A 72,089-nucleotide genomic window follows, 5' to 3' on the forward strand; every position below is an offset into this window, starting at 1 on the left:
TATGCTTATTTAGGTTGGATATATACCCGGGAGTAGAATTGCTCCATCTTAGGATTTATATATTTAGTAGATAACCATCAAACTGTTTTCCAAAGTGGTTGTACCAATTTACATTCCCACTTAAAATACATGAGAATTCTAATTCTTCCCATTCTTACAAACACTTGGTATTATCAGTCCTTTTAATTCTGTTTTGGTGGAAGTATAGTGGGGGAGGTCTCATTGTGGCTTCTTGCAGGGGAGTGGAAGGGGTTGTTTCTTATAGGTGTTTATGATTGTGTTGTTGGTTATATAATTTGGTTTTAAAACTTCGGTTTTCAGGCTTCCTGGCTTTCATTCCCTTTTCCCAATACCACATTATTATTATTTTTTCCCCTTGTAATACCCCCAAGAGCAGCATAAAAGCCAAGCAGGCTGATATGACATCATCATTGTCTTTCAGGAATGTGAAATTTCATTTTTTATAGAGTGACCCTATTCCAAGATAGAAGGGAAAATAGAAAACAGGGCTTAGAACTTGAAAGAGAAAATTTGGGTCAGGCTCCGGCTTAATGCAGTTTCCATTCTTGGAGCCAAAAGACCTTCTAGTCAATGCGCAAAGGGAGTCGCTGGGGTGGGGATTTTTGGTTTCATTTCATGCTCATTGTATCACTGCATCGGGGTATCTAGGATTTTGCCCTCATGATGAAATTAAGGGCGTTATGCTTCATTTCCTGTTTTGGAAAACAGAGTCTCTGGCTTAAAAAGGCTAATTGCATATTGTTTTTAAAAATTGGGTTGATGGTTCATCATATCATAATTAAACTAATTCAAATACTATTATTTTCCAACAGCTTTAATGAGGTCTTCCACTTGGCAGAGAACTGTGAGACCCCAAAATATTGCCATTTGTTAAAAGATGGAGAAACTCTGATGACAAATGACTCTATTCAGCTGCATTTCGGTTAATAAGATTTATGCATTAATCTAGTTATACTTTGTTCCCTCGAGTTTGGCAAACTTCTGAAGTTTTCAGATTTTCTACTGTGTCTCCTGCTCCCCAACCCCATCTCCTCCATAGAGAATTCCTGGCGTCTGAGTTAAAATAGGTGGAAATATTCTCTGTTTCCAGCCGAGGCTCCCCAGCTTGGTTGGAATGCTCGTCTGGTTGTAATAGAGCCTGCTTTTCGGCCAGCAACTCTTAAAATAGCTCCTCGGCTTATGAAGCAGAAAATAGAAGTTTGGGCAGCCCAGTGTCAGCTTACAGGATGTTTGTGGCTGCTTGCTTTGGGGGGCACTGTTGCTCCAGCTTGAGAACTCAGAGAAAGCCTCTGGTGAGTGATGGCTCTCCTTTGCGCAATTTTGTATCTGCACTTCTTGTCAAGTAATCATTACAAATGTTTTGTGGAGAAAGGAGTTGGCTCCGAGCAGAGGTCTGCCTCTTGGAAGAAGTGAGGCCCTGAAGGGTGGGCACTGGTCTGTCTGTGGTAAAATTTTCCCCTTTGACAGTGTAATTAAGTGGTAATTAACCAAATGAGTGTAAGTGTTGAAGGCTGAGATAAATACCTGCGTTTCCTTAATCTATTTTTCCCCTCTAAAATTTGATAAAGGAAATTTGGATTTAATGGAGGATATATGTCAATTTTTTTTTTTAAGATTACAAATCTGTTTAGAAGGAACTCAGGTCCACGGGTTTGGAGTTCTACAGGAAAAGTTAGCAGCGTATAAAGATAGAAGAGGTACCATAAAATGTGGATGCGCTCTTGCAATAATTATGTTAAGAAGGCTTAGTGGAGCTACCTTTTGGAAACATCTGGTTTGTTTCTGCTCTTTCCATATCCTGCAGATGTTGCTGAACCCATGAAATGTACTGACAGGAGAATACATTAGCTCACGAAGTCATTCCAATGAATAAAGCAAAGAATGGCCTCTTAACTTTCTAAAAAATCTAGTTAGGAAAGAATTCTGCTTTCAGAGCAGGCAGAGATTAGGCCAATAATTGAGAGGGGCCCAGGACCTTCTAAAAGTGTCAATAGTGATCTGTTCTTGCCAAAGGGGAAAAGAGATGCTTTGTGGAGGGGCGGCCAGAGTAATAAATGGGAATCTTTGTAATTCAAGTACTTTCTCATTACCTTCCTTGGTTAGTGATTAAAAATAGGGCTGAGGATGGGGCAAGGGAAGCCCACTCCTTCTGCGATTGGTCTTAGAGCTAAAGGTTCCTGAGTCCATCTGGAGTTCAGCTCTTCTGCCTCACCTCCTGGCCTCTGGAGCCCCAAGTGAGACTCAGAGACAGGTAGACGGCTCGTGTGGCCAAGGCAGACGCTGTGGGAAGGATGCATAATTGAGGTACCATCTGTGGCATGGGGCTGATGACAGCTGCACGATGCCCTGACACTGCTGTGTCAACACCCTCGGCAGGCAGGAAAAGACAGGGGCAGGCGCATGTATGCTAAGGCTTTGGGAGAGCAGACACAGGCATCCCTGATGGGGAGGGCCTGAGGAGTTTGAGTTTATTAAATAGGAGTTGGTTGCCTATGAGATTAACACCCTGAAATAAATGCAAAGTTAAGAAATATTTTGGCCTCCAGCCCACTTGGCAGGAGGATTAGGAACTTGGAGTGGTCAGAAGGACAAAGCCTTAAAGGGCCAATGTCACATTTAGTTTCTGGCCAGCTGTGATCTCTAAATTTCCCTATCATTTACATCATTCCTTTGGGTTATAGCATCATGTGATGTGTTCCACAGACCCCTATTAAAATGTGTAACAGATGTTTTTCTGGCCACCGGCCTGGCAGACAAGAAGGATGCACTCATATAAACCTATCTATGAGAAACTAGTATTTCTCTGGTTCAGCTCTGAATTGTTGAACTGCCGTTACTGACATCCAGCCCTATTTGCCTCCTTCCCTCTGGGGCAAAATGGATAAATGTCTGGGATGTCTCAGAAAAGACTTTCTTGCACGTTCTTCTAGGGTTTCTGGCTTCCTTCAGGTCACTGAGGAGGGGGTCTCTACTGCTTGAGCCAAAGCCTTCCACTTCTTCAACAATTTCATGTATGTTTCCACCAGGCACCTAGCTCCTGGCTGACTATTTACCCCTTTCCCTAGGTCAGGAGAAATCTCTTATGAAAATCATGTAAGCTCTGTCTCCTCCTCGGAGAATGATTTTAAATTCCCCCTAACCTTTCTCCCCACCAGGGTTACACCTTCCTTCTCCTTCTCTTTTGCAACTGGCAAATTTCCGCTTTTGATCCTTCAGCTGTTATCTCCCTATACTCAATTGACAGATTAAACCCAATATGACCAGTTTTTCAACCTCTTTGGGAACTTTTGACACTAATGTGTAAGTAACTTGTGTAACTTCAGGAAAGAGGTTTAGCATCGTTGTCATTACCATCATAATAATTTTTAACATTTATACCACCTTTTAGAGTGAATGACATGTTTTCCCGTCTATTATTTCTGCTGATCCTTAAAGCAATACTGATATAAGCAAGACAGAAATTACGATGTTGAGGTTACAGGTGAAGAAATCAATGCTCACAGAAAGTAAAGCTATTCATTCAAAGTCATGTAGCCAGTTCAGCTGGGATTCAACCCATTTCAGATTTCAAGCTCAATGATTTCCTGCACATAGAGAGCCCTTATTAATACTTTAACATGGTAGGAACTTAAAAGGATAGTCCACAGAATGGGAATGTTTTTGTAGGGCAGTGTAAGGATGCCAAGAATTCGAGAAAGTAGGGGATCCAGACAGAAACAGAGATATGGAATCTAGAGCTACTTTTCCCTAAAATGTGTACTGCAAGATTTCAATAGGTATATTGTCAGCTAAAGAGTTCCATAACCAGAGAGGCTTAATACATATTAAATTAAACAATGTCATGAAAATTTTCTGATTATAGCACTCCCAGAGGTTTTGACACACATTACGAATTGCCAAGGCAGGGATCAGACATGCCATGAGCATTTGCAAACATGTTTGATACAGGGCCCTTCTTGACTAAACCATCTCATGACAACACCCTTGGGAGAATGCTGGTCAAAAACACCATCATTTACTACCTAAGATGAAGGTAAGTCGGTCAAAGAGGGGAAGGGTGAGAAATGTTCAGATGTCAGGGAAAGATCTAGAAGTCAGGTTTATTCTGTTATCTAATTACTGAATCAAAAATTTGATCATTCAGTTTAGTTGATTTTATGTTAAGGTCCTAGAAAGGGTAAAACTAGTATGTCAGTATTCCAGATGTGAGATTTTATTGGAAGAGGAACTGGCAAGACTAAGGGAGGGGGGGCAATTGGGTGAGAAGACCACGCAGGAAGAGGATGGAGAGCAGGTTCTCGTCTCGAATGTCTCTAAATAGTCTTGGCCGTGTGACTTTGGTCAAGTCACTACACCATCTGGACTCTGGATCCCTCAACTATGAAACAAGCAGAATGGATTAAATGGTTTCTTTTCAAGGTTTAATAATTCTATGAATAAACGTTATATGTTAAAGAGGGAGATAGTGGCTGTCTAAGGTGAAGATGAATTGGAGAGTTAATTTCCTGAGGAATCTTAATTTCTATAGATGCTAGTTTAGCATTGCCAGAGGGGAAAGGTGAGAGGCCACGTGGGATCAGAAGCAATTTGCCTTGCGGACACCAGCAGACAAAGGGCCCGCCATGTTACCCCTACTATTAAAGACAAATGACCCCAGGATTCCAATCTGAAAGCCAGAGAAGAATCATTAGATAGCTAGCCTTGAATGGAAAACAGAGATTACCTTACCAGCCAGACAGCAGGCTTTGGAGAAAAGAGGAGGAATGAAGGTTAATCAGAAAACCTACTGAGAAGGGAGACAAAATCATCAGAGAGTTGAGGAGGTTGGTGGAGGAGTCAAGGAAATGGAGAATAATAATTAAACCAAGTGTGGGGGGAGCTCTTACAAATGGGGAGGGAGAGAAACTGGGGTTGGGAGGATGGAAGAAACATAAAAATACCTGAATGGTTGTGGCTTCCTGTGAACAGATCTTGACACCCATGACACAGGAGGAAGCTGATATCATATGCTTCTCTACTCAAGACCCAAAAAGTATAAAAATTGAATTCCACACTGTTTCTTTCAAAGAGGCTCTGGTCAGGAGCATGAGAAATACTGGAATAAGCGTTAATAGTCTGAATGGATAAAGAAGAGGTGGTATAGATACATACAATGGAATACTACTCAGCCATAGAAAAAGAATGAATTAATGCTTTTTGGTTCTGGCCCAATAGCTCTTGAGTCTTGGAGTATAATGATGGATATGAATTTGTTGTCTATCCACCATTGACCCACTGAGTGATCTGAAAGTCATTTCTTCTCTCCAAGAGAGGCTTGAACTCACTGGGAAGCAGAGAATAGAGGAAAAGAAATATTGGATGTGAAGACGTGAAAGCCAGTATTTTCAGGAGGACAAGATTAAAGCCTACATCCCTTAAGATCGGAAGTACTGAGCCTCCTGGAAATTGCAACTGCTTAACTTCTCTGTTCCACAGATGGTCGTCATCCCCATGCTGATAGGACACAGAGAGCAAGGCAACACAAAGTTGCCTTAATGATAGGTCTTTGTGGTGACTGGATACAGGAAGAGAAGGAAATGAGATGTAGTTTACAGCAACATCACAGTGTTGGGCCAGACCCTGCCTGGGCATCTGTGCCTGTGTCGGGAAGCGTGGGGCCTCAGCCATGACCCAGCAGGTCAGTCCAGTGCAGAGCTGTTCTTTGTTCTGCTCTTCTCTAATCTCACTAAACTGCAACAAGTATGAAATGAAAAGTTTGAAATGAAACAAGTAGTATGTGGACACATGTTAGAAGCCTCCAGAGATACATTCCTTGGTTTTAGAAGCTCTAGGATTCTCTGACCCTTGGGAATTTTCAGCAGCAGCAGTGTCTACATTGGGCAGCACAAAATATGACCACACAGTGTAGGAAAAGCGTCCTAATAGAGGGAAAATAAATGAAGAAAAAGCCCATGTGTCCTCTGCTATAGTCACTCATCACAAACAGAAAGGTCCTTCTGTGAGCCTGGCACCAAGCTGAACCAAAATGGCACAGACATGGCCGTGTCTTTCTTTGAAGGGTTAACAAGGGGGGATACTCTTATTTAGATAGGGAACAGCACTTTCTTAGGAAGTCCCTTGGCCAATACTACACTTGATTTGACCTGTGTAGAAGTCATCTCATCGCAGCCTGTTTCTAAGGCATGCCAAAAGTAAGCTGAAAAGTGAAAATGTCAGCTAGTCAAGCAGACTTATTCTAACTCTCTGGATCCTTAGCAACATGCACAGCAAACTTCTGTTTAGCCAGTTAGCACATCTGTCTTGGAGGAAATAATGGTGTCTTGCCACCATAGATGTTTGAGTCCCTGTGAGTAAATGGGTAGGAACAACCCATCCAAACTCATCTCACATGAGCTGTCTGGAAGGTCAGGCCCGTCTTGCCCTTGAATTGCAAAGCTATCTTTGGTCAAAGACTGGCTTTTCGTTCCTAACTCTCGTGTGTTCAGTGGCTCAAGAAATATATACCGATGCAAAAGTGAGCAGTGCCAGGCAATTCAGATCTCCTTTTCCTGGTCAAGGAGCAGCAACGACATTGACTTTCTTCTCTATAGAGCCTTACTCCTCACCAGCTATGAATAATTTTTTCCACTCCACCCACGACAGTCTCTTCTCCTTGTTCCCTCTCAGACTAGCTCCTCAAGGACAGAATCCATATCCTGTTGCCTTGTTCTCCCATGACTGCCTGGGTACTGTGCACATAGGAGGTGATTTATAGATATTGACTGAGTGAATGATGTTCTTTTAAGAAACCACATAGACTTTTCCATGCTAAGCCAGACCAGCCTGCTCCAGGTCCTTTGCTCTTCTTCTTTAGATCACTTTAGTTTCCTCTTTTTATCTGTCACCGCCTTTTCTGCCCCTTGAGGTTCTTCTTCATGCAAGTTAGTCTGGGGAGACACAGTGTTCCAGCTCCTCTCTTTCTTTTTGCTCTTGCTATAGACTGAAGGTTTGTGTCCCCTCAGAATTCATATGCTGAAAACTAATCCCTAATGTCATGTTATTTGGAGGTTGGGACTTTGGGAGGTGATTAGGTCATGAGAGCAGAGCCCTCATGAATGAGATTAATGCCCTTATAAAAAGAGACCCCAGATTTATATATGTGTATATATATATTTATTTATATACACAATGAGCTATTACTCAGCCATAAAAAAGAATGAAATAATGCCATTTGCAGCAACATGGATGGGCCTAGAGATTATCTTACTAAGTGAAGGAAGTCAGAGAAAGACAAATATCATAAGATATCACTTGTATGTGGAATTATTTTAAAAAGATACAAATGAACTTATTTATAAAACAGAAACAGACTTGCAGACAAAGAAAACAAATTTATGGTTACCAAAGGGGAAAGGGGTCGAGGAGGGATAACTAGATATCTATATTCTATTTATGTATCTATCATCTATCTATCTATCTATCTATCATCTATCTATCATTTATCTATCTATACCTGAATCACTTTTCTGTACACCTGAAACATTGTAAATCAACTATATTTTATTTAAAAAAATAAATGAAGATGCACACATTAAAAAAAAAAAAAGAAACCCCAGAGAGCTCCCTTGTCCTCTCCACCGTGTGAGGACACAGAAAAAAGGTGATCGTCTATGAACCAAGAAGCTGCCCTCACCAGACACCCATTCTGCTGGTGCCTTGATCTTGAACTCCCCAGACTCCAGAAGAAATATATTTCTGTTGTTTATAAGCCACGTGGTCTATGGTATTCTGTTATAGCAGGTGTAATGAATAAGACAGCTCCTGAAAATAAGCCCTCTCTCCTCATGAGGTTTTCCCTCCTGATTATTGTAGGAAATCACATACAAAAAAAACAAAATCATGCAATGTTCTGATAGTCCTGTTCTGTAGCTCTAATGCCTCTGAAGTTGCCAATGAAAGAACTTGCTGTGTTTATTGCTGTAACCTGAATATAACTAACATACCACATGGCCCTGTCTATGCACAATATAGAGTCAAAGAAAGAGCAGTATGTCAGGGGAAAATAATAGAAAGATGTTTAAATGTTACTACTCTCAAAGAGAAGGGGTTGGCAAACTGTGGCTCCCAGGCCAAATCTGGGGTTTTTTAAAATAGTTTTTTGCTTGTTTGTTTAAATAAAGTTTTATTGAGACATAGCCATATTTGTTTATGTTTTATCTATGTCCACTTTTTGTGGCAAAGTTGAGTTGCTGTGACTGACACTGTGTGGTTCTAAAAGCTGAAAATATTTACTATCTGTCCCTTTCCAGGAAGTTTGTTGACCCCCATCTTAGAAGATGCCAGAGTGGGGAGATCATTCTCAATGTACTGGAAAACATTTTTTTTTCCTATTTCTGCCACACTTTGTGATCACCATGGAGACAGCAGGTCTCTCAAAGAAGAAAATGATCCTTTTTGTTCTCTCAACTTCCATCAAAAACTCCTTGAAATACAGCCCAGGTAGCTCCTAACTCCTCCATTCTCATTTTTCCTCTTTTAAATCAAATCCTTCTCTCCAGCTAGTAATTCTAATTTTTCCCCCTAAATACAAAAACTCTACCCTGACTCTGCTCATTCCATTTTTCAGTGCTTTCTACTGTTTATCCCAAACAGTCAAAGAGAAGGTTCAGGGTTCATGCCACAGGGGTCTTCCTTAGGAGGGTGTGTGAAGCGAAGGCTGATAGGCTGGTCAAAATCATACAATTTGCTCCTGCTACAGAATGAATCATTTTGATGATAGTCACAGTCCTGAGGTGAAGCTCACCAACAGCTCAACTTTATGCAGTCCTGGCCTTTTCATCGGAATCTAGAACTCTCCATGGCATCCTCTCTTCCTGCATGTAGCCTTACAGTGATGACTGTCCACTTCCCTCACGTGGGTCTCAGGTGGAAAATCAGACCCTCTCGGGCTTCTTACGAGCATCCATCCATCTCCCAGGGCTTCTGCCCCTTCCAGTCAAAATTCCTCTAGGACATTTCCTTATTCTTCTCACAGCGTTCACATTTGTCATATGTGATATATGTGTGTGTGTGTGTGTGTGTGTTTTAGTAATTTATTTTCCTGGTTTTAAAAGTGAATTCTATTCACTGCAGGAAAGTTAAAGTACAAAATTGTATACATAAGAAAAAAATTCACCTATAAACCCATATGCAGAAATAACCAGTTTGGGTTACATTTGGGTATGTAATTTTATAATTATTAGTGTGTATGTGACTCTTACACACACACACATACGCATATATATACATGTACACACACACATATATATATAAAATCGTTGAGTCAAATTTTCATTTCGAGTGTATTCTTAGTTTTATGTTTCTTTTCATTTAGTGCTATATCCTGTGTCCTGGCTTTTGGGTTTGTACTACTATAACTTAACTTGTGGTTCAATACTTGCTTTCATGGACTTTTCTAATTAGTTCATAAATCCCTTGAGTGCAGGGATAGTTTCTCCTTTATACTCTTCTCCTTTCCTTACCTCCATTCCCATTCCCGCCACCACCAGTGTCATTTAGGAGTACAGAAGGAGTGTTTGATAAATATTTTCTGAGTAGGATGGACTAAAATGATGTGCACACACCCATAGGAGGAAACCCGAGGGCCTGATCTTCCTCTCTTGTTCTTGCCACACAGGGGAGGTCACAGCTTGAGACGAGCCGTGAATGGTTCTTTGGCTGGCGTGCAGCAATGCACCTGCTGAGTTACGAGCCTGATGAATCATTCGCCTGGCTATCTTGTTAGTCATGCTGAACTGAATGCTACTTTTCCAACCAAAGAGGTCCAAACCAGGGCTCTTCCTTTGCTTCGGTCTTGGGTGAGTGTTTTAGTCTCCCTCCTTCTTTTAAAAAATAGTCTCCCTCCTTCTTTTAAAAAATCTATAATAATGGACTTACAAAAACAGTATTCAAAGAATATTCTCCACCACTCTTGCTTTTCTAATAAGAGTTTTATTCTATATGGTCAAGTGAATTTCATTTATTTTATTTATACATAGAACCAAGTAAAGATATCAACCTTGGGATAAATGAATAACGAGGCATGACCCTGCCGGGTACTTCCCTTGGGGGACAAAACAAACAACAAAACCACCCCCCCAAACTCATTCTTATCTATTTCATTACATGCTTTGGCAAGTTTAAATGACCCACTTGCTTAACTGACCTATTGGTTTTGTTTATGTTTTTTAAATTTACTCTTTTACGAAAGTTAATGTCCCCTTGCTTTAGCATCCAAACTTCTCTCTTCTTTCCCGGGCTTCCTTACAGACACCCCCCGCCCCCCCATTCCTTAGATGAGGAACTGCAAGGGTCACTGAAGTTAATGAAAAACACAATCATGACAACATGAAACTAGAGGCTCAATTTGGCTTGAAGGCGCTCCGTTTGGGTGTATCACATTGCATTAGATGATGTAAGGGCTTCATATGGGTTAATCAAAATGTAACCTCAGCCTTACTCAAATCACCTGTTGGACTGCTGTTTGCCAGAGGTTGAGCCTTCCTGATGCTGCTGGGTCTGTAATGCATTTAGCTAATCATAATCCCTTCCATTTGGGAGAGTGCCTTCTACTTTTCAAAACTCTTTCCCCTCTATTATCTCATTTGATCCTCACTCAGCCCTGGAAACATTTCCCATTTTACAGATGGGGAAACCCAGAAGAAATTGACTTGCTTATGGTCACACAGCAAGTTTCTCCAGTGTCTCTCTCTATCCTTCCCTCTATGTTTCTTTCTATGAACTATTATAAATAACTCACTAAAGTTTATGCATCTTTTTCGTGTTTCTACTTAACACCATTCAGTGTATTTTCTTATAGTTCTTATGGTTGGGATTAACATAAACACACTGCTATATATAAAACAGATAACTAATAAGGACCTACTGTATAGCATAGGGAAGTCTACTCAATATTTTGTAATAACCTATATAAGGGAAAAGAATCTGAAAAAGAATATATATAAAATATAAAACTGAATCACTGTGCTGTACACCTGAAACGAACACAATATTGTAAATCAACTCTACTTTAGTAAAAAATTTTAAAAAATTAAAATACAATCATATTAATTGCCCATGATTTTATATTAAAAGTTGAGTTCTCATTTCAAGTGCCATATTCCACAATCCATGATTTAAAGACACCCAATGCTGAAAAGAAATCTAAATGTCCCCCAGTCTATACCTTGGCCTCTTTGTCCCTACTTTCAAACCGTCATAAACTGGGACACTCTGAGGGTGACTGACCTCAATCCCATTGGAACACCTTTCCCATATCCAGACTTTTTATAGCCTTTCTCTGCTCCAACTTTCCTTTTAGTAAGAAGTCTCTGTTATAACTACCCAAGTCCTTTCCTCTGCAATTTCAGCCACTTGCACCTTCTGCTCTCAACACAGTCAGCAAACAGCCCTTCTCTTTTTGTATCCAGTATCAGATTCTGATTTCCTGCACTTCACCTCTCCCCAGATTTGAGGCTTTGCATCACATCAAGATGATTTATGACCTAAAGGAGGTTAACACCCTGGAACTTATTTTTCTGATAAAGTGTAGCTTCTCTAACAAAAGACCTGAAAGTCTTGACAGCAAGTTATAGCCAGAGTCAAAGCAAACTTTTGTCTCTTTGGGACCCTGTTTCCTGAATCTCAATTTCAGAGAATCCAGGGACACTTACACGCACTCCCAGGAGTGGGGACGTGAGGTGGCGTCAGCCACATGCAGGCTTCCCTGTGGCTGAACTCAGCTGCAGACTGTAAACTATATGTTACTCATACAATCCCATTTTCTAGTCCCTCTTTATGTGTATTTCCCTTTTGTCATCCTCTAGCCTCTAGTAAACTCTTGTTTAAATGCTTCTGCCTCATTTCAGCTGTACTACGGGGAATTCAGGAAAAGGTTGTGCCCATACTTGGGACAGAATGTGAAAGAGGCAGAGTTCCCTCTCTGCCCCAGGGTTGATGCGTTGAGCTGATAGCCAGGGAGAGCTGGATTTCCAATGTGAGGGACAAAATCAAGTGGCCTAATCACTTGTCCCTGTTGGAGAGCATCCCTCCATTGTCCATCTTAAAGGATCTACCCTTTATTTTCCTGAGGATGACAGTAGCTTTTTATTTGGATAAAGAATCTTATTGTTAACTCATTTAGCAAACACTGAGCACTCAACCTATGTAATATATACGAAGGTTCAAAGATTCATGTGGTACTTTATCTGTCCTCAAGGAGCTAATAACAGGTGGATAAGACCTAAACATCAATGACTATAATCTTGAGGGCAGCTGGGAGGTACAAGGTAATCACATGTTAAAAGGGTCCCTTTCAGGTTCTGGTCCAGGCAAGGCTCTTGGTACTGGTGATATCTGAACTGGGCCTGGGAGGCCAGGAATTTCTGGATAGGAAATGGCCTTGGCAAAAACACAGAGGCAGGACATCTTCAGGATTCAAAGAGTTCATGTAAGGACGAGTGGGAGAGGAGTTGGACAGCAAGATTGAAGCCTCATCATGTGTATCAAGGAAGCAGGTATGGAAGGCCTTGAATGCCACTGTCGGTGACTCCCACACCGTTCATTCACTTGCCGGTTATAAATGGTGAATTCCAAAGGTAGTGGCAGATTCAGGGACATTGTGCTATGGGTAGTAGAACAGAAAACATACGGACCCTGCAGTTAGGCAGACTGAGTGAGAATCTCATGCCTGCTGCTTGCTGCTGTGTGACTTTGGCCAGGTTATACGACCCTTTATGGCCTCAGTTTACATGTCTGTAAAATGGGGATGAAAGGAATAAAAATGCCCTCATATGGCCATTTTAAGGCTTAAATGAGGCAATATATGAAAAGTGAAAAACATAGCAAGCATGTAAAAATATTTGAATGTATTCTCATCCCTTTCCTGGGAATTGGCAGAGTATCACCCAGAGAGTCCCTGTAAGCTTCCCCAAGGGTACCCATACTCCTGGGAAGGAGCAGTCTAATCCTTATCCTTTACTTTACCTGCAGCATAGCTTGGTTTCTACCTAATATCCCAGAGGTGCCTTATTATATTTTCTAGAGTAGGGATGGGTAAAGTATAGCCTGACAGCCCAAATCCAGCCCGTTGCCTGTTTTTGAATGTCCTGGGAGTTAAGAATGATTTTTAATGATTAAGAAAAAAAACCAAAAGAAGAATATCTTGTGACATGGAAAAATTACATGAAATTCAAATTTCAGTGCCCATAAATAAAGTTTCATCAAAGCACGGCCATATTCATTTGTTTACATATTGTCTGTAGCTGCTTTCTGCCTACAATGGTAGAGCTGAGTAGCTGAAACAGGGATCATATGGCCTGAAAAGCCTAAAATGTTGACTATCTGATTCTTTACAGAAATGTGTGCCAAACTCTGGTCTACATCACACTCTTCTAATTCCTGTTCCAAGAGTCGTGATGACTCTATATAGCATGAACACTTAATTTTCCATTTTAGATCCTATAAGTCTGCCTGAGGAAGTTTTGTATTGAGTAATGTTTGCTTACTTTCCAAAATGAGTCTCCAGTATCCCCAAGTGCATGTGGCTTATTACCCTCTCTCCGTGGGGGCATCACAGACACAAGTAATGTTATTTTAATCTGCAAAGGTGGAATTGAAGTTTCACTATCAGAGAAAAAAGTGCTGTGAACTTTAAATGAGCAGTTTATTTAAAACTTTTAAAACATCAAAAGTTTACAAACAGTGAAGGAAGAAGGAAAAGAAAGCCCTGTTGCTTTTTAAGTTGAATTCAAGTTCTGAGGCTTAGGGATAGTACCGATGATTGTTTGTGTAAGAATGAACCTTCTCCTTCGAACAATGTTAAGGATAAATGTCTTCAGGTTGCCTGTCAGTGTTGCTATTGTAGAATCTGCCTCCATGCAAGTCTGTCTACCTTTTCTTATCCTTAGACGAACTTCAATATAGTAACCAGTAAAGAATGAGATTGTGCTACCCAAATCTGATGAGTCAAACCTTCCCTCTGTCAGCACTAGAGCTACTTTTGCTCCAAGGAAGCCCATGCTGACTGTCCTTTACCTGCAGTCAAATTGGAGCTTTCATGGTACTAAGTTACTTAAAGGATGTCTGAGCAGACAAGGCTTGGAATATAATCTGTGAACATTGTAAATACTCCTTTGGGCCACTCAAAGCCACTAACAGAATCTCACTAACTCACCCATCTTTTAAATATTTATCAATTTAATAATTATCAACACTCAAGAAAGGTTGAGATCTATGGAAGATGTAGGTTAAATAATTTATTTACACAAAAATTTTCTTTACTGCTTAATAATAACCTATGAAATAGGCATATTCCCTTCCTTCCTTCCTCCCTTCTTCCCTTCCTGCATCTCTCCCTCATCTCTCCCTCTCTCTTTCTCTCTTTGGATAAGGTGATCACAAAACCTAAGTGGTATATGGATCATAACCGCTACAGGCTTTCAATAACTTACTATCCATAATTAAGGTAAACACAAGGTGCTCTTGAACCAAGAAGAAAAATGCCAGACCCCGATTGGGAGACTCAGAATGACTTCCTGAAAAGATACTTTGGGCTGAGATCTGAGGCTTCAATCGAATTTGTTCTACGAAGAAAACAAGGAAGGACAGTCATCCTCAGTAAAGAGATCCTTGTGGATGAAGACCCAGAGGTGAGCCAGCCCTGAGTGTCTGGACATCCACAAGGAAGTCAGTGTGGCTGGAGGACAAGGTATGAGGTGGGGCTGCTACTGAGAGAAATGGCTGGAGGACAGTAGGAACTTCTTATACATGACTGTATGTCACACCAAGGAGCATGCACTTTTGCTTAAAGGCAAGGGAATAGCATAGTCAGGTTAGTATTTTAGAAAAATCATCACGAACAAGTATGAAAGGTGAATTTGAGTGAAGCAGAACTGAATTGGTTGTTAGAAGGCCAGTTGCAGTAATCCAGGCAAGACAAGCAAATCAGGATAGAACTCCTGGTGGAAACTGGGCTTTCTCCTTCTGATCACAGAACCTTCTCTTTGCACACTATGTGCTCTCTGCATTCCCACCGGCTTGTGAGAGGAGAGATTATGCTCAGCTTACTCTTAACAGTCTTGTAGAGAGCTGGACACAGAGAAGAATACACTCCATAGAGTTGCCTAACAAATAAATTATTGAATTAATCATTCTATCTCAGAGCCTATCCATTAATTGTGAAAACAATGAATAGGTATCATCCTAGTGAGAGCAGTGCTCATTTTAATGAGTTTGGAGCAATAAGTCATGTACTGTCACGTGCTTTTCAAATCTCCAGCTCTGTAGAAATCCAACATCTTGGTCAGTATAATAAAAATATTAGATTTCTGTTGTTTTGTCTCTTTCAAACTTTTTGGAAATATCTTTCCTTTCAGAGATTTTCTTATCCTGCATAAATTAAGCCAGTAATATATTCTTATAATAAAATAGGAAACTAATATCTAGGGCTAGACTCACTTTTATTGAAGTGACAGTTTTCATAATGCCTTCCCCCTTTAAGCATTAAATCAATCAGTAAATAAATTTTAGTGTTTTATAAGAAGAAACTTCCAAAGTTCACTATTATTCATGAATGGAATGACCTATCTAGAAAAGAGAAAGTCCTCTGGCTCCAGTGCTGTTGAGATAGATCAGTTGGTCATTTTCTGGGATGGTACACAGGACAATTCTGCTCTGGGGAACACTGGATGAATTGAGCTTTATGATTGCTTCCAACTTGAAGATTCTAGAGTCTATTTATTGAAAATCTATTATTTGATGTATAAATTATTATATTTATTTTTTGCTGAATAAAAATTTCCATTGGTTTTAAATGTTGGCCATATAACAGAAACATTTTCAAGAATCAATATTGTGAAAATGACTATACTACCAAAAGCAACCTACAGACTCAATGCAAACTCTATCAAATTACCAATGGCATTTTTCACAGAATTAGAACAAAAATTTTACAATTTATATGGAAACACAAAAGACCCCGAATAGCCAAAGCAATCTTGAGAAAGAAAAACGGAGCTGGAGGAATCATGCTCCCCAACGCTATAGTAATCAAGACAATATGGTACTGGCACAAAAACAGAAATATAGATCACTGATACAGGATAGAAAGCTCAGAGATAAACACACACACGTATGGTCACTTAATTTATGAAAAAGGAGGCAAGAACATACCATGGAGAAAAGACAGTCTCTTCAATAAGTGGTGCTGGGAAAACTGGACAGCTACATGTAAAAGAATGAAATTAGAACACTCCCTAACACCATACACAAAAAATAAACTCAAAATGGATTAAGACCTAAATGTAAGACCGGGCACTATAAAACTCTTAGAGGAAAACACAGGAAGAACACTCTTTGACATAAATCACAGCAAGATCTTTTTTGACCCATCTCCTAGACTAATGGACATAAAAAATAAACAAATGGGACCTGATGAAACTTAAAAGCTTTTGCACAGAAAAGGAAACTATAAACAAGACGAAAAGACAACCCTCAGAATGGGAGAAAATATTTGTAAACAAAGCAACAAAGGATTAATCTCCAAAATATATAAATAGCTCATGCAGCTCAATATTAAAAAATCAAACAACCCAATCAAAAAATGGGCCGAAGACCTAAGTAGACATTTCTCCAAAAAAGACATGCAGATGGCCAAGAGACACATGAAAAGATGCTCAACATCATTAATTTTTAGAGAAATGCAAATCAAAACTACAATGAGGTATCACCTCACACCCGTTAGAATGGGCATCATCAGAAAATCTACAAACAACAAATGCTGGAGAGGGTGTGGAGAAAAGGGAACCCTCTTGTACTGTTAGTGGGAATGTAAATTGATACAGCCACTATGGAGGTTCCTTAAAAATCTAAAAATAGAACTACCATATGACCCAGCAATCCCACTACTGGGCATATACCCAGAGAAAACCATAATTCAAAAAAACATGCACCCCAATGTTCATTGCAGCACTATTTACAATAGACATATCATGGAAGCAACCTAAATGCCTTCAACAGATGAATGGATAAAGAAGTTGTGGTACATATATACAATGGAATATTACTCAGCCATAAAAAGGAATGAAATTGGGTCATTTGTAGAAACATGGATGGGCCTAGAGTCTGTCAGACAGAGTGAAGCAAATCAGAAAGAGAAAAACGAATATCGTATATTAACACATATATGTGGAATCTAGAAAAATGGTGCAGATGAACTGGTTTGCAAGGCAGAAATAGAGACACAGATAGAGAGAACAAAAGTATGGACACCAAGGGGGGGCAAGCAGGGGTGGGGGGGTGGGATGAGTTGGAAGACTGGGATTGATGTATATACAGTAATATGTATAAAATAGATAACTAGTAAGAACCTGCTGTACAAAATAATAAAATAAAATTCAAAAAAAAACACTCCCTAACACCATACACAAAAATAAACTCAAAGTGGATTAAAGACCTACATGTAAGACCAAATGCTATAAAACTCCTAGAGGAAAACAGGAAAAACACATTTTGACATAAATCACAGCAAGGTCTTTTTGACCCATCTCCTAGATTAATGAAAATAAAAACAAAAATAAACAAATGTGACCTAATTAAACTTAAAAGCTTTTGCACAGCAAAGGAAACCACAAATAAGAAGAAAAGACAACTCTCAGAATGGGAGAAAATATTTCCAAATGAAGCAACAGACAAAGGATTAATCTCCAAAATATACAAACAGCTCATGCAGCTCAAAATAAAAAAATAAACAACCCAATCAAAAAGTGGGCAGAAGACCTAAATAGACACTTCTCTGAAGAAGACATACAGATGGCGAAGAGGCACATGAAAGATGCTCGTCATCACTGATAACTAGAGAAATGCAAATCAAAACTACAATGAGGTATCACCTCACTCCAGTCCGAATGGCCATCAACAAAAAATCTACAAACAATAATTGCTGGAGAGGGTCTGGAAAAAAGGGAGCCCTCTTGCACTGTTGGTGGGAATGTAAATTGATACAGCCACTATGGAGAACAGTATGGAGGTTCCTTAAAAAACTAGAACTAGAACTACCATATGACCCAGCAATCGCACTACTGGATATATACCCTGAGAAAACCATAATTCAAAAAGACACATATATCCCAATATTCATTGTGGCACTATTTACAATAACCAAGACATGGAAACAACCTAAATGTCCAACGACAGATGAAAGGATAAAGAAGGTGTGGTACATATATACAATGGGATATTACTCAGCCATAAAAAGGAATGAAATTGGGTCATTTGTAGAGACATGGATGGACCTAGAGTCTGTCATACAGAGTGAATTAGTCAAAAAAGAGAAAAATAAATATTGTATATTAATGCATGTATGTGAAATCTAGAAAAATGGTACAGATGAACCTAGTTCCAGGGCAGGAATAGAGACACAGATGTAGAGAACAGATATATGGACAGCAGGGGAAGGGGAGGGTGGGATGAATTGGGAGATTAGATTTGACATAAATACACTACCATGTGTAAAATAGATAGCTAGTGGGAGCCTGCTGTATAGCACAGGGAGCTCAGCTCAGTGCTCTGTGATGACCTAGATAGGTGAGATGGGGCAGGTGGGTGGGTGGGAGGGAGGTCTAAGAGGGAGGGGATATATGTATACATAGAGCTGATTCAGTTAGCTTTTCAGCAGAAATTAATACAACATTGCAAAGCAATTACACTCTAATAAAAAAAATGTATCCAGTGAAAGACACATAAGATATGTAACCCTCTCAGGAAATGCAACGGCTCAATATATTAGTATTATTTTGATGGGATGTGCTGGGGAGACCAAGACATTGGTTTTTAAAGTCATGGAAACGTTGCATTTTGGTTGAATTCCTAAGTAGGAAGGATAAACATTTCTTTCTCTTCGAGTGGCGTTTATGTTATTCACAAGAAACATGATTGATAACACATAAGTGGGAGGCAATAGTATATTTGTGTGAGACCCACACAAAGTAATCCCACATGGAGAAATATCCTATAACACAATCATTAAGGATGACTTGACCAAAGTGTTCCTTTTCCTCCAAGGAAAAATATGTCTTTTAATAACTGAATAATTCATCTATTTTGATTCTTCAGACTAGATTACGACCTGAAGTTACTGCAGTACTACAGGAAATCAAGTTTGATTTTGTAATATAGTCAAATGAATACTTTAGAGTGCCGTGTCTGAGATCAATAAGGAAGTAGTAACTACATTTACTGCCATATGATGATATTGATGTAAAAACATAACGGTCAAAATTATAAAATCAATTTCATAATTTAATCAGAAATGTTTATTGATACTGTTAAAGTCGAATTCAATAGCTTCTGGTATGTAGTTAATTTCCTACCTGTCAGAAAAATGTATTGAAATGTTCTTTCTTAAAATGATTGGAGTTAATTCAGTAGAGAAAACAGCAAAGTTTCATGCTAATAGATAGATATTTCTTCTCTCTCCAATCCTTGGTAGTGAATGCTGGAAGTTTTCTGTTTGGTTCTTTTAAATATGACAAAACAAGGAAATATCCACCAGCCACCCAAGTGATTGGCATTGTCGTCCCCTAAAATGTAACCAATTGCCTTCTTGGGATGAAGACAGAGTTTTAACTTTACTGCAAAACTGAAGAAATGAATAAGCAACATGTGTATAAAGATGTGAGAGGAGCGTAAAGGCTCAATAGCCCCTTGTAAAATAAGATCTAGTTAAAAAATTAAATAAGCAAGAGAAAGTTCTAGAGACTGGGATTCTTTGATGCTTTTACTTTGTCGCTAGCTACTAGTTTTGATCTTTATTCACTTTAAGTTGGAGGTATCTTAATTGAAGCAAAAGACACTTAAAAGAATGTCTGTAAGTGTGACTTGTATGTTTGAAATAAAGCTCTTATGGATTGTGAGAACCCATCCAACTCATCCAATTAAATGAGATAAAGACCAAGCTCTGAAGGTTTAGCGGTTCATTCAGATGTATGAAACATCTGTATGTCATGACCAATAACAATTCTGACAGCCTTCATGATTCTTTAGAAGTTATCATTTTATTGTTTAAAACCTGATGATGGCTCCCTATTGTGTGGTGAATGAAGTCAAGTTTTCTTATACAGGCATTCGAGGGCTTTCACTCTCTGCCCATACTGTTTTCTGCTCATCCTCTCCCTCTTCACTCATTCCACTTTGTTCAAACTTGCCTTTAAACTCTCCCTCAAATGGACCATGCCTTCTTCTTTGTCCGTGATTGTTCCCAGCACTATTGTCTGCTTAGCACTCAAAAAAATTGATTCATGTCCTATTTCACCCTGTACTTGCATTTTCGCTTTGGTGTTGCTTCACCAGTTCGACGATAAGCTCTCTGGAGGTTGGTACTGGGTCCCACATCCTCCAGAACATTAAGCAAATGCACACGGAGTGGTTGCTCAGAGCGTTTGGTCAACCGAATGTTCTGTGAAATTGTTAAGATTAGAGTTCCCAGAGGCAGAATTTTGGAATGCAGCCAAATTCACGCTTTGGGTATGCTTCAATTCATTGCAATGAATCAGAATGGAATAGTATTCTTTTTTTTGGCTGTGTTGTGTCTTCTTTGCTGCGCGCGGGCTTTCTCTAGTTGTGGTGAGCAGGGGCTATTCTTCGTTGTGGTGCACAGGCTTCTCATTGCTGTGGCTTCTCTTGTTGCCGAGCACGGGCTCTAGGCGCGCGGGCTTCAGAAGTTGCAGCACGCGGGCTCAGTAGTTGTGGCTTGCGGGCTCTAGAGCGCAGGCTCAGTAGTTGTGGCACACGGGCTTAGTTGCTCCACGGCATGTGGGATCTTCCCGGATGAGGGCTCGAAGCCATGTCCCTTGCATTGACAGGTGGATTCCTAACCACTGTGCCACCAGGGAAGCCCCAGTATTCTTAATTAAAATAAAAATTTCTGCACCAGGTGGAACTGCAGGTCTCATTGTACAAAGGAGAGAATGAAGGCTCAAAGAGTTCACAAAGATGTTTAGCATCAGAGCCACCATCAGACCCCAGGTCTCCTGACCCCCATTCACTCCTCTTTTTGCTATACCATGAGCCTCCTGAGGAGCTAATTCTAATTATCCATGGAGGGTAAGAAAGGAGAGACAGGTTGCTTTAAAAATAAACAAAATCCTTTGAAGATGAGGTGATGCTCCAGAAATTTTAAGAATTGATCACAGAAGATACCAAAAGTTTGCTTGGGTTCCTAATTTTGCTAATTTTTGACTTTGGGCTATAAAACATTATTATTGAAACGAATAAAACCAGTGGTTCAGTGAAGAACATAGCTAGACTACGTGAAAACATATACTGTATTTTGAAACAGAACTCACTGGATCTGTGTTCTAGCTCTAGGCTTGCATGGGATCTGCCTTTAGGATTTTCCCCCTTTTTCTCTAACTGGGTTGCTCCTGACCTCCTTGGGCCAACTCCTGCTTCCTGGAAGTTGGCTTTTCTACTTACCTTTTTTTTTTTTTTTGGCGGTACGCGGGCCTCTCACCGTTGTGGCCTCTCCCGTTGCCGAGCACAGGCTCCGGACACGCAGGCTCAGCGGCCATGGCTCACGGGCCCAGCCGCTCCGCGGCATGTGGGATCTTCCCGGAACGGGGCACGAACCCGTGTCCCCTGCATGGGCAGGCGGACTCTCAACCACTGCACCAGCAGGGAAGGCCTCTACTTATCTTGATTGCTCTCCTAATATCAAAAACATTAAAGATTCAAGTGTAAGTAAGTTTTGTTAAGTGTCAACTAGGACTATGCCTACACAAAAAGAAAAGTGTATATTCATGTATGAACAAATTAATACATAAGGAAATATATGGGTACTTTAATGCGAGTATGAGTCTGTCTATAAAACTTACATGTTCCAGCAAAACTAGCTGTAAGGCAAAACCTTTTTTCCTATTAACTCTCATATAAGCTTCTAGGGGGGATAAACACCCAATCATTTGGGTTAAGATGATCAAAGCAGGATATATAGGGCTATTGATATACACATGTAATAAGATATAAAGAAGACTATATAAGATATAAAGAACACTATAGTACTTTTATGACATAAAATCCATCATTCATTACATGCTTATTTTATGTTGGCCCTATACACGCTTTACACATCTCATTTAATCATTGCAATAACCTCACAATATCTATATTATGATCTGCACTTAAATAAGCTTCAGAACACAGTCTTTTAAGTCAGAGGTACCTGGGTTCAACCCCGACTTCCTCCCTTAATCAGCAGTGAGATTTTAAGCAAATTCCTTAACTCTGCTAAACCTCAGTTTTTGCAACTATAAAAATGAAAGAATCATAACACATACATCATGGGATTATTATAAGTATTAAAATAGAGAATGATAACAGAGCCCCAAGTACATTGTAGTTCTCAATAACTTAACGAATTTTGCTTATTATTACTACAGATGAGGAAACTGAGTCTTAAAGAAGTGAAATCACTTGTCCAAGGCCACACAGCAAGTAACTGGAAGAACTGAAATTTAAATGCAGGTCTCTCCCGGTTTCGTGTCTGGGGGAATATTGTGGGGTCCCGTGAAAGAAGCAGGGAATGAGGAGTGGGCCAAGGCAGAGTAAATGAGAATAGAAAAGAAAGAATATACGTGTGTGAAGCATATCATGAAGCAAAAGATGATTGACAGGCTGTACCAGAGAGGGAGAATGGTCATGCATGACGTCAAGGCTTTATACCTGGACAGACTAATGGAAAAAGGAGGAAGCTTCTGGTGCTCTTGGACTGGAGCTTAGGAGCCCAGACCGGCTGCTGCCCAAACTGCCGACGGAATGTTGCCTCAGGGTAACCGGCACTGTGGTCAGGGCTGCCCACTCTGGGGCTCTAGTGGCTGTAGTTCCTCTGCGCCTGCTGTCACCATACCGTCAGAAATTCCTAGCGACTGCTGTGCTGTTGAAATAAGAAGCAGAGAAAAAAAAAACCAAACCACTGCTTCTGTCTTTCCTCCCACTTTCTAATCTTCAAACAGTTCCTCCAACTGACAGGACATGAATAAGAAGTCAGCTGGCAAGGAATCTGGGAAATGTAGTTTGCAGGCTTCCAGCCCCAGCAATACCCAGCAGAGTGTAGAAGGGAAGGCTGTGGGCCTGAGAAACAAAAGATAAATAACCAACATGGGGGGAAACATTATAAGAATTAGGAGCTTCAGGAGGAAGAAATGGTTTTAGAGAAAATAAGTTGTTTCAGTATAGATAACTTATATCACAGAGAAAGGTAAATGCTTCTGCTCTTAGAAATGCATTAAAAATAGGTTACATTATTTGTTGGAACAGACCTGTAAATGTTAATTAAATTCCATTACCTATGATCATGTTTTAGCTTTAAAAGGAAAACCAATTAAAGTAAGCTATAATACATATAACAACTGGGTAATGTGTATATATCAGCCTCTCCATATTTCTCTTATCAGGTGTTACATAACAGACTTACATTTTCATTCATCTACGGGCCTCTAATAATTGAGAAGAAGTCACTCAAGTGAGGAAGATCTGTAGGTGCATGAACTGTAAGTTGGTTCCATTTTCTTTTTATAACATACATATAGTATCCCTAGGGATTGGAACACTGATGCTTTGGCATGAAAAGTTCTCAAGCTACTAGACTTTATCTAAACTTGGTGGTAAAGCCCTTGACTTTTTCCCTTGTACCCTAGAAGAAAATATGGAAGAATTATTGATCACTTTCTGAGTATTTCTTTTCCCTTAGGTCCATTGCTCGTCACAATACTTACTTTCCTCCCCCCACCCTCCCTTTTTTTTTCTTTGTTCAGTTAAAGCAGAAAGCACATGTATCATGAGACTCTTAGACAATTTTGTAAGAAGATTAGGGATGCTTTTTGGCAATTTTCTACATTGCAACTCTCCCTTTATCTGTAAACATGAAGTCTGTACCATCAAGCTCAGAACTTACGGCTGAAGAAGGTATCTTTTAAAAAATAATTTGCCTATAACATTAAAATTTTTTTAAAATGGAAGGATATATTTTCATCCTATGACCACTTTCATTCTATGACCAAAAATTTTAGTGACCCTCCCTTCTTTAATTTTCATCATCTTCCTTGGTAATTAGGGGACAAAACAGCTAACAGCATATGAACTTTTCACCCTTGTATCAATTGTCTAGTTCTTTGCCTATTTGAAAACATAGATCAAGTTCTTAACTTTCTTTGAAGCTTTTCCTGACTGTACCAATTCATAGCAATCTCAACAGCTTTTGGAAAGTGGCTTTACAAAGACATCCAGGCTTCACATCATATTAGTTAGGATTGGACTAAGGAGGGATTCCCACTCTCATTTATCCAGGAAAGTATTGGATAAATGAGGTGATGATGAGCAGGCCCACTCAAATGGTTACATTTATCCCTCGTCAGCTCCCCATCTATGAAGATGTGTCCTCCTAATCTCTGCTATAGCCCTTGCTTCTTTGATTCATAGCCTGGTTTCTACTGCTCCAGATTCTCCATGCCCAGTTCCACGAACTGCTGCCAATAGCTAGATGAACTGCCTCCACGGTGGCTAGGGCAGATCCTAGCAATACTTACCAAGGTGTGTGTCTCCCCTCCTCTTTCTGGAACATTCCCCAAGCCCACTGAATCGAGGTAAAGCTGTGGGACTGATTCTGGTCAATGGGGTGTGAATAGACTCCACCTCTTAAACCTCCATGAGATTCTTGGCTTTCTTGCTTTCCTCTTTCCTTGTGCAGTTGCAGAGGATTTAATGGGGCTCCAGTCAGAATCACTTACTAGGTACAACCTGAATCGCTGAGTCTTGCCTGGAGCAGAGCTGGCTGACCTATACCAGTAGAAAATTAATTGTTGTTGGGTAAAGTGGCTGATAGGTATCATCATCGTTGTCACCACCATCATCAGCCTTATGTGCCTCTCTAATGAATACATACACCTTGAAGAAAACCATCTGACAAATCTCTAATGAATGCATACACCTTGAAGAAAACCATTTGACAAATCTCTAATGAATACATACACCTTGAAGAAAACCATCTGACAAATCTAACACCTTAGTCTTAAAGAGATTAAGTAGTTTTCTCAAAGCCCCAGAGTTGGTAAGTGGCAAACCCAAGTCTGCATTATCAGATTTAAGTTAATTTAACCTCACAGCTGACCATTAACCTCACAGCTGACCATTGCCACCATAGCTCTGGCATCAGGATACCTGGAGATGTTTTAGGTCAGTTAGAAAGGTCTACCAGTTGCCCACTGGCAGACTGAAGAGCAATCCGAGATGAAATGTAACTGACAGGTATCAGGCCGAGGAGGAGGAAGCTGTGTGGAACCTCTGGCCATTCGTTCAGCCTGAGTGTATCATTTTGCACCTCTAATAACCCCCACTGAAGGGTATCAACCACATCTTTACCACTTCCACCTGCACCCAGCCTAATAAGACGAAGCCCTGCCTCTCATGCAGCCACAAAACCCAAAATGGGGGATTCAAGGATTTGTTGCAAAAGGTCAGGGCTAGTTTTTCAACTTGATGCACTAGATGAGGTTAAGAAGAGAGGTCAAGCGATCCAACCTCCTACTTCAAGAAGACTCACATTGGGTCTGAGTTTTCCACTGGATAAGTTTAGAAAGCCCTGTCATTTTTCCTGTGAGATGAAAGAAACACCAAGAAGAGGCAGTGTACATTTTTCCTTTGTTCTTTATGGCTTATCTAAGCATCTGTTTTAAAAGGGTATATGAGAGCAAGCAAAAAAAAAAAGGCCATATTTTAGACTATAGCTCATTGGTATTAGATTGATCACTTTTGATCCACCAGGGCTTCAGCTTCTAACTCTGGATTTCTACTTTCCATTCCTGCTTCGGGCCCCTTGGTTTTAGCCTTTGCTTCAAGGTCTGCTTTGGATTCTTTAGATTTCAGCTTTACACTCAACTCTTTGCTCAACCTCTGATTTTTGGAAGTTCCTTCGTCTATAGTGGCTCAGTGGTATTGCCCACCAATCCCTACTTCACCCCCCAGAAAACTGCAGAGACTTTTTTTTTTTTATCAGGGAATGAGAATGAAGACAACAGAGCACTAGTGAACATAAGATCCTGTGGCCTTAAAACAGGTTCAAATTTCAGTTCTTTCTTATCTGCCAGAACCTATATCATTTGTCACAGACTTAGAGCAAATGACTATTGTCTTCAGATTCCATCAGCAATATGCATCGGGGGCTCAGCCAGAGGCTAGTGCCTTTATCCTGACACTCCAAATGGGGCTCACTCTTTACTGATGGTGATATTCGGAACTTGATGGGACACCAGATGTTCCAGCAGCCTTTCCTTAATGTGAAGCGTCTCTGATCAGAAAGCTGAGTGGCTATATTTGCATATGAAACTGTTTTCTATGGCAGTGCTGGGAATATTAAGCGGTGATACTCCGTGGAGCTCTGGAGACTTGAGTCCTTAGCAGTGATTTAGGAAGACCCGTCGCAGATCACTACAGTGAAATTGGTAAGCTGTGCAACTGATGGCCTTGATGGGGTCCTGAGGAGTGTCTCTCAAGTCAGCTAGAACTTATGGCCTTGAATTATTCTCAGTGCTTCCAGGATGGATTAAAAGATGATAAAGACCCTCCCCTAAAGGAACTTACAGTCTAGTTGTGTAGGTAAGACATACACACAGGAACATTACAAGGTGACATATGTGAGCAAGGTGAAAGTGTGGGACAGAATGTTTATGGAAGCACTGAAGGGATTGAAGGTGAAGCCGGGGTCATTCTGCTTGTCTTTTTTTCCATGGACTTAAAAATCTCCCGATAAAGTAAAAAAAGAGGCATCAGTATCTGACTACTCTTTGTTGTTTATTTCTAAATTCCAGATGACTTAGTCATGATTTTCAAAGCTGACAATAAACCAAATGTGATTGCTTTGAATATGCAGAGGGGAAAAATGAGCTATGCCTTCTTTATTAGGGATTTAGAATGTACTTTTATAATATAAATCCTGTCCTGTGCCTATTCCACCTGAGACTTTTGGACAGTCGCTAAACCTTAGTGCTTGAAGGCATCAATTGTCACCGCTTGTTTTATCTTCCTACTTTTATTCACCTGCATATACGTTAGCATTTACTGTCTAGTTAGAGGTCTTCATTTTTGTGGAAGAATCTAAAGAGGTTAACAGGTTTATGCAGACTAAATTTTTATGGTCAGTGTGATTGGATTGACAAGTATCAGGCAACCTGAAAACTTTAGCTCTAATGAATGTAATTTTGGCTGTATGTAATACTACTATAATCTTGGAATTTGTTTTTCAGACTCCAGGCATGAATGCTATAGAAAAACACAAGGACTGCACGGATCATAAGCCAAATACAGACATAGAAATGAGGTACAGTGCAATAACACTGCTCAGGTTCTGAAACAATGAGGAATTCTTTTGAGGGATTTTGGACAAAGTGGAGAAACAGTTACCAAAGCCGCAGGAATGCCAGGCCTTAAGCCCAGGCTACAGAATCTGAGTTTAAAGAGATGATGATGGATTACCCAATTCTTCCCTAAGACCCTTCTCAGAATCCCATGGTGAATGAAGCCCTGGTCAACACGTTTTTCACAAGGTTGCGGTAGTAACTGAGAATGAGCAAGGATAGGGAATAAAGTTGAAACTAGAACGAAAGGGAATGAACTATGAAGATGGGCTCAGTCCCTTAATCTTTTAAAGATATTTTCCAGGTGGAGCGACTGAGCTGTGTAACATTTCCAAACGTGTAGATAAATCTCCTCATCTATCATGATGTCACCAACGACCCTGAAAATCTGCAATCCACGGTTCATCGTGAAAACATTTCATGGATGCTTTATTATTTTTCATGAAGAAGGGTAAACTCAGGTTTTTGGAATTTGGAGCTTGCTCATTACGGGCTCAGGCTGAAGTGCAAGTGTGTTTGAATTCAACCTTCAGCATGAGGATGTTTGAGTATAAAGCTACAAGGTCTTTTATTAAATTTTAAATCGTGGGTTACGTGTTGAATGGCCTGCATTCCATCCCATTGTTTAAATTCATCAAATAGTCACTCTGGAATTATTTCTAACAATTGGGATGACTTCATTTGTGTTTGTTTTCCTTTTCTATTAATCCATGACAAACTGTGAAATTTGCCATTTTTACCATAACCAGGCCATGAAATTTGTCATCTCTCTCTGTAATTTACATGGAGCCTTGGCTATAGATACATTTCAGGCAGGATGATTACTTTCCATCTGATGCAGAGGACAGAACAAAGGAGGGATACACACAGAATAGAGCACAAACAAATTCAGAGCAGACATCAGGAAGGGCTTTCTTCCCCTTTTTTTCTTGAATGCTGTAAAGTCCTCTAAAATGTGCCGTCTGCCTCCCAGAGAAAAAAAAGTTGATGGGACAAACTAAGGCACTCTAGTCAAATCCAAGAAACAATACAGTGGCACTCTGGGGAGAGGGGAGAACTTAAAAGATGAGATGTCTTGACAAACTGGAATGAGTTGGAGGGATGTGGGGTGAAATCATATGAGTAATATGGTCGGGAGGCATCTGGAAGTAGAGTTTCAGAGGCATACCACCATAACAGTATGAGAGTTTTAAAGCTTGTTCACAAGCAATTGTTCCTGGGATGGTGAATTTTCCCTTCTCTTTTTTTTTTTTTTTTTTTTTTTTGCTGTACGCCGGCCTCTCTCTGTTGTGGCCTCTCCCGTTGCAGAGCACAGGCTCCAGACGCGCAGGCTCAGCGGCCATGGCTCACGGGCCCACCCACTCCGCGGCATGTGGGATCTTCCCGGACCGGGGCACGAACCCATGTCCCCTGGATCGGCAGGCAGACTCTCAACCACTGCACCACCAGGGAAGTCCCCTTCTTCCTTCCTTCATTTCCTTCCTTCTCTCTTGCTTTCAAGTCTTTCCCTGCTGGAGAGATGATAGATATTCACCCATTTGGTTTTTTGCTGATTGTTAAAATCTGGCCTTTACATTTAACCCTTGAGTATATTAAGAACTTCGTGTGTGTGTGTGTGTGTGTGTGTGTGTGTGTGTGTGTAGTGAAATATGAACTCTATGGTATTGCACCCAGTCTTTTTTCTTTTCTCCTTCAAAATATATTTAGCTATTCTTACATATGTATTCTTCCATATGAACTTTTGAAACAGTTTTCAAGCAAGCTAAAAGAGAGAAAAATGCTGTTGATGGTTTTATTGCATATGCTTTAAACAAACAACTCAATTTGTCAATAATTAATATGATTACAACATTTAGTTTTGCCATCTGAGAACATTGTCTCCAATTATTCAATAATTAGTTTATATTTTTCAGGAACCATTTGCCATTTTCTTTACATAGGTTTCTTGCACGTCTTACTAACTTGAAAGTATTTTACGGAGTTTGCTTTTATAAAGGTCACATTTTTCATGATATTTTCTAACTAGTATGAAGAAAAGTTATTTATTTCTACATGATCATATCATATTCAGCCACTTTTACTAAAATTTGTCATTAATTCCAATTTTGGAGACTTAGCACATTTTTTAGACTATCCTCCGTGGTGGTAAATCTTTTAGAAACAGGCTGTGAGAGCTGGAAGATTCTAAAGGTCATCTTACCCTCTCATTTTGTAGATGATCCATTAGGGGGCCCCAGCAACAAGCTCCAAGCATTATGAAATGAAGGCCTTGGAAAGGCCCCACCCCATCTTCCTGGAGATTCTTAAACTAAAGATCAGACAGTTCAACATACAGAAATGATTTAACATTTGTGAATAATTGTAGTGATAAAATAACAGTAACCATTTATCAAGGTCCAGGCACTGTGCTAGGTGCTTTACATGGAACAACTCATTTTATTCTTACGACAATCATTTGAAATACAGTTTTTCAAGATTATTGGCAGATGTGTTCAGCTGGAATGTCTGTCCTCTTCATACTCTGGCTGTCCCTCTATCCAGCTCTTCTTAGAGGCAGAAGGATATTAGCAAGTGACTTCTTAGGCTTCTGTGTTAGCCTTAGTTACTGTGAGTCTTAGTCTATTATTAAAAATTGAAAGAGTTGAGCCAGGCTTTTTATTGCCAAGAACAGGTTTCTCATCAGCACCCCTACACAAAAAAACAAAATACAGTAATAAAAAGTGTTAACAACTATTTAAAAGTTTTCATTGGCTAGATAAGCATGCCAAGTTAAAAAGAAGTTGAATTTTTAAATATACTTTGATCCTATGCTATGTACCCTATTAGAGACTTTTTAAAAATACCATGATGGCTTCTAACCAGAAGGAGTTTACATCTAGAGTGATGAAAGCCATGGGATGGAAGGGACTTGAATATTATCTGGTCCTCCTCCTAACTGATGCTCCCCTGATGAATGCTTGGCTAGTCTCTACTGGAACAGCTTTCTAATTGAGAGAGTCCTTTCTGAAGTCTGTCTCCTGGTGTCTTCTACCCACTTCTACTCAAGTGCCTTTTGTAGTCCCAAAGGGTAAGTTAAATTTTTGAAATATTTGAAGACAACCACCACGTGCTGCGTTCCTCTTTCTCAGTGAAATCTCTTTTCTTCTCTGGTCCCCACTTCCCTGAAGCGTTTGTCATGTGAGCCCCTTTTCCTTCCTGGACTCTGTTCTCTGAACGTGGGTCTCTTTGTCAATATCCCTCTTAAAACGTAGGGTCTAACATTGAACAGGGTTGTTCAATGTTAGATGTGGTACAAACAGTTCACAGTAGATGGGATGTATTGTGTCCTTTGAACTGGATGTTACACTTCTATCAATATAGTCAAAAGTCCCATTAGTGTTTTTGGGGGGTTTTTTTTTAGCAATCCCATTACATAGTTATTAATCTCATTTCCCATGTAACTTTTGATTCTCTACCCTACTCCCAATTCTGTTCCTCCACCACTATTTCTCATCTTAGTAAATATCCCCATGATTTACTCAATTGCCCCAGCCAACACCTGGTTATCATATTTGAGTCCTCAGGGCAACACACTGGTATGTCCCATCTGCGTTTCCTTCCAGGGATATCGCCTCTAGCATACCTCTCCAGTCACCTTCATCTGTCTTCTGGGCTGATAGGAGAGCCTCTTAACTTGTCTTAGGGTTTCCTCTCTGGGATCTTATTTAACATATGCTCCACAAAGCAGACAGAGCAATCTTCTTAAACTGTAAATCACATCATGCTTCTTCTCTACTCAAAACTCTTCAGGATCCTCCAATTCACACAGACAAAATCTAGTCTTCTTTACTGTGGCTCCAAGACCCTCTGTGATTTTCTTACCTATCCTACTGCACTCTCTACTTTCCTCTGCTCCAGCCACTGGATACTCTTTCTGTTGGTTGAACACACAAAGCTTTATCCTTACTCAAGACTCTTGTACATGTTGCCTCCTATGCCTGGAATATTCATCTCCCTAGATCCTTTCTTGATTTGTTCCCTTAACTCATTGCTGCTCAAATGCTACCTACTCAGAAAGTTCATACTTGACTACTCTGCCTAAAATAGAACACTTACTTCTCCCCACACTCACGTTCTATTTTCTTATTCTGTTTTATTTTTCTTCTTGGCGCTTATCACCAACTGCCATTATATGTTTATTTGTTTAATTTCTTTTTTTTTTTTTTTTTTTTGCGGTACGCGGGCCTCTCACTGTTGTGGCCTCTCCCCTTGCAGAGCACAGGCTCCGGACGCGCAGGCTCAGCGGCCATGGCTCACGGGCGCAGCCGCTCCGCGGCATGTGGGATCTTCCTGGACCAGGGCACGAACCCGTGTCCCCTGCATCGGCAGGCGGACCCTCAACCACTGCGCCACCAGGGAAGCCCTATTTGTTTAATTTCTGACTCTACCACTAGAATGTCAGCTCCATCAAAGTGGAAACTTTGTCTTGTTTTTCGCATAAAGCTGCCCCAAAATTATTTCAGACACATATTAGGTAGTTCCTGTCACTAGTAGGTTCCCGACTCACATTTTTTAATGAATGAATTATTGAATGAATAGGTTGTATTGAGTTTGTAGCCAGACAAACTCTTTAGTCCTCGTTTTTCCTAAGATCTCCTCTATGCATTTTGGTTTCCTAAAGGATTCAGTAATTTTATCTTGAGTGCGTAATTTCTTCTGAGCTACAGGATTTAAATTCATTCCTCCAGCTTCCTAGTCTTATATTTGACTCTTGACTTCGGCTCTATTTTCTCTCACTTAAGTTTGTCCATACTCTTCTTTCTAGTCTCAGCATCTTTCTCTTTGACAAAGATGAAATCTGGGACATTTTATTTAATTTTGATATACGTTAATGTATTACCAGCTAATGAACTCAGCAGGCTCTGTCTCCCTTCCTACTCTTGTTTTAAAATAGCAAATCAAAAAAAGAACTTCCTTCCTAAGCATTTTCCCTGAAGTTTTCCTCTTTCTGGGTCCACTTCCTTTGGAAAAGCAGAGCTTTTAATAAAGAGAGAATTGTATAAGATGTTTTACGATTAGGTGATATAGCACATAGACTCTAGGCCTTTCAGAAAATGAAATGAGTCTGAAGAACTAAGAAATATTTTGTGTAGGATGCTTCCCAAGTCTTAAACATGCTGGTGTATATTAAAGAGTAGAATCGTAGATTTTTAGAAACAGTAATGTTATAGATAGTTTTAAAAGAAATAGCAGAACTTGGTGCTGGTATTCCTGTGAAACCACATGTCTTAGCTGTGCATGAATTTTGTCATCAGCCAAGAAGACATCAGGGTCCATGTGAGGTCAAGGGCAGAGTGGCAGAGATTGTTTTAAGTTTTCAGGTCGGCAGACAGACTTGGATGTACTCTGGGAGGGTTAGGTCAGTAACATCACGGCAGCAAGCGTAACCTAACCATCTTGAGAGATTAATGATTCGCTGCTCTCCTAGCCCAGAGACCCAGCAACAATTTTCTCAAAATAACTCCCTGTATAAAGGGCAGAAGCACTGTGTGTGTCTGTGCATGTGTATGGGTGAGTTTGTGAGTATATCCCTATTATGAACATACATGCCTATGTGTACCATAAGGGAAGAGGCTTGCTCTTTTCTTATAATAAATCCTTATTTTTTCTTTCTTGTTTCATATGTCATTGAGCCCCTCCAGTCTTCAAAGGCCTTGCCAGATTCATTGTAATGGCTCTAAATAGTAGGGAAAAAGTAGTGGGTTGAGACGTTTGAATGGGATGACCCTTCAGCTCTAGTGAATGTTGATTTGGAGTACAGGAAGGAACTGAGGAAGACTGGGGGGGAAGGGGTCTGACGGACACCTTTGAGGGTTTTTTTTTTCGTAGTGACAGCTTAATCTATTGGTAAAGTTGGCTGATTGGTGGTAAACCTCATGGAGCATGAAAATTATACCACATGGCTAAGTTTTGCTTTTTCAACAACTGTGCAGTTCGGCTGACCTAAGTCTCATTTCCTGTTTCCATTATGGTTGTTAGTCCCAATTCCTTTCACATCTGCACCCAGACATATCTTATTCTGCAACCCGCCTGCCCATCTGGGCTCTGGGTGACCTCATTCTTGAGATGAGGCCTGCAAGCTGTGCTCAAGATGGACGGCCCCTGACAATGGGTGCAGGGGTGCTAGGCCTCCCTTTGCTCGTTGTGCTGCACCGGCCTTTGCCAAAGCTTCTCAACATATGTTTGTCTGGATCTTTTCAAGGCTCATGCAGCTCTGTTTTAAATATTTAACCTTATATGAGGATGTCTGAGGCTTCCTGAAGTTATTCCTGTGATTTACAAAAGAGAAGAAATCTGATCATACAAACCTGAAGAGAATGATCAAAACGCCAAATGGCAAATCCACTCATTTGCTGTCTTTGTTTTGGGAACTTTATGGGCAGAGAACTGAGCTCTCCTTTTTTGCCCTCCTTGCCAGTTTATCTGTCTATGTGTATTTATTGCACATCGTAAGTGCTAGGCACCAAGGTAGATACAAAAAAGCAAAAGTCTTAGAAACCCACCTTTGAGGCATATGGTCCTGTTGAGAGATATGGTTGACTAGTACAGAGTGGTGTTAATAATAGTAACAGCAAAAAGTTTTTGAGTGCTGAGCCTGTGCCAAGGCTTAATGTTATCTTTATTTGGGGGGGACGGGGGTCATATAGTGTATACTTTTTTTTTAATTTTAATTTTATATTGGAGCATAGTCGATTAACAATGTTGTGTTAGTTTCAGGTGTACAGCAAAGTGATTCAGTTATACACATACATATATCTTTTCTGTTTCAAATTCTTTCTCCATTTAGGTTATGACAGAATAGCATTACCTAGAAATGTATCATCTCATTTAATTCTCATAACAATCCTATTAGGTAGGTGCTGTCTTTCTCCCATTACTCAAATAGAGAACCTGAAGTTGGCGTGACTGAGGAACTTGGCAGAACTGCTCTTCCAGGAGAGCCAGGATTCCCACTCAGTTCTTTTTGAGTTCACAGCCAGCTGGGGCTCCAAAGCTCCACATCTTCACTCGATGCTAGAGCATCTCTCCAGTGCCAACCTCTAGAGTGCAGAGTCAGCTCCATTGGAGCGAGGAGAAAAAGACCTGTGAAGGTTGGAGTCATCACTGGACTTTTCCCACTTATACACAGAAGTGGAACTTGGGCCTTCATTCAGGTTATTTGGAGTGAGCCCCGAACCGGAAGTAACTCACATCGACCCAGAGTTAAATTCCTGAGTCTGTTCCCAGTGTGTTCCTTCTAAACCAACATAATAATATTAGCACAAATGAATGTATTAAGAGATGGGGGCTTTGGTGGTTGTCATTGTTGTTTCTCATCCCGATTCCTCCCACCGAATCTACTTTAGATTATGTGGATAATTTCTTTCGGTTTAGAAGTTAAATCAATGTAAGAAATGCAGACTCTATAAGTAACTCTTCACATTCTTTGTTTTCTTTTGTAATTTCTTTGTAATTCTTTTACGATAGTGCAGTGATTAAGAGCGAGGGCTTTGGAGTCACACTACCTGTATTTGAATCCTAGCTCTTTCACTTACTCGTGGTGGTCATACCCTCTCTGTGCCTCAGTTTTCTTATTTATACCTACCTTATAGGATTGTTAAGAGGATTAATAAGATATATAAATCTTAGAAGAGTGGCTGGTGCATAGTAAATACTTAATGCATGCTGGCATTACTGTTCAATAATGGTTGTTAGTTATTACTGGTGGAGGTGATTGGGCATATCTAGTTCCTTCTCAGTGACTACTAGCATCACAGGTGTTCTCTAAATATTTGTTGAATAAAAAACACAAAGATTTTATTTACAATGTGATTCGAGACTTTGAGGCCAAAGGCAATGATCACAGAATGAGCCTGAATTCTGAGGATTCTGTGTATTTTAAATTTATAGAATGTCGGAACTACAAGAATCCATACAGGTCTCCGGTTTTAGCCCTGCTTAGTTTATAGATGAGCAAACAGAAGTCAAAAATTCACACCACCCCAGTGAGGCAGCCTGAGCAGGATTTTTATCCCCATTTAGGAGAAGCTAATAACAAGGGTTCTTAGCCTTGTAATACTCCACGGTACCTTCAATTAGTTAATTAGATGGCATGTAAAATTCTCAAGACACATTGAAAGTACTGTTCATCTTGATTCTTGATTAGAAGTAAACATCGACCATACAGAAATTCTCAAGGGATGTTGATGATAATCAGTAAAGCAAACCGGGGCTGCCCCACTAACTCCAGGGGCCGCAATTCCCATCATCATCTATAAAAACGGTACCCTCTGGAGTATATGCCCAACATAGCTCTGGCCCTGACTGAGAATTGTCTGCAAGGGTTGATTCGCAGATTTGTTGTATTGGTTATAATATGGTGGCAGGTATAGCCACACTGTGAACCAGATATAGTTCCTATTCATTTAAAACAAACAAACAAATGGACATTCATTCAGCAAATTTACTGAGGACCACGATTCAAGAACTAAACCAGGAAACTATGGACGCCCTCATGGAGCTCACATTATCATGGAGATGTATGAACAGTTCAGAAACAATGGACTGGTTTGATAAAAAAAAAAAAATTAATTTGAATTATGTGATGCAAACCACTAACTAGGCAGCCAGTTAAATTTCTAACAGTGTTACTATGTGTGTTGTAAGGAAGGCACAATGTAAGTAGAACATATACCTGAGAATACACCATGCCAGGAATCTATTTTTTTATAGTTACTTTGCTTCATTTTTCTTCTGAAGATGAAAGTCAATATTATTTTCTCTTGAGGTAATGAGGTAGTCAACAGAAATAACTTGAAGTCTTGAATAAAGTAAGTTGCTAACTGGGTAAAATTTGAAATTTCTAAATAATGCTATAGATTTCAGAGATGTTTAAACATATGCTCAAAATTCCTAATTTTATGCCATATTTAACATTGTGTGATTAAGCCAGATTAAATCATATCAAAGACTAGTATGTTTATAACTCATTGGTTTTCCTCACTCAAATCTACTCCCACCCAGTTTGCCTACCACACAGCAAATTTGTGGCCTTTGATCCATAAATACATCTTTTAAAAAATTAATATTTTCTTTTTCCGTGAAGTGAGTTACTAATCCCTTTATTTCTTCAGAGATATTTCAAAAGAGAACTTGGCAAGTTTTGGCAACCAGGTTATGCTTCAGTAGATGAATAGATAAACTGTGATACATTCAGACAATGTAATATTATTCAGAGCTAAAAAGAATTGAGCCATCAAGCTGTGAAAAGTCTTGGAGGAAACTTAAATGCATACTACTAAGTGAAAGAAGCCAGTCTGAAAATGCTACATACTATGTGCTTCTAACTATATGACATTCTAGAAAAAAATCAAACCATGGAGACAGTAAAAAGATGAGTGGTTGCCAGGGGTTAGAAGGGAGGGAGGGATGAATAGGCAGAACACAGAGATTTTTTTTAGGACAGTGAAACTATTCTGCATGATACTATAATGGTGGATACATCATACATTGGTCCAAATCCATAGAATGTCCAGCACCAAGAGTGGACCATAATGTAAAGTATGGGCTTTGAGTGATAATGATGTGTCAGTGTAGGTTCATCGATTGTAACAAAGGTACTGCTCTGGGGGATGACATCGATAATGGGGAAGGATATGCATGTATGGGGGCAGGGAGTACATGGGAAATCTCTGTCCCTTCTGCCCAATTTTGTTGTGAACCTAAAACTGCTCTAAAAAAAGAAGGTCTGTTAGAAAAAGAGGCAGAGAAGTTTGGACTATACCTGCGTGTCATTTTCATAGTTCCGTTAGCCAGAACTTAAAAAAACAACAACAAAAAAAACATTTGAATCCATGTAAACATTTTGATTGTTAAATCTTAAGTATGTCTTAGTAGATTAGGATTTCAGGAAAAAAGACACCTCCAAGGTGAAAACGTGTAGATGATGCTTCAGCTCAGAGTGACCTGAGCTCTCAGGGACATTAAAGCTCATTAGCGGGATTCTCCCACAGAAACACTCCCGGTTCTGGTCCTGCATTTCACAGTTCTTAGAAAAATGTTCTCATTGATGCTGGGGTGTTGCCCTCCAGCTGAGAGCCTGAGGTCTTTAACTGAAAGGCAAACATATTGGTTTTATATATCTTGTGCTTTCTGGAGGGTGTAGCTTTTTTATTTTTAAAGCGACAAGGGTGAGAAAATGAAAGGGGAAGATCCAATCACCTGTAACTATATTAAACAGCCCCCCAGCTGTTTATAACTTAACACATCATTCCACCCTATAGGAAGTCTTTAACATATGAAAAGGACATCCTTGTGGGGGTGTGGGGGGGATTGACAGGTGGAACTGGGTGAAATGGGACACTTGCTTTTGATGGTGTGAAAGTTATCTTTTGTGAGTTATTGGTATTCTTCTTCCACTGTTTTCTTAAAGATTAGCCTTAGGGAACTTAAATAATTAGGCATAAAATCTCTGGCAGGATATTTAATCAATCACATCTTGGTTTCAGCCAATGGGAGCGCTGTGGTCAGCTGTGTCCCGGTGTGTTCTAGAACAAGCCACAACCTTGGACAATCCGGTCGCACTGCTGGCATTTCTCTTTATTGTGTAGCCTGAAGTTCTTCTCTGTAGGCAAACCGAAAAGGAGCAGCCAACTAATGATACTTCGAAAGTCTACACCTCAGGGAGAAATTTGGGGATTTTCTAACTCTCAAAGTTCCAGTAAGGATGGGGAGAAGTGATGTAATTTGTGTAGGCTAGTAAAAATGCCCAGTCTGGTTTCTGACATTTCAGTTCATGGGTGTATTAGTCAGGGTTCTCCAGAAAAACAGAACCAGTAGGATGTGCATGTGTGTATATTAAAAAATTATATATATATTTATTTTAAGTAATTGGCTCAGATGATTATGGAGGCTAGCAAGTCCAAAATCTCCAAATGGACCATCAGGATGGAGACCCAGGGAGAAGCTGGCAGTCACGAGCCTATTCTCACGTTTACAGGGGGCTGGGGGACTGAGTCTAGGCTGTGAATTTGAGAATCACACTGCTAACAGAACAAACTCTCACCTCTGAGCTGGTCCAGCCCTCCCCCCCGGTACCACAGGGAGCCCTGTTAGCTTCTCCCAAGCCCTGGTCAGGCCTGGCATCATCTCAGACCCCTGCTTAGGACAGGGGATGTGGCCAGCATGCTTCTTCCTTCAACCTGTTGGTACATTTTCTTGAAAGAATAAAAGTTGTCTTTCTCCTGTGGCGAAAAAAAAAAAAGTAGGATAACAGCAATAGGATGAGCCTAAATAATAAAAAATAATAGCTAACAGTTATTTGGTACTGTGTGTCAAGAATGTTTGAATCCTCACAAAAGTCTGTGAGGTAGCAAATACCCTGGAATCGATAAACTGTGCTCAAATCCCAATTCTCCCACTCACTGGCTGTGTGAACTTGGTAAATCCTTTAGCCTCTCTGTACTTCAGTTTCCTTACTAGGAAAATTAAGAATAATCACAGCATGCACTGGTGAAGATTATTGGGAAGATTAAATGAGTGATCCCACACCGAGTATGTATCAATAGACCAGTGCCTGGTGTATTAGAAGCAGTCAGTAACAGTCAGCCGTTGTCATTATAGAGGAAGATAGAACAAAACAACGGCGGGGTATAGGCATGACAGCCATCTGAAACCTAGAAATGGTGTATAGGCTGGGTATCCCCGCATGAGAATATCCAGCATATTTGTTAAGTAGATAAATGAACACATCCTTCCACTGAAGTCTTATAACCCTCAAGTTCAACCGAAAACACCCCATTCCAGTCTCCCTTGGCAAACCCACAACCAATCTTGCCAATGAGAATATGAAGGGAGTCCTGACACTTGTCATGTGTGTTCTTCAGTACTTACTTTTGATTATGTTGATTGAGTCTGGATTAAATACAACCACCTTATGCATGAAGTTTCACCTAGAGATGGAGGCAGATTAAAGGGCACGGCAGCATAAAATAAAAATGAACCACCCAAGATAATTCAGGATGTGCTAGCATGAGGGACTCACAGACCTGAATTTCCCCGTGTTTATTTTATTGTGTCTCAGGCTACAGGAATTATCTCGCAGAAACATTTTTCGACTTAACGGTAATCTTGGGATCTCCGTACTGAAAACCAATGTGCATTTTGTTTCATTCTAGAGTGCTTCAACAACAGTAGCCTAAAATGCTTTAGGATACTCTTTGTGCCATAAGAAGTGAGCCACCGCCAGTAGACCTTAGATTTCCTGTAACTCAGTCAAGGACATTTTGTAGCCATAATGGCCCAAGTCACAGGGGAACTACTGGTAGGATCTTTAGGTTTAAGTGACTTCTTGATTTAACGTCTTAGGGCTGAGTTTCTCCACTTTTCCTACCCTTATTTGTGAAACTGAACTGATTTCTGAATGTAGTTTGCTCGCCACTTTTTTTTTTTTTTAAAGAACATGTTGGGGGTAGGAGTTTATTAATTAATTAATTTATTTTTGCTGTGTTGGATCTTTGTTTCTGTGCGAGGGCTTTCTCTAGTTGTGGCAAGCGGGGGCCACTCTTCATCGCAGTGCACGGGCCTCTCACTATCGCGGCCTCTCTTGTTGCAGAGCACAGGCTCCAGACGCGCAGGCTCAGTAGCTGTGGCTCACGGGCCTAGTTGCTCCGCAGCATGTGGGATCTTCCCAGACCAGGGCTCCAACCGGTGTCCCAGGCAGTAGCAGGTAGATTCTCAACCACTGCGCCACCAGGGAAGCCCCGGGAAGCCCCTGCTCACCACTTTTAACTATTTGGTTTCTTTTCCTTCTCTGACTTTGCTTATTGCTGCTTTGGAGACCGATGCCCTTGTCAGTTTCTTTTGCCTGGGGCTTTGGCTAAATGAGAACTTTCAAAACCCTCACACAGTTACTCTCTGACCCTGATAGAATCTTGCTTCAGAGCACTCCCCCTAGCCTGAAAACCCATGCCCTAGGCCCCATATAGTTGTTTTCTCCTGGTGGCCTCAATCTTTCAACTCTAAGTATGGAAAACCAAAAAACGGCAACAAATGATTTTATGCTAACTAGGTTGAAAGGGATTCTCCAGTCTGCTATTAAAAAATCAAAAACCAGTTAGACCATCACGTGGAGGCCAGCGCATTGTTAGGTAATCAAGGTTATTCACTAATGTTTTGACAGCTCCACTTAGCATAAAGGTCAACTGGAGACACTTCTGACCACATAGGCCCTCACACAATGTTTTATTGACTTGGCTGACTTATAAATCCTATGTCCATGAGATAATTGGCAACACACTCCTTCACAGATGTGAGTTATGCAATCAGGGTGGGAAAAAGAGCTACTGAAGCTGACTTGCTGGAAATCTTTACTTCCAATCTATAAAACATAATAAGGTTAAGAATAGAAAAGAGTGCCAAATACCAGTGTTTTGTAAAGCGGTTTACAAATGTAAGGCAACATTGTCGGCATTATCAAGATTGATTGATCATCTATCTATCTATCTATCTATCCATCTGTCTATCCAGCTATCTCTCTATATCTATCGATCTACCTATCTATTCTAAGACGTCTAAACCTGAGGACTCCATTAAATGTCAAGATAATCAGTGTTACATATTTTTATTTTTTGCAAATAGTCCTCCAGACCTGTACAGTGGAGACCAACTTTGGTTTCAAAGACTGTGTTTTAGGTTTTGTTTTTTTTTTCAATGAGTAATTTCTTCTGCTTACCCATTCTTTATTTTGATACTGAGTCTCATAGATCAATTACTACTATTAATCAGCTAGAAGACTAAATGAAATTAATACCACAGACACATGAAGGGTCAGTCTTGCCAGCTGGTGTGAACTGTAAAAGGTGGAGTGTGTGTGTCATAAATTGTTCTGTATGATGATATGACTATTGTTATTTGCAGAAAACTTTATATTTTTTTAGGTCAAGAAGCCTGTAATTCTCCAAGTGATCTCTGAACCTTATTTAATGCAGCAAACCACAGAAGGAGCTGAGCTAAACAGTGTCTGCAAGTTGGAAAGTAATAACTTTCCTCATCCCTTCCGTAAGTGACTTGTGCCTTGTGATGAATGCAGACCCTTCCTTCACGAGGGTTTCCCGATATTATACACTTGTAGCAAATAAGGTTAGAACCTTTAAAATATAGCATTTAGTAATGTGCTGGAAATAGCTTCTTCTCGATTCCTTTAAAGGTCACCGCATTTGCTTTCCAGGCGTCGTTTTAGCTCAAGCCTCTACCCAGTGGAACTGAGATCATGCTTGCCTTTGCGCCTTCAATTTTCCCAAACTTAAGAGTGAAATGGCAGGATAAAGTGGAGTGTGTGTGTGTGTGTGTGTGCACGTGCTCTTGTGAGTTTAGATGTAGCAGTGCATTGTCAAGATAATCTCAATGTTGGATACATGCACGCGGCTTCTTCAGTTGGAGGTAAGGTTAGGCTTGTATTATCCTCTGTCCAGAAGCCAAGCTTCTAGGAGTGAAATTGGGCAACAGGTACTAAAGGAAAACAAACTCTGCAGAAAACTCTCAAAGCACAGAAAACTCTTTGTGCCTTGCCTGAGTGCTCCATGTGTCCCCAACCAAAGTATATTAATAAGACCCTAGCCAGGTAAATTAGCATCAACCCACAAGTTTTGCTGCTGTTCCACTGGAAAAAATAAATTCATTAAGCCATTGATATAAAGCAAGAATAGTCAACCGCAGCCTTGCTATCAAAATTAGTATTGGAATGGTAGAGTGAAACAAGAGACAATTTCACACCAACTGACACAAATCAAGGCCAAACTGGAAAAAAGAGAACGGCTTCTTCTGTAAAGCATGGTTCACTGATTCTAGAATCATCGCTGTCTTTTGTCAGTACTGCCAATATCCTCACCTTCCTCATATCATCAGCACCATTGTTAACCTCATCTTCATCATGTTTATAGTCGGCAGTCATGTTTCCTTTTACAAGTACACTAAAGATGAATAGTGGTCCATATCTGCCAAGAGCCTGCCCTCCATGTTCATGTCCCAGCTAATTCTGATCCCCTCTCTGCACATTAAAAACTCTACCTAGAACTCCAAGCCCAAGGTCGAATTTCTCTTCCTCTTTCTAGGGCCTCTCTGCTGAATTCCTCATAGTAGCCATTGTCTGGCTATTAATAATTTTTCATTTGTAATTATCGTTTTTGGTTGTTAGCCATCTTTTCAAGTGTGCATATTTTGTTGGTTTGGCTAGAATATAAGGGTTTGATGGCAGAGACTGTGTTTCTGTACACTGGTGTAAATACCATATTATTTATATTAGTGCCTTATTAAATGTAGCACTTAATAAATATTCAACAAATATTTATCAATGATTGCAACTTTATAGGGAAGTTGGAGAATTTGTTCATGGCCAAATATCCCTATAAGTGGTATTAAGTTAGCCAGATAAGTTTGTGGAGACTGTGCCATATGCACTCGTGACAGGGAATATGAGTGTCAAGGAAGGAAGGGTGCAAAGAGGTCAAGAAATTTGGAATTTGTATTAAGTGGAGGTGATTTCTCAGAAGAAAAAGGACTTGGCCTGGGTTTTAACATGTTCTATGCACTTGACATGTAAGTTTCACAAAGTCTGTTGAGAGGGTTGGAGAAGATGCTGTGAGGAGGATGTAAACGTGAAATCAGAGAGTTAAATCAGCAGCACAAAGAGGAAGTGGTATTAGTGAAAGTCAGGGTCAAGAGTTTGCATTTGGCAACGTGGATGGACCTAGAAATTATACTAAGTGAAATAGACAGACAGAGAAAGACAAATATCATATGGTATCACTTATATGTGGAATCTAAAAAAATAATACAAGGGAACTTATTTACAAAACAGGAATAGACTCACAGACATAGAAAACAAACTTACGGTTACCAAAGGGGAAAGGGAGTGGAGGGATAAATTAGGGATTTGGGATTAACAGACACACACTACTACATATAGAATAGATAATCAACAAAAACCTACTGTACAGCACAGGGAACTATATTCAATATCTTGTAATAACCTATAATGGAAAAGAATCTGAAAAAGAATATATATATATATATATATATATATATATATATAACTGAATCACCTTGCTGTACACCTGAAACATTGTAAATCAATTGTACTTCAATAAAAAAATTAATCTGAAAAAAAGAGTTTGCATTTGGACTAGACAGATGACAGTTGTCCTTAGAAGATTTTGAATAACTGAGATATGCCCTCCATTCAGTACATGTAAAGGATTGTATTAAAGGCAAGAGGAAGTGAACAGGAAAAGAGGTTACCGTCACTTATGGATGGAATAACCAGAATCTGAGCAGGGTCTTGAGAAAAAAAGGGAGAGAAACGAATGAGAAGCAGAGCGAGCTGCTTAGACTTGCAAAGGAATGAGAGGATGACACTGTCGATGATACTGGAGCCTCAGGGGAAAGCAAGGATTCACCTTTGTTCCATCCCCAGGTAAGAAGGGTGAGCGGTGAAATACTATAATCCCAGCTGATAATGAAAGTAGGTGGGTGGGAGATCTTCTACTCCCTAGTTTCAAAGAAATCTCTCTTTAGGGTCCAGCTCTTGGACAATGATGGGAAGACTTAAGGTTACATAGATTTGAGGCAGGTGAATTGAACTATCCTTAGCCTTTTAGCAGAGAGATGGTGAAAAAAGCCATTGATTGGAAATCAGGTGCTCTGGGGTCTCCACTTGCCATGTCTTTTAACTGCACATCATTAACTTCTCTGAGCTTTGAAAAAACAGAAGGAACAGACTAAATAATTTCTAAGCAAGCTTTCATATTCTGTGTTCTATACTGGGTTTCGGCACACCATTGCTTCAGTAGGTTGGTCAATGAAATATACAGCAACGTGCTTGCATCATTACAAATGAGAGTACAGTACAGACTTGCAGACCCACACTCGTGCAGTGTATTTTCCTCCAACTTGGAAATGTTAGCTGTGTGAGTTTCAGAATAACAACCTGCCATGCGAACTCCCTCCATTTGGGTTATTTATTTGCTGTAAACAAAATGGCACCTCGCTGTAGCTTGGAATCTCTCAGGCACTTTTGAATATATCTACGAGAAGATATATGAATACATTTCCTTGACTGATGGTTCAAAATGCCATCCACACCTGAGTCTGATGAAGATTCTAGCTCCAGCTACCAACTTACAGGAGAGAAGAGAGAAAAGTGTTAACCTATACCATGGGATTGCATTCAGCTTCATCCAGACTGTGGAAAAATCTTCAGGGCATTATTACCTGATTGCCTAACAAACACATTATAAGAAAGACAAAAGAGAAGTGAGATGGAACCCATAGATACTTTAAATGCTTATAAATGAATTATAATATGTGGACTTCATTTGCCTCCTAATTCAAACATACAAATTTAAAAATTATGACGTTCATGCGAACTGTAGATGTGATCACTGACTAGATATTTGATAATTATTTACAAAATATTGCTAATTTTAAAGGCTGTGATAATGGTATAGTGGTTTCTTAAAGATCTGATCATCTTTTAGAGATACAGGAGTTACATACTGAAATATTTACAGGTGAAATTACATGGTATACAGTTAGCTTCAAAATAATATGGGGGAAGGGGTGGCTGAAACCAGGATTGGCCATGTGTAGATTTTTGTTGAGGCTGGATAATGGCTACATAGCAGTTCATTGTACTTTTATGTGCTTAAAATTCTCCACAATAAGAAAAAAAATTAATGCCATCGACTTACACTGAGCATTTTCTTTGATTCTTGGAGCTTTCTTAGTACTTCCTCAGTGACAGGTTGGACTATCCCTACAAGAATGTGATATAGACACTGATGCTTTTTTGGTAGAAGATTATTAATGCTTAAATGGGGAAAGAATTGCTAACAGATATAAAATTTAGTTTTTATTGTTCTAATGGATTCCCCCTTTCCTTCCCATCCTCAGTTTCTAAACTGGGATAAGGAGGGAAAAAAAACAACTTAATTTTTCTGGCATTGCCATCTCTATCGGGAAATCCTTTGGCCTTTTTGTAGAGGCAAGTCCCTAACTGAGAACATCCCCTGTGCACTGACCAGGCCCATCATTTAGACTCAGACTTAATTCTCCTGGAGTCCATGTAATTTCCAACCAATAAATATGCTCTAGAGAGACTTAGGACATTGGGAATCCAAATGAAAAAGCTGTAGTTGTGGACTTTCTGGGGCCCATAGAAAGTTGAGATGAGCCTTTTCCCTTTGCCCTCACATCCCTCCCTATAGTGATATTTGTAGTGGACATTTGTTCTAAGAGTATCCTGATTTTCACTGTTGGATTCTCTTCTCCTCTCCTCCAATAGTCTTTAGAGGAAGCTGACCTCACTCCCTGATCTAGGGGTGGTCTTGGATTGGCTAAACCCAATCAGTACATTCCATTCCCTTGGTTATGGCCGTTCATTCTGGGGAAGACATATGCCCCACATTGGTCCAATCAGTGTGTATCTTAGCACTATTGCAATACTGGGGCAGAAGGAATCTCTCCTACTGGACTTGAGCAAGGATGATTGTATCCCTGACTTTGTCAGACAATTATCCTGCTACAAGTAGGAGAGTAAGTATTAGGATAGAACTCAGGTTGAGGATTGCTGAGCAGAAAGATGAAAAGAAATTGGGTCTTTGGAGACATGACTGAGAAGCTGGATCTGTCAACCATGAAACTGCCGTTCCTTGAGACTGTATTTATTCTGAGGGCCAACAAATCTTGATTGGTTAAGCCAAATGAATTGTGCTTTATTTCATTTGTTTCTAAGAGCATCTTAGCATAAATGGAACATGCTTACCTACTGACATAGAAAAGCTGGAGATAGAATATTTCAGTGAAGAATCCAGGGGTGAGAATATACTGCTCACTTTGCCTCTTAAATGGGTCTATGCTCCATATTGGGTATATTAAAACAAGATTGAGACAATCTAGTTGGAGACATCAAATAAACAAATGTTAGGTGACTAGACAAACTGAAAGACATGATTTTGCTGAGTCTGATCCTGTCTAGTGAACCTGGACAACCAAGTAAAGGGTAGAGGTAATAGGTCAAGATTAGCAGAGTAACCTGAGTGATGTCACTAGATGTCGGGGGCTAGGAGCAGAAGGAAACCTGGGTTTAAACTCCTCCTATTTCTGTTCCCTCTTTGTAAAAACCCATATCAACTGTATAGACCAGAATGCGTGCCCCAGATGGCACTAGATTGCTCCATGAGAATGGACCACACCTGACTTATTCACCTTTGTATGTATTAATTGAATGTCACATGTATGTAAGGCACTGTTCTAGGCACTGGGAAACATTCCAATATAAGGAGATCAGATCAGTAAGCAACTAGACAAGTAAATAATATATAGCCTCTCAGATAGCAATAAATTTCATGGAAAAAAAGAAAGTAGAATAAAGCAGGCAAAAGAGTGCCAGGGAAGAGGGACAAAATATATAGTGGCCAAAAAGGTGACATTTTAGCAGAAATCTGAGCGACATGAGGAGAGAGCCATGTGGACATCTAGAGGAAGAGTTTCCAGGAAGAGATGGCAGCCAGTACAAAGGCCCTTGGTAGGAGCAAGCTTAGCATGTTTGAGGAATGTTAAGGAGAATCAGAGTGGCTGGAAGGGAGTAAATGAGGAGAAGACTCACAGGAGATGAGGTCTCAGAGGTAGTGAGAGACCAGAACATAAGGGTCCTGGAGGCCAATCTAGGCACTTTGATTGAATTATGAATTATTTGGAATGCTATCACAAGTTAAATTGGGGAACCACTATGTTTTACTCATTTCTTAGTTTGAAGATGGAAGTGAAAATTATAATTGCTTATAAAACAAGCCAAACAGAACAGAAGTGGGCAAAGAAAAATGCAAATCTCCTCCCTTCCATACCTTCCTCCCATCCTCTCCCATCTAAACACTCACCGACCCCCTCCAGCCCTAGAAACAGAAATTAACAATTTGTTGGGTAGTCAACTATACATTTTTCCTAAGCTCATACAAATACGTATCTCCCTGCAACACACATAGAATATGTATGTGTGTTTATAATTACTTCTTATTTTTATTAAAATACGATTATATTATGGACTAGTCTCTGCATCTTGCTTTATTTGTGGAACAATATTTTGTGCACCAGGTCAACAGACATCTCACATAATCTTCTCCATCTTGCCATTTTGTTGTTCCTCATTTTCTTACACCTCTCACGAGGATGATGGCAAAGAATAAGATCTGTGATGTAAGTGAGTCCTCCTAAAATTTTCTGATATAATATTCCAGATCATGGATGTCAGTAGAAATAATTAATAAATGATTTTTTACAAGTTCAGCTCACTCTTGGTGCTGAATCAGAATTTTCTATCTTTCCCTCTAATCATTGGTTTGCACAGGCCTCAAAAGTCATTTTGCCTAGAAATTTGGGACAAAAATCAAGAAAAGGTAAATATTAGAGAGAATCATGGAATTTTGGAATTGAAAGGTACTTAAGATATTACCTGATCTACTCTTCTTCTTTTATTAATTCGATAAATATATACTGAGTGCCTAGTACTAGGTAGGTACCAAGAAAGGTGTTAGAGACAAAAAGTTGTCTAGGACACAATCTCAGTCTTCATCTTAACATCAGGGCAAGTGAAGGCTCAAAGAGATTGGGAGGCTTTCCCAGAACACATTAGGGAAGTGACAAATGTGATTGGAACACAAACCAGTTAAACCAGTTAACCAGTGCAGGGTTCTTTCCATTGTATCTCACAGCATATGGAAGTTTATAACAGTAAATAACTAAAGGCCAGTCCTGAATGCTGTCATTTGCAAAAAGTTTAGCTATTAGAGGTCCATGCAGTGAATGAAATACTAGTTAGACTGCTCTCATCTATCAGGAGCTGGTAATTTACTCTGAAAAATCTAAGTGTAAAAATCTAATTTCAACCCACTTTCTTAGAGGGTAAATTTTATTCCATTTCCTTTTCTCAAGGCTCTGTCATTAGCATATTAAACTAATGAGTGAATCAATTATTTAAAACTGGCAATATTTTTTTATTATGTCTAATTAAGTGTTTAATCAGGACATTCTGGTCTTTAATTCTGAAAACAGCATTCACCACAGGATGAATGAAATGGCTGGGTGGAACTTTACTCACAACCTCTTGTACGCAGACGACTAGGAAGGAAGCTGGAGGCTTAGAGGTGAAGGTGAACGGGAACGAGTCACAGAAGAGACAGGAAGTGACAACAAGCCTAATCGTCAGCAGCTGAGCATGATGACTGCATGTTTCTGAACAGACGACAGTGGGGAAGGGTAACTACCACCTCAACTTCAGGATATGGTTCCTGGAGTCTCCATTGCACAATAAAACTGATATATAGGGCAGCTAAAGCATTCTTTGCTTTTCTCTAGACTCCTCCAAGTATTTACCGTATCATTTAAGTGTTAGTTAACGAAGTACCTCAATAGTCATACAATATTTTAAAGACCATCTGAAAAGTATTTAACCAATAATTATAATTCATTTCAGGAGATGTTTTTGATTTCAAAAGCACATACTTAATATTTACCAAGTTCACTGAATCTACTGGTATGCCAACATATTACCTAAAGGCCAAACTATCCTAAAACTAACAGTAAATCATAACAAAAAGATCCCAGAAAATGTCCAGGAGCCACTCAAAGCAGATAGGGAAAGTGGGAGACAGAGGTTAATTCACATATGCATTCCTTTATTCAATGAATACTTATTCAGTGCTTCCTGTATACCTGAAACACTCTGATTCTTACTAGAGATATAAAAGATAACAAAACAGTCATGATTCCTACTTTCTCAAAACTTGCAGTTTACCAAGAATATGGACAAACTAGAAATTACAATGCCATGTAGTAAATAGTAAGATAATGTTACCAAATCCAAATTCATTCTGCTTACTGCATGACAGACCGTTAAATTGGGAGACGAGGTGTTTGGGAAAGGAATAACAACTTTATTTGGAAAGCCAGATGTCTGAGAGGATGGCAGACTAATGTCCTAGAGAGCCATCTTACCCAAGTCAGAATTCAGGCTTCTTTTATACTAAAAAAGGGAGGAGGTGTGGTTGGTTGATGCAAACTCCTTGGTGTTGGAATCCTTTGTTCTTTTGGCTGCCCACATAGGTCAGGTCACTACGTTCCTATGAACCTCCAACAAGACAAATGTTATTCTCTGTTCTGCAACTTTTTATCTCTATATGAGTGGGAAAATGTTATACCCTTAGAGGTCAGAGCCTTGAGAATGGGCTATCCTGTATATTTCAGGCTATAGGCAACATTCTTAACTCAAAGCACAAACAATAGAATACAAAGGTTGAGGTAAAACCAACAGATCTAATATGGAGTCAGATTTGTTCTTCCCTATTACAATAAGAGTATGTTCTGAATGCTACAGGAATACTCAGGAAAGGGAAGTCAGGAAGCTTGTGAGAGGAAATTGTATGAGGAAATGAGTTGACAGCACCAGACCAGTAGAAGTGAACTTCCTTTTCCAGCAGGAGAAATGAAATATTCTAACTGACCCACTCACTGAAAACAACCAAAAATGTTTGATAGACTATTTTAAAAATCTTGCATTTTTTCACATGTGTCAGTGAGCAGGAACAAAATTAAGTCTAAAAACTAGATGAAAACAAGAACTCAGGTCAGCAGAGCAGGAAGCTAGCTTTTGCCCTAAGTACATTCTCCAAACAGGGTGAACTTGAGCTTCATTTTTTCACAGACATAGGGTACAGGGGACGGAAGACTTCCCAGTGTTGTCCCCACAATTGTGGAGAGTCCAGGAGGTCAACCATGAGGATTAAGCTGGGATACCAAAGGTATGTACCCACGGTGTAGAGTGAACTAGAAATAAACATACCTCAACTCTCTTTTTACTCCAGGAGACTGCAAATAAAGCTGTTATTTTTAACTTTAGCTCTGAGTGGAAGAGGAAAAATAATCCCTTGACAAATAGTAAAACTTCAAGCCAGCCCCCCCAAATATTAGAATTCTGAATGCTCAAAACTTAGGTGACTCCAACCCTCCTCCCCCCCAAAAAAAAACCCTCTGAAGATGAGATGTTAGCATAAATCAATTTCAGGTTGGTAACCTCTCAGATTCCTGGCAGTAACAAACACAGGTCTCTCTGGGGGAATTTACCTTTAATCCACATTATACATTATGCAAAGAAATAAGACACCATGAGTGAAAGCCAGCAGAAACAGAAGAGAGAATTATCAGACCCTTCCCTAAATGCTTCATATATGAGAATTATTTAAAACAACTATCATTAGTAAGTCAAAATAAATAGAACAAGATGAAAAATATGTTTTGGGTGCAGAAACTATAAAAAATGACCTTGCAGATCTGAAAAGGTACCAAATAAAATTTCTAGAAATCAAAAATAGAACAATTGAAATTAAAATCTCAATGGTTGAGTTTAACAGCAGAGTAGATTCAGCTGAATTAACAAAATTAATGAAATAGAAGATATATTCCAATTACTATATCTTTAGCAACCAGAGTGCAGCATAGAGAAAGATGCAAAGTCATGGAAAAAATGAAAGAGAAATTAAGAGAAGGGGAGGATAGAGTGAAGTGATCTAGCATCATCTAGAAGAAGAGGAGAAAGAGTATGTCAGAATCTACTAGCCACTCAAAAGGATCCAAACTCTCTATTTCCAGGACACATAGACTGTATTTCTTAGCCTCACTTGCATTCCAGTCAATGAACACAAGAATTATGTGTGCCTGTTCTAGATTGGTTCATAAAACACCTTTCATGTGTGTTCCTCCTGGCTCTTTTCTCCTTCTGGCTGACTTCGGTGGAGATGCCTTTGGAAAGCCATATGTTTAAGAAGCAGTGCTTCTGTCAGCTGGGTCCCTGAATGACCACGTAGAGGAGATTAACCCTGCCTAATTATGCATCTGCTCATGACTGTTAAGAAATAACAGAGATCTATTGTGTTGAGCCACTGCATGTTTGGGTCCATATGTCACCACAGTGTAACTCACTGGACATGTACTAGAGGCAACACTTTAAAGACAATGGCAGATAATTTTCTAGAATGGATGAGAGATCCAATCTCCTATATAGGAATCCAAAGAAATGGAAAGTAGGAAAAACCAGCAAATAAACAAAATCCATACTAAAGTGCATTATAGAGAAACTGCAGAACACTACAGACAAGAAGATCTTAAAAGTAACTGGAAAAAATGCCAAGTTACCTTCAAAGAAATAATATTTCAACTGAGAACTGACTTCTCAACAATAACAATTAAGTCACAAGAAAGTAAATTGATATCTTGAAGATATATTCAGAGAGACAATATTATCTTACAATTGCATGCTTACAGAAATATCTTTCAAGAGTAAATCCAATGTAAAAGCATTTCTAGACAAACAAATACTAAGAATTTATCACCAAAGGAAGCTTACTAAGGAAATACTAACAGATATACTTCAAGTAGAGGGAAAGTGATCCCAGGTGTAAGATCTGAGGATGAATGATGAAAACAAAAATATAAGTGGATAAACTTAAGTATTGACTATAATGTATATATCTATATATATAAAACTATATATATCTATATAGATATAGTCATTTCATTGACTATGTGAAATGACAATTACAGTGTCTTAAGTGGTTCAGAATAATAAAATGACAATACATTAAAACAACAGAATTAAGTCAAGAGCTGGAGGTTGGGATTGAAAAGTTGAGTCCCTTTTATTTGGGGGAAGGAAGTAAAGATATTGAATAAATTTAAACTTTGATGATACAGGCCTGTTACAATTTCTAGAATCAAAAGTGTATATTACTCTAAATTATGAAGGGGGATAAAGTAATGATAAAAAATTGTCAAATGATACAAAAGGCAGCAAGAAAGGAGAGAAAAAAATTTTTTAATGTAGAATAATTAAATGGTCCATAATTAGATGTTTGAAAATACATTTAAGTATATTGTTAGCTACAATAAATATAAATAAGCTAAGAGTTCCAGTTTTAAAAAAGGATTGTTAGCCCAGATAAATATCCAAAATATAGCATATGCTGCTTACAAGAGATACAGAAAAACTATAAGGTCACAGAATAGCTGAAAATCATCAATTGGGAAAAAATATGTTAAGATGAATTCTAACTAAAAGATTATATATATTAATATGTAATAATAATAAAGTATATTATTTTACATATAATTAAAGATTATTATATACTGAAGAATAGAATTAAAAACAATACATTCTAGGTATTAAAAAATTATTGTATAATAATAAAAAGTTCAGTTAACCAGGAATGTACAACAATTCCATCCTTTTAACAACTAAAAACACAGACTTAGAATATATAAAATGAAAACTAACAACATTCAGGAAGAAATTTAAAAATCCATCAACATAGTGGGAGATATTAACATACCTATTTCAAAAACTCATAGAGCAAGCCAAAAATAATCAGCTTAGGTACAGAAAATTTGAACAACATAATTGGCAGATTTATCAGTTGGGTTCATATAGAACAATGTAATCAACAAATGCAGAATAATTTTTTTTCAAGCACAAACCAAACATTTACTAAAATGGAACACATAAAATGGGCCATAAAACTGACTAATAAAAGTTTAAAATATATAGTTCTGCTGACTACAGTGAAATTCGTAGAGATCAACAATAGAAAGCTGACTGGGAAAAAACTCATATATTTGGAAATTAAGAAGTACACTTTTCCACTAATTGTGGGTAAATAAATCACAATGGAAATTAGTTTATATTAAATTTAACACAGAATTGCCAACATGCAACAATTTTTGACCTACAAAAATAGCAATTTTATTAAAATTAACCTAATATTTAGAAATGAACTCTAACCCAAACACTCCATTATTAAAACGTGGGGATATAGCTAAAGCTGTACTATAAGAAAATGTATAGCCTTCCAAACATTTTTTTTAAAAGAAGGTCTGAAACTAAATATGTCAGTTATTTAACTTGTGAAGATAAAACTCAAAGAAAACAAAAGGAAGAAAGTAATGACTGAAGACCAAAAAAAAAGGTGCTTTGAGGGAATTGAAAACAAACAAAAAACCCAGTTTGATTGAATGCAGCACAGGATGGGTGAGAGACTAGTCTGGAGAGTCACACAGGGACAAACCACAATGTGTATCTTTGCCATATTACATTAATTATGAATTATATAAGCTATATTACTTACTCGGTTTATCAAACTTCATTCTCCTAATGAAGGAAGGTCAACGTTGCCTGAACTCACAGTGGGTATTGGCTGCCATGCACAGCCATTTGAAGTCTGAATTTTCAAGATGTTCTGGTCTGTGTGCTTTTTGAATCTTGGATACATACATACATACATATAATAGATACCACACATACACACACATCCATGCACACACACAAATATATTTACACACACATCCATCCATCCATATATACATGAGTTTTTGAAATAAGCAAGAGGAGGTAGATGGAATGCAATTAATCAACATCTAGGACTCTCTTGTAAAAGCAGAAAAGTGTACAAATGGATTGTTTGTTTCTGATCTTTTGAATTTAGAAACAAATGGATTTATGAACTAACCTATTTTTAAGTAGACGATAGTGTCTCCACCGATCTTTAGTTGTGGTCCATAACCTGACTATGGAAAATAGTATCTTATAAGCCAAACACCAGCAGGACAGAACTTCTAGTTAATACCTATGAAGCATTTATCTTAAATTGATTCGTTCTTCTATCACATATTGACAGTTTGGCTGGCCCTTTCTAAGCAAGAGAATCCTTTAAAAAGCTTGCTGTGATAATCCTTTTACAATACTCTGATGGACCACTTGTTAGAACTAATGTGTCCTAAACCACAGTGGTCTCTGCCCAATAAGTTCACATGTGTGGGCTTAGTAATTTCAGATTATTTTTATCACCATGGACTGTTGCGTATTGTTAATAATGCAACAACCAGCTTATTATCCATTGTCAGAAGATCTGTTTGACCACCATTAATGTTTTCAGAAAAAAAGAATTCCCTTCCAATGAATTTTCTTTATATGCTTTTGCTATGATTCTTCAGGTCTTTCAGAACTGAAGCTCTGTAGAAAACACGAGAGTTACTCGCATATGCCAGTTGGCAGGCTAGCTCGAGATGTAATTGAAGACACATTTTTCCATGGATTAAAGTGTTTTGTTTAGAAATACATTTCCTATTATACTTTTTTTGCACATTTAATTTTTTTTTCAGAAATAGTTCCTTTCATGGTTTCCTTTTTTTTAAAAAAAAATATTTAATAGTGTGAGAAGAGGTTTGTTGTGGTTTGGGTGTGGCTAAACCAGTTGTGGCCCTTCAAATATTCATGCATTGGAATAATCACATCCTTTTTTATGGGAAACCATTCTGTTTTTCTCACAAAAACTCACGAGAGTTTGCAACTTCCGTTTTCCTTAAATCTGGGTCACACAGGACTATAAATTTTAGGCTCTTGGGACCAAAAGGCCATATATTGCTTAAGGGACTTTTTCCATGAGTCCAGAGGTTTTGTGGTAGGATGCTACCATCTCTTCTCATCATCCTCTTCTGGGACAGCCGCTCACGTGTTGGAGAAAGGCAAGAACTGAATGTCACTTAGAGAAAAGAGGCAATCAGCAAGTGGAGGTTTCCTTCATTGTTCAACCCTATTCTGGTGAACAGGCTTTGCGTTGCTGGTGGAAATTCAAGCGTGAAGCCAATTTTTATGCTCTAGATGACAAAAAAATGCAGCTAATTCCAAAGGGTTTCTCCTTCTTTCCCTGGCAGCTGGTGTGTTTACATAGTGGGGATAAAAGGCCTGACATCTGTGTTTACATTTCTACGTAGCAAGGTCCCCCAAACCCACAGTTAGGAATCATTTATATCCAAGCACCTCTGCCCCAGAATTACAACAGCAAAGTCTTTCAACTTCTCCTCGGCAGGGGCCTTTGATCTCCCTGTGCAAAATGCTCTCTGATGAGTTGTGATTGGAAGAGGAGGGCTGGGAAGGTTTTATTCTTTGACAGCTTCCTTCTCTCTTTCCACCCCCAACCATATAGGAACATGACCCAGGCCTTTAAGTACCCAAACCTCTTTCTATAAATTCAATTGAGTCATCAGAATAAAGTTAAAACAGACTGGTGCAACTAAAGCAGTGGGTTCTCAAAATAATTTGCATTTTTAATAAGCATTCCAGTTGACTCTGATTTCTGATTCCAGGTAGATTAGAATCACCTGGGTTGCTTATAAGATGTGAAAACTCCAGAACCCTATGGAAACCTACTGAATGTGCATTTCCAGGCGTGGGTCTAGAAATCTGTATTTTTCACATCTTGATATGAATCTTATGTATATCGTTGTTTATATACAATCTTATGTATATGTAAGATATACAATCTTATGTATATCAACCCTTAGAGTAGGCGGACACTAGAGGGTGGGAGTTTTAATTTGAGGGTTAGGCTATACTGGTCTTTGTCCAAGACACCATCTCAACCTCTGACCCTTTCAATGAGACCAACGTGACGGTGGTCTCCCCAAGGTGAAATCAGTGTAAGTTGATGAAATGATCTTCTCTGAAAGTGTGAATGTCTTATTAAATTTTTTCTGGATGCATTATTCTACTTTCTATTCATAAAATTTTGACTTGTAAATTGAGGCAAAGTAGTTTAGCAGGTTAAGAAATATTTATAAACCAACTTTATAGAAATTTGATCTTAGACCTGATCTAAATTTTAATTGTTTAGTTTATGCTATACCTTATTATCTGAAATGACATTCCACTTTTTAAAAGTTGATTTTTAAAAATTGAGGTAATTATAGATTCATATACATTTGTAAAACATAATACAGAGAGATCTTCTGTACCCTTTATCTAGTTTCTTCAATGGTAACATTTTGCAAAACTATAGTACGGTATCGCAACCAGGATCTGACATTGATACAATCCACAGATCTTATTCAGATTTCCCCAGTTTTACTTGTACTCATTTGTGTGTGTGTGTGTGTGTGTGTGTGTGTGTGTGTGTGTGTTTAATTCTATACAATTATATCACATGTGTAGGTTTGAGTATCTACCATCACAATCAAGATACTGAACAGTTCTATCACCACAAGAATTTTGGGGTTTCCCTTTTATAACTATACCCATCTCTCTCCTGCTCCCTCTCTGAACCCTTGATAACCATCAATCTGTTCTCTCTTTCTGGGTTTTTGTTGTTCCAAAAATGTCATATAAATGGAATCGTACAGTATGTAATATTTTGGGATTGCTATTGGGATTTTCACTCAGTATATTTCCGTGGAGATTCCCTGGAGTTGTTGCATATATCAGTAGTTCTTTAATTTCAATTACTGAGTAGTGTTCCATGGTATGAATATACCACAGTTTGTTTAATCAGTCATTCATTGAAGGACACCTGGGTCGTTTCCAGTTTGGGGTTATTATAACTAAAACTTCTGTATACAGGTTCTTGTATGAATATAGCCATACTGATATTTTTTACCCTTTTCAATTTTTATAATTTTTAGGCCAATTACAAACTATATCGTAACCATAAAATCTTTCCATACCTCACCAACCCCTGTCATTTCCTCTTCTCATTTCCCTTCCCCATAACATCTGGACAATTCTGCTGTGAGAAAGTTGTGAAAAAGCTGGTCACAAGAGCTAAAGGTGCTTTCCTGTTGGGTATAGTTGAAGAAGCTGCCTAGAGATCAGATGTCCAAGGGAAGGTCAAGGTCTTTACATACTGCAGCTCTGGGTCCATCTGTGGTCCACAGAGCCAAAGATCACTAGAGCAGTGGACATTAGAAATAAAGTTATAATTATCACTACTACACCACCACAAAGACCCCTAAAAAATCACTTAAAAGGGAGACTCTGCACGGGGCTCATAGTCTCAAGATATATGTTATCAAAAGCAATATAGTTGCACTCACTGGGCAATAAGGCTTGGGAAAGCACGGGTCCTACATCTTCTGGTATTTTGGTGAAGACTGAATAGTGAATGTCAATGCCAGTCACACCTCAGATACTGGCTGTGCTAATTTGTGACCAGGTGTAGAAGACATGTACCCACAGCCAAGAGACGTTAATATCCATAGAATTTTGTTGACGGTTCTGTCCCTTACACTTTTGTGTTTGTTTTATTTCCATTTTCAACTGTGAAGGAGAAACATTTATTAACAAATTCCTAAAGAGCTCAGTTTCTAGTTTTACATGTCTGCAATCGGAAAATGTTCGTTGCCTAAGGGTCTGCAGCATAAAGCAAAATTGTGTGTAATTTCTAAATAGTTATGGAATTTCAAGCACAAGTTCACTTAGAGTATTAATGACTTTAATGAAGACAGACATCTAACTTAAAATCAACAAATCATTAGACTTCCAGTAAAAGTGTAAGCAATGTCTAATTAATATAATTGTTTATTATTTTCCTCAATAAAAACGTTGGTCCTTAAGTCTAATGGTGCCTCAAAGATCAACTGACTAGTAAGGAAGGCAACCAGCCAATGACTTGAGGCCATTTAGCCAAAAGAGTACTTTCTACCTACTATCCTCCATCAGACTAATATCAATTATTATTATTGTCATATTTTGGTATTACTATTATTTGATCTGGTTTTATCGAATAAATTCAAACATTATGGGGTGTAGACTTAGCCTCAAAGTACTCTATAAAATAAAGCACAAAGCAGTGTGATATTAGAAATATAAGTTATATTTTCCATTGTTCTTGAAAAAAACTTTTTGGGTTCAAGTTGCACTCTTATAGGGGCCTTATTTTACACTAGCTCTAACCTATGGAGAAACAGGTGGCTGCCTTGTGATCACTGAGGACGGTCAGCCCTATAGCTCTGCTTCATAGATGAGGAGTTCATGTAAACTAGCCAAGGTTTCATAGTTAGCAAATGGTAGAATAGAAATTAGAAGCTAGGTTTCTGTGACTCCAAAATTCCCATTATACATTCTTCATGCTGAAGAAAAATAATCAGGATATGTGAATCACTAGCCTTAGCCCTCTCTACCAAGTATATTCCATATTATGAGAGTAACTCCCTCCCTTGAGAAACAAGGAGTAAGCAAGCAAGCAAATTCCTTGAGGAACTCAAAATATTTAATTGCTATTTGTCATTTCTCTTACTCAGGATAAGATTAATTAACTCTGATCTTTCCATTTGCACGGAACTAATGTGATGGCTTAATAATTGCTTCTTTAAAAAGAGACTCTTCTGAGAAGATATCATATGAATTAATCTGAAATCTCTTCACTCTTACTACTGTCTGAACTTGTTTTAAACAAAAGAAGTCTGTGATTAAAACAAAAAAAAGCCAAACATTTCAAATCTGGTGGTGAAAACCCTTTTCATCATGCTCACAGATACCATCAGAGTCCAAGAAATACTGCAATGTATCAAGATGTATATTTTCGAGCTTGATGTAAATGACAAGGTCTCAAGCTGCTATGTGACTCCAGGCCAAAACTAGACAGTTCCCAAATTCTTCAAAGTTATACCCAGTAAGAAACACTGCACATAGGCTGTTGATTTGTCAAAAACTTAATTTTCCATGACAAGCTCCACTGAGGAATGAGGAAAGTCAATAGCCTGAAGTTCACATTACCTTGGACAGCGGCTAGAAGAGGGTAAAATAAAGGAAGAGACCATAAACTCTGATAAGCAGTGATTTACCAATTAGATGCGAGAAAAATAAAGAATCATTAAAATGACAAAATACCATGAGTCATTAAGGGTTGGCCTAATTAAATAATAGCCCAATGTAAACCAGAGATTTGTGCTGTACCAGCTGCAATGTGTGTTTATCAAAATAATGGAAATTGACACGCATTGTACACATAGCCTCTCTTTAGCTGTCTCTTTTAACATTTATCTGGAGGTCACCTAGGGGAATATGCCTCCAACCTAAACTAGTCACTCTATTATTTCTGTTGTAACCCAGTTCCCAGTGGAGCATTTATTGCCTTGTCCTGCCTGATGGACAGAATGATGACTTTTCTTGAGTCTTACGGTTTTTCTACCTTTGCGTATTTTGCTTTACTCAGTCATGTTTCCCAACAGTGTTAACATCTGAATGTTTCTTTTGGCAAAGCATCCAGAGCAGCAGTGCTCCAAGTGTTGCCCTTCAGGGACTTTGGGAAGGGTGTGAATTGGGCGGGATCCCTGTACGTCACCACTGTTGCACATTATCAGCATATTATATCTGCCCAATGGACTTGTGGCCATGCAATCCTTGACCATGTCAGTACATGATCTGAGCTAGAGAATGGCAACTCCAGGACGTAATATGATTTCCTCCAAAAATAGCCTCCGTGCTCCTCCTCCTCTGTTTTCCTAAGCTTCTGACTTCCCAAAGCCTAAGGATACGTGGAGTTCCATACAACGTGACCTCTATCAATACAGCCTGAACATCTGCCATTTGAAGGTCCAGTTGTTTGTTCTGTTGTTTACCCCCAATTTCTTCTTCTTCTTACATGCTTTAAAATATTTATTTTCACATTAGTTTCACCTTAGCAACTGTGCTAGCCCAGGCATCAGTGACTTTTCTGGTCCTTTCAGCTGTGTTGGCTGTTGTTCCATTCTCCTCACACCATCCAAGTGCCTAAAAATCTCACTGTGTTCTCCTCAATATCGCAAATGTGAAGTTGTGGCCCCTTCCAGGATATAAATCACCCCCATTGATGGCAACTCTTTTGAAACATTCTGCGGCCTCTAGTCACTCTGATCAATTATCTGAAATAACGGATGCGGTCATGAACACCAAGCTCCTGTCTGACAAAATCATCCTACCCTTGAGTCTAGGACAGGTCATACCCTTCCCTTGGCTGTACCTTCAGTTCCTGGATGAACATGAAGGACCAGAGGGTGTCACTTGACTGGTGTAATCTATTTCAAGAGCAGCAGAATTTGGTGCCTAGGAGCAAAAGCTCCCTAATAATACTACCACGGTGTTTCTTTCTTTATTCTCATTTTGTGAAAGCTGTCCAGTTCTTCTTGACGTTTCCTTCTTTCTTTGGTTATGCCCATGTGCATAAGTGGTTAGATTGTTTTAATCAGTCACTAAAAACCATCTGAGTTGGATTGAGCCCTCACTGCTTCTCTTTTATTGGTCCTGAACTTTTCAAGATTTGTGTTGATTCTTTCCTTAGGAAAAAAAATCTTATGAAATTTTGTAAAGAAAAAGTGATAAAATAGCAGGGTAATTTATTGAACATGTCTATTTATATGCCAGACATGGTGCTAAGCACTTAGTATACTGTGTAGTGAATAATACACAGTCCCTTCCCTCTTGGAGCTTGCAGTCTACTGGGTAAGACAGACAATGAGTAGATAAGCAAACAAATAAATATATAATTAAAAATTGATGAAAGTATGCAGGTGAAGCACATAAAATAGTGCCTGGAACACAGTTAATGTTGAACTAGTAAAAATAATTATTTCTGTTAATAGTATAATATAATAATAGTATAGTATAATAATTAAATTATCCTTATACAAAATATGACAATATTATTATATAATTATTATTATATAAGAGAGTGGGTATTCCAGCTATCTATTGCTGCATAACTAATCACCCCAAAATTTAGTGACTAAAAACTACCATTTATTTTGCTCATGAATCTGCAACTTGGGCAAAACTCAGTGGCATCAGTTGGGCATCTCAACTGGAAGTGGGAGGATCTTCTTTCAAGGCGGCTCAGTCACATGGCTGCAATCAGCTCGGAGCTCAACCAAGGCTGTAGGCTGCAGGCCACATTTCTCTCCATCTGAGTCTTGTAATGGGGCTTCTTGAGTTTTTTCACTGCTTGGAAGCTGAGTTCTAAGAGTAAGTCAAGTAAAAGAAAGTAGAAGCTGCCCTTCAAGCCCTGAACCTAGAAACCAGCATCATCACTTCCACCATATTCTATTGGTCTAATAGTCATGGAGCCTGCTCATTTTCGAGAGGCCATAGATCTCTCTTTTTAATGATAGGAGGGTCAATAATTTGTCTAAAATTTGTCTTTTTTTTTTTTTTACAAAATACCAATTGATTTGACTACAGCATGTTTACATTTTAAAAGCAATTTCTCTTTTCATTTTGGATCCTTGTGTAAGATAGGTTGAATAAATGAAGTTACCGTCACTCCACAGGCAATGGAGATAGTGGGATTTTGACTTGTTTAAGGTAACTAACAGTCATACCCTAGAAAACCTGGGGAGGTTTGCTTCCTCCCCAGCCCCAGATACTTCCTACAACTTTGTCCAGTTTGTGATTGGACTTTGACCAATCGTACATACTGGCCTGTGGCTCAAGAAGAATATAGTTTTGATGGTCAGACCAGTGCACCACTGGTACCCAAGTTTTATGACACCCAGTTGCAGAATGTCTCATCATGTCTCTGAGGCCTCATTATTGAGGTCATTGTTCAGTTTTGGTGTACCATCTGTTGTCCCAGTCTTCCTAAGTGATTTTCCTGGCTGGTTTCCCTTTTCACAGGGAATAGAATGAGTTGTCAAAAGCCTAGTACATTCTTTTATGAATTGTAAAGCCATCAGGATTTAATTAGGGAAAAATTCTTCAGCAACAATTGATTTGTTCAACCATCATTCAATTTGAAGTACTCTCTGCTTATTAAAAACTACTTGAAAGTTGTTGGATGCTCAGCTCTGGGTTTTTGAGTATGTCTCCATCTACTTTATATCCTGTCCTTAGCAAGTTTACCATAAGTAGATTACAGTTTGAAAACTGCCTCTAGTTGGAATTTGTTAGAAACTTTCATTTAACACTGATTCTTCTTAGATGTCTGTAGATTCTGATAACTAAACTAAAAAATAGATTTGATTAAACCTGACAGCTTTGAGTTTTCATAAAGTGCTTTAAACCATTGCTCAGCATCTAAGTTTTTGGAAAATCTACTTCGTGTTTGTCTCTAACTCCTTTTGCCTGAATTTTTAGTCTCCTTTGTGTTTAGAGAAAAGTTGCAACCACATGTTTCTGATTCATTTATAACTAACATATAGAATTAGCTCATGAAGCCATTTTTTGGTAAAAACATGTACTTTACAGTTGTATGTAATCCATTTTAAGCCCTTTCTTTTCTTTATATAAGAAAACAATTCTGCTACATTTTACCTGAAAATCAAAAATTGTTTTTTTTTCAAGATGCTGGAGACATTGACAGTACTTAAGCATTGCCCCAAACTCTCAGTCTCTCCATGTTTACCTCAGTTTGGATAAGGATTTATGAAAATGTCTTTGGATCATTGGGCCATCCTTGACCAGTGTGTAGTTGAAGTTTCCCCAGGACCCAAAGGACATCCATTTATCTAGTTACCTACTTAACAGGCTATTTCCAATTTTTAAAAATTGGAAGAATAATAGTTTCACATGGAAAGATGAACATCTTTGTAAGCCCAACAAAGAAACAGTATGTGTGGATCAAATGCAGGTCAAAGTATAAAGGAAACAAGAAAATAGAAACCTTAAGGAACTAAACTACTGGAAGAGAGCCACTAGAGGAAATGGTGAGGGTGAGGTGAGGAATGGATATTGTAACAGTGGTTCTAAGCCTGGCTAATAACCTGTTACCTGGATGAGGATCTGTTTCATAAGTACAGTTTCCTGGGTCTCAGGATGGGTTGGTCTAGGCATCTGGGAGCTTTTTAAAAACTCCTTAAGTCATTCTGATGATAAGCTTAGTTATTGGAAATAACCTGCAAACTCTTCACACACATGTGCACACAGACACACACACAAATGCATAATTATCAAGAGGAAATTAAGATTCAATCTGGGCTACATCACTATATCTTCATCCCCTGAAATCTGACTCTGCCCTTCCTCAAACTTTAGGAATAAATCTCAGGAAAATCAGCAGCCTTACTTCTACAGAATAGAGGGTACAGAGTATTTCTTCTACCAGGTCTCAAATCAGAGCCTGAGTTGGGAGGACAAAACACTATAGATGGCTATTAAGATCGAGAATTGAAGAGAAGTGTTCACCTGGTATCCCTTTAATCTTTAACTTCTAGCTCACAACTTTACTATGTGCTTAATGACGAAAGTCCAGCGTCATTGCTGAGGCATTGACAGATGTTTAAATCCTTTAAACCAGGATTATATTATACACATTTTACTGCCTTGTGGAATCTTGTCAATGCCCTCAATGGAATTTCTCAATTGCCCAAATGGAGTTGAATAAACAGGTTGGTGATTGCTCCAAGTATAGTGAGTGATTAGAGCCCCGAGACACCACATTGCCAGTCCAGTCAGGAAGTGCTTTCCCAACATCTGCCTTGAGGAACACCCAGTACCAGGATTGATTGTTCCAAGATAATGTTTGGGAATTGGTCCAACTTGGTTTCCACAATTAAATGCACCAATTAAAATCTCTTCTTATGATTTTATTAGACTAACATTTTCAACAGCCGTTAATGAGCCAAGTACTATGCAATTTTATAAATAAAAGGATTCAGGCTATCATTATGTATAAATCCTCCCCAAGTCACCTGCTCTCATCAGAAGGCACGATCCGGGAAAAGAAATGACAATGTTTTGGAAAATGTTGACATTTGTAAATAAAATCTGGCAGCAAATTTCTTGGCAAAATGAATACTCAAGTCAACGTCTCAATTTATTGCTACATGAATCAGAAATTAATTCTTCCTCAATCATTCTTATACTTCTGAACTGTGACATGGTTAACAGAGTCTGAACACTTCACAGGTACCTAGACTCAATACAATAAGCTAAAACGAATATAAATGGCTGAAGAGGGAAGTAAATTAGTTTTCTTGAAATTTTCTGCAGAATTGAGTTTACAGTGACTAGAATGTATGAGGCTGCCAAAGGGATGGGAGTTAGGGGATGGGCAAAGTGGAATTATTATGTCTTTCATGTCCATAAAGGTTTTTGTGTTCCCTGGGTGATAACAAACACCAAACACTGAAAGTATATATTGGCAAGGAGACATTGTTGCTGGAAATGTTTTGCATTCAGCTTCTTTCATTACTTTTTCCATCTCCAAGGAGCAATGCATGCTCTAAGTCTCCTTCTGGAGTCCTTTCATCCCATCCCTGCCCTTGTCATCTAACCTTCCAACCAAATATCAGAGAGGTATGAAAACATTCAAGAGTCTTGCTGAGGAAAATTATTTATTTGCTGTTAATGTTGCTTGGCAAAACACCTTGATGGGGTATTTTGTTTCTGAAAAGTTAAGCCCCGAGTCAGGATGTAGAGGGAAGGAAGCAAAATAAGGGGGACACTGAACTGCTCTTACATAAAAAGGTGTGGTTAGAGAATTGGAATTCAGACAAAGCAGAATATCAGAGTAGGAGGGAATTAAGAGACAACAAAGCCCCTGAGTCTTCTCTACTCCTGTCTCAGTTGCCATCCACCTCATAGGTCTACTAAGATCATGGCTTAACTGGTCTTTCTGTCCCCCGCCTTGCTCTGCTACAGTCCATTCTCCACAAAAGCCACATGAGATGAACTTTTAAAAATGTAAATTAGAAGATGGAGAAGTCCGTTTTCTACCATCATTCCCCAAAGAGCATTGATTTTTTTGTTTGTTTGGTTTTGTTTTTTTGCGGTACGCGGGCCTCTCACTGCTGTGGCCTCTCCCGTTGCGGAGCACGGGCTCCGGACGCGCAGGCTCAGCAGCCATGGCTCGCTCACGGGCCCAGCCACTCCGCAGCATGTGGGATCTTCCCGGACCGGGGCACGAACCCATGTCCCCTGCATCGGCAGGCGGACTCTCAACCACTGCGCCACCAGGGAAGCCCAAGAACATTGCTTTTTTGACAGCCACCTACAGAGGAGGCCAGTAGTTCAGTAGAGAAGGTCCAGCACACTGTTAGAGCAAAAAATTCAAGAATAGATGCATTGAGGAGGGTAAGAAAAATAGTTTCACTTTATCCTTGCTACCCCTTCCCCAAAGCACCACAGCTCAGTGCCAAGAGAGACCCTTTCAGCCTGTGATTTCTCCCACAGTGGAAAGCGTGGACATGGTGAGTGAATGCCCAGCTTCCCTACCACGTGGGATGCTATCCAAGAGGCCAAGAGCTATGCTGATGTGATCAGCATAGCTGAAGGTTTGGGAGAGGCTGGGAGTGCAGCAACCAGGACTTGTAACTCATCAAAGGGTCACAGATCTTACTATACTGCTCTGTTGATGTAGTGAGGAAGCTGCCCACAGGCTGCTTGGGGCTTATCACCTGCAGACCCCCCCAGGTGCTCACAGGCCCTCCCAATGCTCTGTGTGCCTCACCCACCCCCTGTCTCCTCAAGTGCACCACTCCCACCACAAGCTTTTACAGATGGCTCACAAGCACACACAAGAAACAGAAAGCTGGCCAACTCTGTGGGATTGGGAGAAATCACACACCTTAAGCAATTCAGAGTACTGCACTCAGGAGGCTCTCAGTACCAGTCTGACTTTGCAGGATTGAAAGAAGGCATACAGTCTTAAGAATTTTCCCTCAAGAGGGAACAAGAAGTATGCAAACTACACGGAAAAAAACCAAACCAAAACAAAACCAAAACAGCAACAACAAGAAAACCATTAAAGGCCAATATCCCTAATGAACATAGATGCAAAAATTCTCAACAAAATTGAATTCAACAGCACATTAAAAGGATCATATACCATGATCAAGTGGGATTTATCCCTAGGAGGGAAAAATGGTTCAACATATACAAATCAATAAATGTAATAAAAGAATAAAGGATAAAAATCATATGGTCATCTCAACAGATGCAGAAAAAGCATTTGATAGATACAGTAGCATTTCATAATGAAAGCTCTTAACAATTTAGTATAAAAGAAATATATCTCAACATAATAAAGGTTATATATGACAAGCCCACTACTAGCATCACACTCAAAGGTGAAAAACGGAAAGATTTCCTCTAAGCTCAGGAATGAGACCCACTTATATCAGGCGAGTAGCCCACTCTAGCCACTTTTATTCAACATGGTACTGGAAATTCTAGCCAGAACAATTGGTTAAAGAAAAGAAATAAAAGCCATTCAAATTGGAAAGAAAGAAGTAAAATTGTCCTGTTTTGCAGATGACATGATCTTATAAATAGAAAACCTAAAGTCTCCACCAAAAAACTCTTAGAACTAATAAGTGAATTCAGTAAAGTTGCAGGATACAAAATCAATATGCAAAAATCAGTGCTGGGCTTCCCTGGTGACGCAGTGGTTGAGAGTCCGCCTGACGATGCAGGGGATGCGGGTTCGTGCCCCGGTCCGGGAAGATCCCACATGCCGCAGAGCGGCTGGGCCTGTGAGCCATGGCCCCTGAGCCTACGCATCTGGAGCCTGTGCTCTGCAACGGGAGAGGCCACAACAGTGAGAGGCCCGCGTACCAAAAAAAAAAAAAAAAAATCAGTGCCATTTCTATACAAAAGCAATGAACTATCCCCAAAAGGAATGAAGAAAACAATCCCTTTTACAATAGCATCAGAAAGAACAACTTACTTAGGAGTAAATTTAATCAAGGAGGTAAAGATCTGTACACTGAAAACTATAAAATATTGATGAAACAAATTGAAGAAATCACAAATAAATGGAAAGATATTTCATGTTTATGGATCAGAAGAATTAATATTGCTAAGATGTCCATACTACCCAAAACAATCTACAGATTCAATGCAATTCTTATTACAATATCAATGGCATTTACCATAAAATATAAAAAATAATCCTGAAATTCATATGGAACTACAGATAACCCTGAATAGTTAAAGCCATCTTGAGCAAGAGCAGAGCTGGAGGAGTCACACTTCCTGATTTCAAATTATATTACAAAGTTGTGGTCATCAAAAGAGTATGGTACTGGCATAAAAACAGACATACAAACCAATGGCATGTAAGAAAGCATCCAGAAATAAATCTGTGCATATATGGGCAACTAGTCTTCAACAAAGGCACTAGAAATACACAATGGGGAAATGATAGACTCTTTACTAAATGGCGTTGGGAAACTGGATATCCACATGAGAAAAAATGAAATTGAGCTCTTACACCATAGACAAAAATCAATTCAAATTGGATTAAAGACTTAAACAAAAGATCTGAAAGCATAAAACTCCTAGAAGAAAACATAGATTAAAAGCTCCTTACCATTAGTCTTGGCAACGATTTTTTCATCTGACACCAACAGCACAGTCAACAAATGCAAAAATAAAGAAGTGAGACTACATCAAACCAAAAAGTTCCTGCACAGCAAAGGAAACAATCAACAAAATGAAAAAGCAACCTACAAAATGGGAGAAAATATTTGCAAACCATGTATCTGATAAGGGGTTACTATGTATCAAAATGTATAAGGAACTTATATAACTCAATAGCAAAAACAACAAATAACTCCATTTTAAAAGTGAGAAAAGGGCTTGAATAGACATTTTTCAGACAGACAAATGACCAGTAGGTGTATGAAAAGTACTCAACATCACTAATCATCAGGAAAATGCAAATCAAAACCATAATGAGATATTACCTCACACTTGTTAGGTTGACTGTTACCAAAAAGTCAAAAGATAATAAGGGTTGGCTAGGATGTGGAGAAAAAGGAAACTTTATACACTGTTGCTGGGAATGTAAACTGGTACAGCCATTATGGAAAATAGCATGGAGTTTCCTAAAAAAATAGAAATAGAACTACCATTGATCCAGCAATCCCACTTCTGGGTATGTATCCAAAGAAAATAGAATCAGTAGCTCAAGGAGATATCTGCACTCCCCTGTTTATTGCAGCATTACTGACAGAGGCCAAGATATGGAAATAATCAAAGTATTCATCTAAGGATGAATAGGTAAAGAAAATGTGGTATAGGTACACAACAAAATACTATACAGCCTTAAAAAAGAAGGAAATCCTGCTGTCCTCAACAACATGGATGGAGCTTGATGACATTATGTTAAGTGAAATAAGTCAGACATAAAGACAAATACTGCATAATCTCACTTATATGTGGAATCTAAAAAAGTTGAATTCAGAGTAACAGATAGTAGAATGATGCTTACCAAGGGCCAGTGGGTAGGAGACATGGGAAGATACTGGTCAAAGTACAGAGACTTTCACTTATAAGATGAATAAATTCTGAAGACCTAATATACATAATGATGACTATAGTTAATAAAATGTATTGTATACTTGAAATTTGATAAGAGAGTAGAACTCAAGTGTTCTTACCACACACACACACACAGACACACACACACACACACACACACACAAATGATTACTGTGCAGTTACCAAAAATGGTAACTGTGTGTTAATTGGCTGATTGTGATAATCAATTCTCAATGTATATGTATACCAAAACATCGTGTACATCTTAAATGTATACAATTTTTATTTGTCAGTCACACCTCAATAAAGTTGGGGAAAAAATGCAGATCATATCATGATGACTTCCCATCTCTTTTAGAATAAAACCCAAACTCTCTGCCTTGTGTCGAAAAGATCTTGTGTGCCTGGCTCACCGTTGCCCCTTTGACCTCTTCTCTTTCACCCCTAACTCCCGTCCTCGGATCTACCCACACTGGACTCCTTGTCATTTCTCCAATGTGCCAAACTCCTTACCATCTCAGGGTTTTACATTTTGTGCCCTCTCTGCCTGGTATGCTCTTAACCCAGACTCTGGTTCCCAAACATCACTCAGACCTTAGCTGACATGTCACCTTTGCAAAGAAACTTTCTTTGACCTTCCTGTTTAAAATACTTGTCCCTTAACCCCGTACTTCATATTCTTTATCCCACTGCATTTTTCTTCACAGAAATTTTCATAACCTTCAATTTTTATTTCTTTATTCCTATGTTTCTTTATTTTTTGCAGTCTGTCTCTCTGTGGTTGGCAGCCTCTAAAATGGCTAACGATCTCTGTCTTCTGCTACTTGTTTGTGCCCATGTGCAAATTTCCACCAGCTTGAGTGTCAGTGGGACCCAGTAACTCCTTTCTAATGAATAGAATCAGCAAAAGTAATGCAAGTGCTTTACGAAAAGCACTGTGATGTCCATCTTGCCGTCTCTTGCCCTCTCTCACTCTCTCTGGGGTCTCTGCAGGCAGCAAACCACCCTGTTGTGAGTAGCCTATGGACAGACCCATGTGGCAAGGAACTGATGTCTCTGGCCAGTAGTCAGCAAGGGCCTGAGGCCTATAAATGGCCACACGAGTGAACTGGGAATGGATCCTCTCCCAGCTGGGCCTGAGGTGACTGCAGCCCAGCTGATGCTCTGTAGCCTCATGACCCTGAGTCAGAGGCCCCCGACTAACCTTAAGAAGTAATAAATATGTGTTGTTTGAAGTGGGTCAGCTTTGGGGTAATTTGTGAAACAGCAATGAATAATTAACATCTCCAATGGAATGTAAGCTCCACGTGGGAAGAGACTTCCTGTTTGGCATTTTCTCCCAAGTAGGTAGCATAAAGCCTGGTGCTCAGAGCCTGGCGTTCATTGCGTCCAATGACGGACGCAACGAACATTGACTTTAAATGACTAATGAATAGTGGGGTGGGATGGAGGATGCTGAGTTTCTCAAACTATGTGGGATGGAGGCCTGAGCCAATGCTGATGTTTAAACTGAGGCTGTTCTTAGGGTCAAAGGTGACTCCGGAAGTCTCAGGAGTACCCAAGTAACAGACATTCTGGAAATACCAGGGTCTTAGTACTAATCTCTTGACCATGATTACTGAGGCTCGTCTATGTGGTTTAGCAAACCCTCACTGAGTGCCTGGACAACCTCAAGCTGAGGGCGGGGAAAACGTTCCACAGTTGCTCTGTGCCTTTGGAAGACTGACTCAGACCTCTTACTTTTTCCTCATCTGTGAAGACCTCACAGGCTCTTGGTCATACATAGAATGAACTACAAAATGGGCTATGGTTTTGTCAATAAATGGTGGTCTCCTTCCCCTCAGGGAGTTATTACATGAGGAGATAAGAGTCATACATAAAAAAGATAACCAACGTGGGGTGGAATGTTTGCACTGTTACGTTAAATACCAGATATTTCTGAGGCAGGAATTATAATGGAATAATTAATTGTTCTCTGGTTCTTCTTCCGTCATGTGGGGTGTTGGGTGTACATTTGTCACTTGGGAATAGCACCAGAAAACTCCATAATTTTTCCTCATGAGAACTAGAAAGAAAACAATTGCTGAAAATGGTAAAGTAGAACCAGCTTTGCTGGTGAGGACCTGGAAAAACGTAGTAGGAAAAAAATGACAAGGGTGTGACAGACTTACTCCTACTACGGATTAATCAGAGTACTAATTCCATTTGATCTGAGGAAAATGCATTGTTCTTAAAGGTTTGTATCCACTTCCAGGAAAGATAGAGCAGGATTTCTCAATCTATACCTCCACAGGAAAAATCACATAGAAAATAATGATTTCCTTCTAATGGCATACTCTAAATTATATCAATAAGTCCTTGAGGTTCTATGCAAAACTAATAACAATGATGATAATCATGAGGGTTTTTTCTTCTGCTATGTGCTGACTAATATTCAGATTGTGAGCGGCTCTTCTGGAAGGCAAGGGGGGAAGAATGGATGTGAAATTGTGTCAGAAATTTCCAGCTTTCTGAAAGAAATTTTACTTTTAAAGGAAAATAGCAGCACAGTAGGAACCACGTTAGAATGAGCACATTCAATGCTATGGAGAAAAAGCCACCATGGCTGTCTACACATATAGGCCGGTCATTCAAACTGGTTCAAAAATTCCATTTTCCATCCGTGGTCTGTGTGTGTCCACGTGGTGAGAAATGGCCCAAGCAGGGCTTTTGAGGTGTTGTCGCCACCAGTGAGTGCCAGACGGAATGTGGTGAAAGTTCTGATTTGGACCTTTCAGACCAGAGGTGCTTGCCAAAATGGATGGGTCCTTTTGGCCACCTCTTGTAAGTACAGCCACAGGTATTCTGTTGAAACCTGTGGGTGAGAAAGACATAAACAGGTGCTATAAATTTGTCAGACCAGGAAGCCACAGGCCATTGAGTAAATGGTAAACCCAATGGTCCAAGAGAAAAAGGAGGTTCTTTTCATCAGAATGATCAGTCTCATTCAACAAATATTTATGGGGCACCTACTCTCAGCCAGACCTAATAGAAACCGACAAGGTCTCTTATTTAAAGAGTGCTTGAAGTGAGGGAGCAAAACCCCAAATCACCTGGGACAGTGTGGCCCTAGCGGTGCACTGCAACTTGATGGAGAGGAAGAGCCAGTGTCCTGGGGACAGGCTGGACAACCTGAATGGCATCTATTCTGCCCACAGACTCCAGGGGGTGCCACTCTTACGGGGTGAGCCTTCTGCCTTGGTTTGTTCAGGCCAAGACCTTTCACATTTTGGAGGCAATGCAGCTTTCACTGTAGCACAAACAAGTCAGTGATCTCAGTGGAAGTGAAATAGCACCATTTCCAAACTGAAATCCGAATTTCATCTCCCTGAGTTGATATCTGTGAGTGGAAACTGTTGAGTTAGAAAGCTTAAAAGGATGTTGAAAGTTAATTTACTCATCACATTCCTGGCTCCCACGATTCTAAAAAGATGAAAATATCTCCTCTTAAAGCAGGCCTTCTGAAAAGGAGAGCCCACTGCTTC

The 72,089-nt window shown here is 39.3% G+C and overlaps 1 long non-coding RNA gene across 3 annotated transcripts; it reads left to right on the forward strand.

The window, feature by feature from the left end:
* Positions 1-14,079: 14,079 nt before the first annotated feature.
* On the forward strand, positions 14,080-49,330 carry LOC111186566 (uncharacterized). 3 transcript variants are annotated; one of them, XR_016395428.1, is made up of 9 exons: positions 14,080-14,746; positions 23,487-23,582; positions 26,429-26,528; positions 27,330-27,403; positions 27,734-27,891; positions 28,749-30,507; positions 31,695-40,185; positions 41,396-41,516; positions 48,564-49,330. It is a non-coding gene; the product is annotated as an uncharacterized LOC111186566 (long non-coding RNA). The 3 variants fall into 3 exon arrangements; XR_002647882.2 differs by having other exon boundaries at positions 31,695-41,516; XR_002647883.2 differs by having other exon boundaries at positions 14,080-14,687; positions 31,695-41,516.
* The last annotated feature ends 22,759 nt before the right edge of the window (positions 49,331-72,089 follow it).

This window comes from Delphinapterus leucas, chromosome 13 (genome assembly GCF_059928025.1).
Source record: "Delphinapterus leucas isolate spDelLeu-1000000601 "Yukka" chromosome 13, BTC_Dleu_Yukka2, whole genome shotgun sequence".
Classification (NCBI taxonomy): Eukaryota; Metazoa; Chordata; class Mammalia; order Artiodactyla; family Monodontidae; genus Delphinapterus; species Delphinapterus leucas.